General features: G+C 38.6%; 2 protein-coding genes across 2 annotated transcripts; one reads left to right on the top strand and one right to left on the bottom strand.

Moving 5' to 3' along the window:
- The first annotated feature begins 35,205 nt into the window (after window positions 1–35,205).
- On the top strand, window positions 35,206–61,311 carry LOC125235230 (chymotrypsin-2-like). Its single transcript, XM_048141717.1, has 5 exons — window positions 35,206–35,304; window positions 46,832–47,069; window positions 47,477–47,711; window positions 48,455–48,640; window positions 61,117–61,311. Exons 1-5 carry the CDS (start codon window positions 35,253–35,255, stop codon window positions 61,261–61,263), a joined length of 858 nt encoding a protein of 285 aa, XP_047997674.1. The 5' UTR covers window positions 35,206–35,252; the 3' UTR covers window positions 61,264–61,311.
- Window positions 61,312–62,470: 1,159 nt separating this feature from the next.
- On the bottom strand, window positions 62,471–64,816 carry LOC125235231. The gene is made up of 2 exons (XM_048141718.1): window positions 64,666–64,816; window positions 62,471–63,201 (listed from the first exon to the last, which is right to left on the bottom strand). Exons 1-2 carry the CDS (start codon window positions 64,804–64,806, stop codon window positions 62,929–62,931), a joined length of 414 nt encoding a protein of 137 aa, XP_047997675.1. The 5' UTR covers window positions 64,807–64,816; the 3' UTR covers window positions 62,471–62,928.
- Between the last annotated feature and the right edge of the window lie 7,273 nt (window positions 64,817–72,089).

Below are 72,089 nucleotides of genomic sequence, written 5' to 3'. Positions count from 1 at the left end.
GTAGCACAGCCTTAACTCCCTACCCAGACGTGTAGACACACCCTCATACACACGTCTGTGAACGCCTTAACATTCATACACTCACCATTCATCACATTCACTCAACCAATCATTCACACACCTCGCGTGCGCCATATTATTTCAGTCCGAATCCGTTTGCCTTTGAAGAAAGATGTAAGGTCGCGACCTTACAACTACATGTAAGTGTCCTTCTCCTAGTTGTTTTGCGTAAATCACGGGACCTCTTTGACCATCCCCGGTTATACGTGGCGCCCAGCGTTTGGATTCGTGTTGCGAAATAATTATCGGGAATCGCGTATTACAAAATGCCACCCAAAAAAGATATGGCCGCCGCCGATTCAATTTTGGAATCCAGTTCGAAAACAAACATTTTGCCTTCGACGTCAGAGTCAACATTTAATTTAACAATGCCGCAAGAATACCTAACAATATTGTTGCAACAAATGCAACAATCGCATAACGAATTATGCGAGAAGTTAGTGACGGCAACTCAAGCGACATCATCGCATCAACGCGACAGACACTTCGCCGGTTGCAAACTCAGCTTTAGCGGAGCTGAAGATTCGGTAGAAGACGCGTTAGAAGTTTTCCTGGACGGCATACAAACATACAAAGACTGTGCAAACATTTCTGATGAAAATGCACTACGCGGATTGTCATTTTTGTTCACCGGACTCGCTGCAACATGGTGGAATGGCGTACGTAAAAATGTCAAATCATGGGACGAAGCCATTACCGACTTGCAACACGCTTTCGGCAAACGAAAAGCCCCTTTCCTCATACTTCGAGAGATATTTCGCGAAGAACAAGGCGATGAGAAAACAGAGATTTTCATTTGCAAAATTCGTGCATTGATAGCTCAGCTGCCATATTCGCTCGAAGAACAATTTCAAATTGACATGGTCTATGGTTTATTAAACCGTCGGATACGGAAACGAGTACCCCGCGATGACATAAAGTCGTTCAACGATCTATTACGAAAAACTCGATCGGCCGAAGACTCACTAGCCGAAGTGAACGAGAAGAACGGAACGACCTCCGTGAACGCATCGAACGTCAACGCTGTCAATGTCCGAACTGTCAATCGAAATATTGGAAATAACGACCGGCTTTCTGAAAATAAAACAACGTTTGCTGATAATAAACAATTTAAACCGAAATCCAGTGCGCGACAAAACACTACCAGTGAAAATAAAGTGCAGAACAATACGAACCTTGACGCGAAATCCAAACAAAGTCGTTTTTGCAATTATTGTAAGTTATTCGGACATAATAAAGAAAATTGCAAATGGTTACTCGCGAAACGTTCTGACGCGCCAGTTTCTCCTTCGGACAACAGTGACAATACAAAAAGTGAAAAGTTTTCGTGTTACGGATGTGGATCACCCGGCGTGGTTCGCGCCAACTGCCCGCAATGCAAGCAAGATTCGGGAGCTGCAGGAAGCAGCACGAATGCCACATTCTGCGCATTCTCAACCGAAGATCCAAGCGCTGTGACGGAGCCTACACCTGTCGATATGTGCGCGCGCGAGACACACACACACATTAACACACTTTCAGATACATCAACTGATGAACTTCTACGGGAACAAGTCGACAAACCGCGACCTATTCTTCCCATTACCGTCTGCGGACGTGAGGGTCGTGCCGTCGTCGACACAGGTGCGAAGAGGAGTGTTGCAGGTGAAACCTTGTACAAATTAATGAAGAACTGCGGTGAGTCATTTACCTCTTCCACTTTGAATATTAGATATGCCAAAGGGCATTCCGAAATAGAAGATATACTATCTGTAAACACTATTGTCACGTTAAAAGGTAAAGCCATACCTATGAATTTTATAATTTTCCCTGAAGCTACCAACAATGAAACTTTGTTAGGCATGGACTTCATTTTCAAATCAGGATTACAAACTGATTTTGATAACCATACCTGGAGCTTCAATGGTGAACCTGATATCCAGTATGAACTACAGTATGAACGCGAACCTGTAGCCATAGCTACATGTAAACCAACCGAGACATCTCAGGCACTTCGAGATAATGAAGGTACTTCACTCAATAATGAACAACGGGACAGATTGTCTTCACTCCTTACCCATCACCGGGATACATTCAATCTAGGGGAGAGCCAACCACTTATGCTGTCCATCATATTGAGTTGATTAACAAAAATGTAAAACCTATCTCTGTACCACCTTACAGATTACCAGAGCCTAAGAAGGAGGCCCTGCGAGTGGAACTTGAGAAGATGCTGAAGGATGACGTCATCGAGGAGTGTGAGTCTCCATGGTCCGCTCCCGTGGTTTTAGTACCCAAGCGTGATAACACTATCAGAGTCTGCATCGACTATAGGAAACTGAACCAAGTCACCAAGCCTGATAGATACCCACTTCCGAGAGTGGATGACATACTACATAGTACTGGTAAATTCAAATACATATCAACCTTAGACTTACGAGCCGGTTACTGGCAGGTACCAGTCGCAATGGAAGACCGTGATATAACCTCTTTTGTGACACCACTAGGAATGTACCGCTTTAAGCGTATGCCTATGGGATTAAGAAACTCTGGAGCTACATTCCAAAGACTGATGGATAGATTTCGGTCCAACCTTCCCAATGTAACAATACTGGCTTATCTTGATGACGTCCTGATCCTCTCAGATAGTTTTGAGAAGCACCTCCAAGACCTGGAAGCTGTTTTCCAGAGACTCAAACTATTCAAGCTGCGAGTGAACAGAGAAAAGAGTACATTTGCCTGCGAATCAGTGAAATACCTCGGACACATTTTGTCAGCAGAAGGGATTCAACCTGATATCGACAAAACTAAAGCCATCAGTGAGATGAAGGAGCCACAGAATGATAAACATCTGAAGACTTTCATCCAGACTTGCTCCTGGTTCAGAAAATTTATACCAGACTTTGCGAAGATAGCAAGACCACTGACAATGTTACTTAAGAAGAACCAAAACTGGATCTGGGGAGAAGATCAAGCCAAAGCTTTCCAAGAGTTGAAGAAACGCCTGACATCCGCACCAATACTACGGCAAGTTGATTATACCTTACCTTTTACACTTAGAGTTGACGCGAGCGGATACGCCTTAGGAGCTGTGCTGCTCCAAGGAGAAGGCTATGACGAACGACCAGTGGAATATGCGAGCAGATTACTCACGAGCGCTGAACGGAATTATTCGACTACAGAACGCGAAGCTCTTGCAGCCATTTGGGCCCTTGACAAGTTCCGTGGGTACATCGAAGGCTCTGAAGTTACCCTTGCCACTGACCACCAACCATTAAGATGGATTTTAACTCTTAAGACACCTACAGGACGCCTTGCGCGATGGGCTCTAAAGATACAGGCCTATAACCTGAAAATCGAATATCAACCCGGAAATAAGAATGTTGTTGCCGACGCTTTGAGCAGACCAGTATGTGATGACACTACTAAGGATTCCTGTAATTTATGCAGTGTTATAGTAGATATACCACACATGTCACCTACCGACCTACGGAGCACACAAGCGGAAGACCCAGAAATTTGGAAGATTGCTAAAGATTTCGAAAACAACAACATAGATTATGTATAACGTAGTTATTTATATGATATAACGTCTATATTGCTGTAGTTTGTAGGTTAGGTATAGGTTTAGCTTAGGAACGTCTACCATCTCCAATTCTCCTTTAACTGCTCTAAGGTTAACTGGAAGAAATCCCTTAATGGGATAAGTTCGCCTTTGTACAAATGATGTGTGTGTTCTTTTTTTCTTTACTGTGTGTGTTCTTATCTTTGTACAATAAAGTGTATTACTACTACTACTACTACATAGAAGCTGCTACACACTGGACTGAAAAAGGTTATTATATGTCACAGGGAGTGTTGTATCACTTTAACCCTGACGTTGAGAGCGAAGATCCTCAACTTGTCATACCACAGTCCATGAGAAAGGAGATTTTGAAGGAATTACATGATGCTCCTACAGCCGGACATAACGGAGTTGAAAGAACATATCAGCGAGTGAGTCAAAGATATTATTTCCCTGGTATGAAGAGATATATAAGCGAATACATTAGAGACTGTAACGAATGTCAGCGCTACAAACCATCCAACTTGAAGCCTGCAGGGTTACTACAGACACCTGTACCAGCTCAGAGATTTGAGGTACTAGCAATAGACCTATTTGGACCTTTGCCTACTGGAAGTAAGGACGAACGATGGATTTTTATTATAGAGGATACTGCAACTAAATGGGTAGAACTCTTCCCATTAACTATAGCAACTGCAGAAGCTTGCGCCAAAACCCTGGTTGAAGAAATTTTCCTCAGATATGGTTTTCCCAGGAGAGTAATATCAGACAATGGTGTACAGTTTGTGTCACAAGTCATGCAGAAAGTCATGCACACCCTAGGAATAGAGCAGAACTTGATACCTCTATACCACCCAGAAGCGAATCCGGTCGAGAGGAAAAATAGGGATTTGAAAAGTCAACTGGCTATCATAGTTGAAGGGAACCACACTAACTGGCCTAGCGCACTACCTGCTGTACGCTTCGCCATGAATAGCGCCGTTACTCAGAGCACCGCGAAGTCGCCTGCTTACCTCGCCTTCGGGAGAGAGATGCGATCACCGGTAGAGAACAGACATGACCTGCGAGCTGTTATCCAGTCAGAGAACTTTATACCTCAGATAACACCCTACCTGTTGAAGCTCAGCGATGATCTCATCAAAGCTCAAGAACATAATCTACAACAACAGGAACGCAGGAAGACTTACGCAGATCAAAAGCGTAGACCCCATGAAAACTATAACATAGGGGACAAGGTCCTTTTGAAAACACACGTCTTAAGTAACCAAACAAAGGGCATAACTAGCAAATTTGCGCCCCGACGTGACGGACCATACATTATTTCTAAGATAGTCAGCCCGACTACTTATATATTAGCAAACAATGGCGAAACTGTTGGTAAATATCATGTGTCAGACTTGACTACATACCATCAGAAGAGTGGTGATGAACCTGCAGAACCCATCATGCCACAAAGGAAGAGAGGTAGACCGCCCAAGCGAACACCTACTACCCCTACTACTACTCCACCTGCAGCTGGTGAGAAGAAGAGAAGCAGACCACGCAAGAAGCAACCTGTGTGTCGGCCCATGGGCGAGGACGTCCCCATGGCCCGAAGGGGGAGCCTGTAGCACAGCCTTAACTCCCTACCCAGACGTGTAGACACACCCTCATACACACGTCTGTGAACGCCTTAACATTCATACACTCACCATTCATCACATTCACTCAACCAATCATTCACACACCTCGCGTGCGCCATATTATTTCAGTCCGAATCCGTTTGCCTTTGAAGAAAGATGTAAGGTCGCGACCTTACAACTACATGTAAGTGTCCTTCTCCTAGTTGTTTTGCGTAAATCACGGGACCCCTTTGACCATCCCCGGTTATAACTTTGAATTATGATTCAAAGTAAAGTAATCATTCAATAAGAAACTTAGTTTTTATACAATTAAGTAAGTAATACATGTAAATACTATGTAAATGGAAGAGCGGTGCCTCCTAGCGCAAGTTATTTTGTAAATAACTTAAAAGGAGACACCAGCCACTATAATAATTGTACTTTTTTGGACAAATTAACAATTTTGATTTTGATTTTTGATTTTGAACAAAATAATATAACTTTTTCTACTTGTCGACTGTAATCTGTCAATTAGGACACCACAGACTTAACTATAAGTGCTAACTTTTCAGTGTTGGATACTCTATGGCAGTTCCGACTCAATTATAATAAGCTCATTATGTTGACTTTAGTTAACTGTAATAATTTCAAAAATAGAACTTCATACAATTTCTATACTAATTTGCGATACCTGGCAAATTTTCCTGCATCTGAAACACATTTTTTTTTATCTGTCGCGTTGTCGGCCAATCAGAGACGGTTATTACAAACAATTGGTTGCTAGGTAATTCGATGTTGATACAACGGTGAACGACTCTATTAACATTAATTTTAACTTGCATGAATGATGATATTTCCGTCCATTGATGATGTCCAGTGATTTAATTAAGCTTTTCACTCTCGTACCGTACTATTAGGCCACTCAGCAAGCTTCGTGGCCTAAACATGGTACTCGACTGAAAAGCTTTGTATTATATCACAATTGTATAAAATATTGTTCTTACCTACATTTTACTATAAGTAGACTACGTGACTGTGTGACAGAGCGTGAAGGTGGTCTTACCAACGGTAGGGCGTGAATGGGGAGAGCGGGGAGGGAATTGATGTATGGCAAATTTTCAATTCTCGCTCAGCGCATCTTCGGTGGAAATAGTAAAGATTGACTATGATGTGCGGGACTTTAATTGAGATATTTGTTAGTGTAAAAATGAACTGTAATACTTCCGATTTAAAGTATAAATGAACTGTGATGGTAGTTTTCCACCGGCAAAGCGAGACGAAAAATGGCTTAGCGTGGAGAGGAGTGGATTGACGTGGATGTGCGGGACGTGAATTGAGATATTTGTTAGTGTAGAAATTAACCGTATTGCTTCCTATTTAGAGTATAAATTAACTCGAAGGTGCATTCTACCGGCAGAGCGCGGCGAGACATGGCGAGGCGCGGATTGACGAGGATGTGCGAGACTTGAGTTGAGATATTTGTTAGTGTAAAAAATTACCGTATTGCTTTCGACATAGTATCTCTTGAGTATCTTATGAAACCTACAAGCTACGGCAGGCACGCGCGAGCTCGCGATTGACATTAATGTCAATCGCGAGCTCGCGCATGCCTGCGATGGCTATTAATGGCATTTTTTAGTGGAAAAGGGTCCGGGCGATTTCAATTCCCTCCCCGCTCTGCCCATTCACGCCCTGTCGGTGAAAAACCACCTTGACAGAGACTACAGAGAGTCGATGATTGTCATAAATACACGTCATTAGTTGGGGCTTATCCAAATATGAATGCATGCTGGCGGGCGTAGGGTTTTATTTGACACTATAATACAATTTAATATGGAAATCCGACTAAAAACGGCAGCATCAGACATGCACGTAGTGAATTAAATAATACTGCTGCGTTAAACCAAATAACAGAGCTGCGAATCGAACAGTATATTTATTAGCCAAGTTTTAGTGCAGCGACCGAGACTATGTAAACCTGAGTCACACCGCACCGTGTCTATGTTTTTAAACATACATTTTTAAATATTTTATTTTTCTCAAACTTGCAATGAAATGTTGTCATAATGACTACGCGCCATCTTGCGGAATTTCATTAGAACTATTTTCTTCATACTATACTGAACTGTCACCGCATACATCAGAACAACAGCGCCCTTCTGACAATAGTCATTTATTTCTGGTCAGGCTTTTATTTACTATCCTGATGCATGATTGTATTTGCAAGCAAATAGATATTGCATGTCGATTTTACTGACCATCTCCCCTCTGCAACCCTTATCGATAAATATTCAGTCTTATGAAGGTAACTGAGAAACCGATTTGAAAGGTTGCCCATAACATGGGATTATAACGACTATCGATTTGAGAATCTGATTAGAATATTTCATATCAAAGAAAAACATTGGAGTATGTAAAGATTTTTAGAGCCATTATTATGGGCCAGTTTGGTAACAATTTGACTAGTGAATTAGTGATGTGCAAGTTGCGGAAACTTTCCAAAGAAATCTTAAATTTCTTGAAAAATTCACGAAAGTTTCACGAAAAATAAAGGGAATTTAAATTTATGAAATGGAAAGTTTACATCCATACAATTGTGCATACAAAGTATGGAAAGTTTCCGAAGTTTTCCTATGTGAAAATTTCAGAATTTTGGACACTTTCTATCGGCACATCAGTAAATTTGACAAACCCCTTTCTCCAGGCGTAGTAGAAGTCGATTATAGGATATGGGTTCAATTGTGGTTTGTGGCGTAGGGGACGGGCTATGAGGAGCAACCGGACACTGCAATATCACGATTTTCAATGTCCCACTTGAGCACTTTGTCTCGGACACGGTGTGACTATTTCCCCGAAATGTTACGGAAGATCCAGGTGCACCAACTAATGGCATATTTATGTGTTTATTTATTACAACCCATAGACACTGCTTATTTGCAGCAGAGGAGGCGTTTTATAGCATAGCCTATGCTCTAGTTTAAATAACAACGTGTGGAACATGAGTAGTTTCATGTGCTCTGCCTACTAAGCAGAGATTATGTCTGAATCACACATTCTTGTTTTTTTAATAATGCGCACTAGGGCAACCCCTTCCTTGAGATTTGGGGCGCGCGGCGGTTAATAAAATACTCGTAGATCAGCTAGTCATATAAACGTGTAGATTCTAAATAAAGTATCCAACATAACTCTGAAAACTTAGTCACTACTTATATGTCAGTCGTGCGCGGTCGGCCAAGCGCTAACTACGGTAGCTCCTATAACTTAATCGAGAATGTCGCCTAGTGACAGTAAACAACTCAAAACACTTCTCACTAGTTTATTGCAACCAATTGAACGTAAAATAAGTGATATATTTAAAAGAATTGACGAATTACATAGTGATTTACGTGAAATTAAAACCGCTGTTACCGTTACAAAATGTGAGGGACCAACAAAGGTGCAAATCCCGACGAATGGCTTAGCAAGTGCAATAGTTGCTTCGTGTAATCAACAAGCGCCCAGAACGTCAACGCCGACCAGCCGTCCCGCTCCCACTCACGAGCCTCTGCGCGCGCAGCGAGCTACCGCCGCACGCGCGAAGGAGAAAATGGCGGCCGCTAAAAAGCAAGCCCGACGAACCGAGCCGATGAAACCTCCAGCGAAACAAGACCCCTCGCCTAAACTAACCTCAACAAATGACTTAGAAACGAATGACTCGATGACTAGCTGTAGCCGCACCCCAATAACTAACGACTGTACTACACTAAAATCAGACGAATGCGAAACAAGCAATAATTTAACGGTAAACTCGACGCAGGGAGTGAAAGCACCCGATGATGATGGTTGGAAATTTCCGAAACAAAAACATGGTCGCCGCCGGCGAAGTGATAAACACACAGCAATAAAGGGAACTGCAACCAACACAACAATTGGTGGAGTAGAAATCCTAAAGTACCTGCACGGTTGTTATTTTAAAAAAGAAACGACACCTGAAAGCCTGATTAGTCACTTAAAGAGCATTAGGGATGGATATAAGTACACAGTAGATAAAATAACGTCGAAGCGAGAAACATATACATCATTTAAAATTGGAATTCCAATCTCAATATATGAGGAATTTCTGTGCACATCTGTCTGGCCACTAAATGTCAGCGTATCACCATGGCAGCCGTTTCTCAGACCCAGGGAGACCAGGTCTCCCGGCCCCGACCGCGGTTGAACCCGTAGTAGAACACACGCAAATAACTGTACTCCATCAAAATATAAACAGGCTTCAAAACAAAACATTCAAACTTGAGTGTGAACTGCAAACGCGATCACCTGTAAACATTCTATGCCTTACTGAACACTGGCTGCAGTCAACACAAATTACCGCTGTAAACATTATGAACTACAACCTGCGTGCACAATACTCGAGATCCTTGCGCCAGGGCGGAGGGGCCTGCATATATGTGAGACAAGACGTTATAACCATCGAGCGACAGGAAATTTTAGACTTAGCTGTGGAATCACATTTTGAAGTATGTGGAATTGAATGTGTCGGTTTGGATTTAATTGTAGTGTGCATCTACAGGCCTCCGTGCGGTGACGTACCCTTATTTTTTTCTAAAATGAACACACTGTGTAATTTGCAATCCTTACAGAGATATAAAGTTGTTATTGTAGGTGATATAAACATCGACCTTCTTTCCAAAGATAATAATACTAAAACATTAATTAATATTTTAAAACAGTTCGGGTTGAAACAATTAGTTAAAACCCCAACAAGAATTACACATATCACTGAATCATGTATCGATCATGTGTACACTAACTTGTCTAAATCAGAAATAAAAAGTGTACTATGTCACGACTTGAACATATCTGATCATTTAAGTGTAACCTTGGTTTGTAGCATTAGCAAAGGGAATCCCAAAAATACTTGCATTACTAAACGAATATTTTCAAAAATAAACGTACATAACTTCACTCTTAGTCTTAATCACTATGACTGGAATAAATTGTTAGCTAAATGGCATTTACCTTGTCAACAACTTGAGGCAATCATAAATGTAATTAAACATTTCTTTAATATATATTTTCCACCTGAAATGTGTGGGTCAATGATAACGTTCGCCAATTGCGCCAACAAATACGTTCTTCTAAAATAAAGATATCTAGAGGTTCGGTAGCCCCTGAGTCATTCTCGAACTTGCTACACCTCGAGGCGCGCTTTGCATGTGCTATAAAAAAAACGAGAAGTCAGTATATAAACAATGTTATTGCGAATACGGACGACATGTGTCGTGGTGTGTGGCGTGTTGTGACGTCGGAAACATGTCGCAACAGCAACACGGGGAGCACCGCGCTCGATGTACTCGTGAGCCGGGCACCTGGAGACTGCCCCGCCGCGCGCGCCGCCGCCACCGCCGATCAGCTGAACCGGTATTACGTAACGGCTACTGATAACAGCGCCGGCCCATCTGTTGTCATTGCGCTCTCTTACTTGGAACAATATCTGTCAGGTAAGTCGCTTACATTTCAGTTCGAACATTTCACTCTCGATGAAATTATAAAAACCATACAGTGTGTAAAATTAAAGGAATCGAAGGATATAAACGATATGACCACTCACATTCTGACCTATCTACCACCGGTTCTCGTCTCCCTATTATTAATGGTATTTAATAGATGTGTCGAAACGGGAGCCTATCCGGACGCCTTAAAAACCGTTAGAGTGCAACCTGTCTATAAGGGTAAAGGTGAGATGAATCTACCTAAGTGTTATAGACCTATAGCCTTGATACCGATTGTCTCAAAGGTATTTGAGCGCCTACTGAGTAAGAAGATAATGGGCCATCTCACGAGTAATAACGTATTGAATGAACGACAGTATGCATATCAGCCGGGGCGCTCCACGGTACATGCGGCGCGCGACGTGATCACGCGAGTGCTAACGCACCTCGAAAGCAGGCGACAAGTTGCAGCGATATTCTGCGACTTGTCGCGTGCATTTGAAATGGTGGACCACTCACTACTAGTAAGAAAGTTGGCGCGCTATGGCTTTGAAGGGAGTTTTCTCCAAACAATAGAATCATTTCTACATAACCGAATGCAGAGGACGTATGTACTTAATTCCAAATCTGGCATAGAATCTCTGCCCGGGTGCGCCGTCCCTCAAGGATCGACAATGGGAAATTACCTATTTTTGCTATTAGTTAATGACATCACAGCAGCCAATACTGACCTGGAGTATGTGATGTTTGCCGACGATACGTGTATAATAATAAATGCCGATACTGTATCCAACTTAAGAAACAAAGTGAAAGAGGCAATTGATAACATATCGTCATGGTTTAAAGCAAATGGGATGCTTCTGAATGCCGAAAAGACGCACATCATGCACTTTCAGCTGCGTAACACCATAAAGGAAAATCTTAATATACGATCAAACAACGTGCTCGTGCCTCAGGCGGAACAGGTAAAATACCTAGGATTTGTTATCGATGCTGGTCTCACGTGGTCGCCCCATATAGATGCCGTCTGTAATAAGCTAAGCTCCGCTTCTTATGCCCTATTGAGACTGGCTCCTACCTTATCAGCTGATAACATGAAGAAGGCATATTATGGCTACTTCCACTCCATCCTGATCTATGGTGTCGACCTATGGGCCACTGCAGCTGATCGCGATAAGGCATTTAAAATTCAAAAGCGCGCCGTTCGGATAATGTGTAACAAACCTCATGATCATCCCGCTCGCAGCCTATTCAAAGAACTGAGAATACTCACATTACCTAGCGTATTCATTCTCGAAGCTTGCCTGCATGTCCGTCACTACCTCGGGTCGTACCCGACTCGCGCGCAGCACCACGCCCCGGGCAGGAGCACGCGCGGCCAGCACCTGCTGGTCGTGCCGGCGCGGAGACTGGCTAAGGTTCGAGGGTCACTCGGTGTACTCGGCCCTAAATTGTACAACTGCCTTCCAGCTGACACGATAAATGCGCCTAGTGATGCAGTCTTTAAAAATAAACTAAAAACCATCTTGCTGAACATGACGTGTTATACAGTCGATGAATACTTTGAACGGATTTCGTTGCCCCACTCATAGTAGCAAACAAAATGTAATTTAATAATATTAATTATGTCTTATTATAATAATATTGATTATATTTTATTATTAATTATTTATAACTAATTGACATGTAAAAATGTATTACTTTTTACCAATAAATGTCTGAATCTGAATCTGAATCTGAATATGTGGAACTCGGAAACGAAACACGCTCAAAGAAATCCTCATTCACGAGTTATTTCGTGCGACTGACAACAAACAACCAATATGACGGACACGGCATGACATTATAATGTTGACAGAATAAAAAATAATCTATTACTTTAGTAGTAAAATAAATAAATATTGACGAAATTTCTCCGTAACTCAGTAGGAGATTCCATTGAGCTACATTTCTTGGTTTATATTTAAAATGTTTTTTTAGTATTCTAAAACTATTTATTATACATAAAGTGTTTATTAAAATATAAATTAATAGACAAAAAATATTTAAGTTAATAAAAACATATTATTATGATACAAAAATAATGTTTTAAGTAGTTTTAACACGTATGAAACTTAAGAATTTCATGGTAGGACATGGCAAAAACAACACTTTTGTTGACTTCAAGTAGAAATGTTTATTAAAATTATTCCGAATATTCCCAAAAAAACTATTTTTGATTATATTTTTTCATATATGTTAACTTTATGCATAAATATCAAACGCCTGTTACATTATGTTACAGAATTTGCTCAATCTTTGTTATAAGAGGTAGGACACGCCAAAATCGTTACCATACAACAAATAAAAAATTTGCCCATGTTTCTGAGTAAAATGTTAATAAAACAGCATACGTAGGTGAGACCTGCAACAAAAGTAAAAAAAATAAACTGTAGCCTATAACCTAATGCTGACCAACATATTTGTTCAGCGACTTTAAAAAATAAGTTGTATTTTGATTTTTATCACCCTCGAAAGTTTTTCCTAAGAAGATCTTATTAGTAATGCTTACCTACTCGTTAAGGCTGCTTTCAAAAAAAACGTCAAAATAATGTAAAATTGATAGTTTTAGTCTGTGAAATACTACAATTTCAGTTATCCAATAGATTTATTTAATTTAAATTTCAGTTTTGAAAACCAAGTCACTAAATTAATTATGAATTTTTCTCTAAAGCACGTTTAGAAAAACTCACGTATAGAGCTGAATTAGTCGATCTTATCTGTAAAATTTGGACAATTTTGATTACTAAAACAGATAAATTTATAATTCGTATACCCTGTACTACAAACTTCTCAGACTACATTTTTATTATAAGGTTTTTAAAAAGAGTAAACGAGGCTAAGACGAAATCAATTTTTTTCAGAAATTACCTAAAATTAAGTGACAATTTCATTAAAAATCTACATCACATCGAAATAATTTTTGTATTTAAGGAATCTGCAACGTTTACTTAAATTGCTTTTATGCCTTAGTGATTATAAATTGCTATTATTTATTTTTGGCAATTTTTTGAAAACGAGCCTTCACTGGTACAATTATTACCACTTTTGGACATTTTCTCATATTTTGTTAGACCAAGTAGAAAAAGTCCTATAATGTGGTATATATTTGTAAACTACTCGCAAAGCCCTTTAATTTGATACCACACACGGTATGATCAAGCGCTCGTCTGCGATTTCAATGTTTTTCACACGAAAGCCCTCTTAATGCCGTCAATTACGTATTAAAACGAATAAGCTACTTTTAGCCCTCACAAATTGTAAACATTATAATTATCTTTGTTTCCTTTCCCTAATTATTTTCGGACTTCCGTGAAAGGCAGACACCGAACTAGAGCTAATTAGAAGCTGCTATTATTATTGAAAGCTTTTAAAGAACCTAAAATAGGTGCACATATTATAAGTGACTAAAGTGACTACGTTTGTCTTTACTGACTTGAGTGAGGTATTGTTAATACCCTCTTCTGGTATTTAGGTTATACAAGTAGACAAAGTTTTATTTTAGGATGTGTACAAAACTATAGCGTTGTCTAAGTTCACGATACCACGGCATTCTTAGCGAAACTAACATAAACCACGTTGATGTTTAACTTTAAACAAGAATTTTATGTATTTATTACAAGAACCGTTTCCCGTTTCGGAACGGCCTTGTAAACCTGGTAACATGTTGGAACGTGGCTTTATGGGTTAAATCACGCACTATAGCCACGCGCACTGGAAATAAAATAAAACGTTCTAACTCTCATCCGAATTTAATGCACTTATGACATTGTTTACAGTTGTAGCGTTTTGCGTGTTAGAGTTGTTCTAAAAACAGCATAAATCCTTTACAAACCGCACAACGTTAAAGGCGTTTTTCGAGTCGTTAACTCGTTTCCTATTCGCGTTGTAACTAAAATAGCGATTTATTATTATTGAGGAGTTGAAAAATGTCCTGTAAAAAAGTTTTTCCAAGTAACATGGCTCACTATCACGATCGCTGACGTGATGGGGTTGTTAGATTACCCTTTTATGTTTTTTCTAGGATGGTACTTTCAGGATTTGGTGACATCTTTTATGTGTATTTGTAAGTAGGTGTATTATTGGCAGTAGGTATGATGTAATATATGATTTATATTTATATTTATTTATTCAATTACAATCATAAGCTTACAGTGTGGTACCAAAGCGCCTATAATGTTATCAGGAGGTATTTAACAATACAATATAATACTAAAGTACCTGTTTAAAGCCAGAATAAATACAACAATCAAGAAAAAGTTAATAAAATTGTACATCTGGAGCATAGCGTTATACGGCAGTGAAACGTGGACGATGCTGCAACAAGACAGAAAACGTCTTGAAGCTTTTGAAATGTGGTGCTGGCGGCGGATGGAGAAAATAAGTTGGACAGAGAAAGTAACAAACGAAGAAGTCTTAAACAGAGTGAAAGAAAAGAGGTGTATTTTAAGAACTGTTGAATGCAGAAGAGGAAATATGTTGGGACACCTGTTACGACACGACGAATTCATCAAGATCATCATAGAAGGGAAAGTAGAAGGAAGAAGAAAGAGAGGAAAGCCAAGGAGGGCATACATGGACCAAGTGAAAGAGAAAGTGAATGTCGTGTCGTATCAGGCTGTCAAAGAAAAAGCCCAGGAAAGATATAGCTGGAGATTGCTTCACCGACAAGAGCCCAGCTCTTAAATTTCTGATGATGTGATAATACTAAAACAGAATAATTAAATTAATCATTACATAAATTAAATTTTAATACATTATACCTAAAACAAGGCCACAACATTGCTGTAAGACGACAGCGGCGAGCAATTTTGTAGACATTCTTACACGTTAATCACGTATACAACGTAGTAGTGATTGAATACAGATATATCACCTCTCCATACAGTAAGGGATTGCCTCTCAGCACGTAGGCTAATCATATACCGGGTGCCCGGTAATTAATGGACAACCTTTTAACCACCAAGAGGGCACCTTATACTGGTCCAGAAAATCGACATTAAGGTTTAGTAAAAGTCGGCTGGTTTTCGACTTTTCACACTTTTTAAAATTTTAGCTAGTATTAAAATTTTAACCAGTGTGAAAATCCCGAAAACCAGGCGACTTTTACTAAACCTTAAAATCGATTTTCTGCACGGGTAGCATGGTCGCGCGATATACGATAAAATATCAGGCCGTCCCTATCGCACTATCAGTAAGTGCGATAGGGACGGTCAGATGTTTTATCATTTATCGCGCGACCATAATTGCCTGCTTGGACTAGTATAAGGTGCCCTCTTGGTGGTTAAAAGGTTGTCCATTAATATCCATTAAAATTTTAAAAAGTGTGAAAATCTCGAAAACCAGGCGACTTCTACTAAACCTTAAAGTCGATTTTCTGGACTGTATAAGGTGCCCTCTTGGTGGTTAAAAGGTTGTCCATTAATTACCGGGCACCCTGTATAAACCACAACTACAATGTATATGGTACATTGTTAGAAGATGAGTAGGTGATAATACACCATCTGAACAACTACCTTGTTTCTATCAACCACCTCTTCGGCGCTATGTAGGGCATGCTCCCGGTATTTCCCGGTTCTCTATTTCCCGGGAAAGAACCGAGACTTAAAATTAGGAACCAGTGCTCCCGGTTCTTTTCAAAATATAGTTTTTTTTTAAATTGCATTTGTATTTGTGCAATGGAATTTTTAATATTTGTAAATCATTAGTAAAGTTGAATCTGACAAGATAAACATGATAATTATTACAAATAATGCAGTATGCATCTGTGTACTTAACACAGCAAAAGGGAATGTACAAGTTTCTAATGGGGTGGCAACGCGCATGTGACACTGTTTGAGTTGCAGGCGTCCATAGGTTACGGTGACCGCTTTACATCAGGCGGGCCGTATACTTGTTTGCCACCGACGTAGTATAAAAAAAAATGCAACATTGCTTGCAAACCATGGGACGATTGTACTTCCTATTAAATATAACGTAAATAAACCACAGTAAAGTATAGTGCAAAAATTTGTTAATTAAATCAACAGTAATTAGGAATTCTAGTTTAATGGTTTAATTTATAAATGATAATAAATGGAACACCCACCCCACCCCTCGGAATATGCAAAATTATGAAGGTTGCAACACGTCCTAACCTCAGTAACATAAAGTTAAACTGACGTAAACTGTCAAAGTTGCATCATTATATAATCAACAGTAGACTTCCGGTTGGGACGCCATCTTAGCGGTTTCGTGTCGTGAATAATTTATTTTTCTTTTACTCATTAATGTTGTTTAAAGTGTAATATTGATAGCTTATTATGCAGTAAACTAATGTTGTAGTGAGAAGCTGATGAAGAATTGTTCTCGAAACGCGTTTAGCCTTTTCTTTGTCGTAAACGGCCGGTAGTCCACGTGCTCTTGTAAAATCTAGCTATCAATTTACAAGTGCTAACTCACCGTACAATGTCGTACTTACCGTACAAAAATTACTAATAATTAGCTCATATCACCTTGACACTGGCGAAATAGTCCCAATGGACTGAAGCCATTTAATTTTAAAAACTGAACTGATAATCAACAGTAAATATTACCTTGATTCCATTAACTATACAACCAAAACGCATTAATTCAAACTTATAATCAACACGAGCCGTCAGTTTCATCGTCATATCGAATAAAGCTCTCGAAAATTAGTTCTAGTTTTAAATGGCGTTGAAATGTTAAACTCGTCCTTGTATACTTACCCCCTTAGGCCCACTTGCACCAACCACTTAACTCAGGGTTAGTGGGCTGTCATCTGTCAAATTCCATATAAAATGGTGAGTTAACCGTCCGGTTAACCCACCATTTTCGTTGGTGCAAGTAACCCTTATTCATTCTTATTATCTAAAGTTATCGAACCGATAATAGTTATTTGTTATACAAGGGGGCAAAGTTGTATTTTAACGACGAGTGTGGAATTGAAAAACGAGCAAGTGAAAGGATTCTATAGTTGAACCACGAGCGAAGCGAGTGGTTCGAGAATAGAATCCTGAACTTGCGAGTTTTTTAACACACGAGAAGTAAAATACATTTGCACCCGAGTGTAACACAAAACTTTTCCCCTCACTGTAGCGAGGAAACTACAACGCAAAAGAATGCGTTTATCACTGCTTCCAGTAGTTCCACAGGTGGTAAATCATCTTAATTACTGGATTCACCTACTTTTATCAATTTTAAAGCAGTTAATTTGACTTTATTCAAGGTCAAATTACTTTACCCACTAGTGGATAAAATGCGTTTTTAACCGTTGGTATTAAAGGACAAAACACGTGTTTCCGAGCTAGTGAGGGGAAAAGTTCGTTTGTCCCTTTCTGTCGTATTGGTGTGATAGAAAATTTCTATCACAGAAACTTTCTATCACACAAACAAAACTTTACCGGCTTCATAACTTTAGTCAACGTTTATGAATAAAGGGACAAACGAACTTTATCAACTTAGCCTTTTCACGTGCCCTTTTTAAAAATAATACAACATCAAAAACATGTCTGTAATTCACCCATTAAAACTTAGTTCATTTTTAATGCAGCCTAATGCCCAAAACACGGCACTGCCCGGAATGTGTCGCTCAACAATACATCAAGAGCAATTATTGATGGTGACGGGCCTTATCTTTACAACTAATGATTTTGGACACGCGATGGATACTTTATTTTGTCACTTCACTTTTGATTTCGGAAGGCGAAACCTATACCACGATACAAGTAAAATTTGCAATAATATTTACCTATAAATAAATATAATAGAAAATATTACAGTTCAATTTATTTTGTTTGAAAAACAAAAGCTACTATAATTATGTTTCTTTTTATTGAACCTTTAATGCACAGCATACTATTATTAAAATAGCAAGGGTCTTGCCGGCCTAGCCGAATGCCAATCGTTGACGCCAGACGGCGATCGAAACGTAGTCGGGCTCTGTCGCACCAATGCGGAAGATCGGAAGCGATAATAAATAAATAAATAAATATTGGGGACACCTTACACAGATCAACTTAGCCCCAAACTAAGCAAAGCTTGTACTATGAGTTCTAAGCGACGATATAATTATCTACATACTTAAATAGATAAATACATACTTATATACACAGAAAACATCCATGACTCAGGAACAAAATATCTGTGCTCATCACACAAATAAATGCCCTTACCGGGATTCGAACCCAGGACCGCGGCTTAGCAGACAGGGTCACTACCGACTGAGCCAGACCGGTCGTCGGTACTTACTATTGGTTACTCGTAGATACACATCGGCAACTCGTGGCATTTAGGTGGCACTTGAGAGAATAGTGATATGACAAGTTTTTTAAGTGTTTTTTTTTTTCAGAAAAGATAAAATAATATAATATAATTATTCCCTACATGGTGGGGCATTATTAAATAAAATAAAAATATTCGAAATATCAATTTTATCCGGATATCAGGATAGTCAAATTCTAAGTATTCGAATTATCCGTTTACAAAATTGGGCAGAAATTGGGCAAGCCCTACGACATTAAGAGAGCATTCAGAACTTCTATTCAGAGATTTTTTTCCATTACGTCAGTGGAGGTTCAAAGATCGTTATCTTAAACACCGCGTGGATTTTCTCAAGTACAAGACGCAGGCTGACTTGTGAACATTTAGAACAAAAAATATGAATTGTTTATCACGAATGTCATAATATATTAAATTATTAACATTATTTCTTATAATTGGTTTCTTTTTCCCGACTCGTAGGTACAGGAAACACATAAATCATTGTCACATCACTTAGTCTGTTAACAGCTGTCAAGTGCCACCAAAGTGCCACGAGTTACCAATGTTTACTCGTAAAATAAAAAGTAATATACGTAAATATTAAATAAATGTCATATACAAAGAAAAAATTACCAATGCCTCCAAGTGTTCCAAGCTGGATTCGAACCAGCGTACTCCGTTAACCGGATGGATGCCTCAACCACTTGGCCATCGGTACACGAAAGCAAGGGTTGAAATTTTCAAGTATATGACACAATTACCGAGAACTTTTACATACGTGTAATGTTAAATAAATAAATAAATGAATAAACTTTAGCTGTTGAGTAACGCATTTCAAAATGTGAAAACCATAGTAGAGGCAAAATTATTATGCTAATGTGTGGGTTTTCTAATGTGGGGCTAATATAATTTGGGTTATGGTAATATCATTTGTAAATGCTTAGGTTTTCTCAAGAGACAAGGGTTACCTAAAAGTGTGTTTTAAATGGGTTGATAATGCGAATAATAAATACATGATGTTTATTCAGTAATATGCAATAATTGACTTGAATTCAGACAGGAAACATGTAAAGTGAAGTTTGCGAAAAAGCTACGTAGTTACCTTAAAACTGCATATAATAATTAGTATTATAGACAATATAGTAAAACTTTATTATTTCTCGATCTAAACTTAATAACTTAACTTCACACTACTATGTATATAAATTAAAACCGAAATAAATTACACATATGAAAGAAAAAGTGACCAAATCCTCTGGTGCCTGAGGCTGGAATCGAACCAGCGTACTTTCCAATCGCGGGAAATGCCTCTTTATCCGCTCGGCCACCCAGGTCACAGCTGTCGAGGTCGAAATTATCTCTCATTTGAGTAATCTATACAAGGACTCGTAGCGCCCTCTGTCCATCCCTAGGGCAGAACGGTATGGTTCTTGCCCCCCGTGTGAACCAAGCTCAGGTTGGTTTCGACACAGCTCGAGAGATGGCGCTGCTAAATCAATTCTAATGAACACAAGTTAAATTATAATCTATTGAAAATATTTCAACTTGTGCTGCCTTAAAGTAGTCACTCTACTATGTATATAAATTAAAACCGAAATAAATTACACATATGAATAGATTACTCATATGAGAGATAATTTCGACCTCGACAGCTGTGACCTGGGTGGCCGAGCGGATAAAGAGGCATTTCCCGCGATAAGGAAAATACGCTGGTTCGATTCCAGCCTCAGGCACCAGAGGACTTGGTCACTTTTTCTTTCATATGTGTAATTTATTTCGTTTTTAATTTATATACATAGTAGTGTGACTACTTTAAGACAGCGCAAGTTGAAATATTTTCAATAGATTATAATTTAACTTGTGTTCATTAGAATTGAATAGATGCATGTTAGAATATAAGTAATTATTGTAAAATTTGCACGCCACAAGTCAGCAGAATTGAGCTGGATCTAATAATTTTATGTACATGACATCTGTAATAGCTGTACCATGATTCTAGCTAATAAGGAATACATACATACGGTTTCAACGTAAAACATAATAACTTTAAGCTAGGTATTAACAAATATTATACAATCATAAAGACCTGCAACATAAAGAACCATTAACATAGCAAATGTGTATGTACAGACCTTTGATTTTCTTTGCATACGATATGTGTGCAGATTTCTTCGATATTTTCCCTCACCGAAAAGCAATCCGAAAAGCTTACTAATAAGTAAACAAAAGCTTATATGATGAAAAACTAAGCCAAACTTTATTCATTAAGTAGCCAGGCCACAGAATTATAGTGGGCAATGAAAACAAATGGAAAATTAATTATTGTATGTTTTTGTAGCCTATAAAATATTCATGGAGATTAGAGACGGTTGTTTTTGTTTGCTTTTCACATGTTCATTCATAAACAACAACAATTTCCGAATAAAATATTTATAAGTACACCGTGGTTTTTTGTTTTCCGTTAAATTCGACACGCTGTTAGGTTCATCATCAGAAACCACCTGTATATCGCTTTTTGTTAAATTCGAAAAAAAAAAACGATTTTTTTTTAAGTTGTTGCGATCTTATTTTTCCTGAGATCAAAACGCCTCTAAATGATTAAATATGTGTTGCAATATCACATTTCTAAACGTAGTTATCTGTCCCACATGTATCCCTTTACGACCGAGAAAATTATTTTCTAAAATCTCATAAAAAATGCATGTGAACAGTTTTCAATGGTCGTCAAATACTCGTAAAAAATAATATAAAAAATTTTATTGCCTTTAATCAATAAAAAAATCGCATGCAGGAAAGTGACGTTCAGGACCTATATGTAAATGCACAAAAGTGCAAATTCGGAAGGACACGTAAAAAGTGACTAAATATCTTATTTTAGATAATAAAACTTTTTTTTATAATCATCTATTATTCGTTTTTACATAATACAACGATTAAAAAACTATAAAAAAAAAACAATTGACGAAAAAAATCTCATTCAAACTATCACTTACTTCGTATGTAAATCTTTCAAACATTTCTTTTTGCGTGTAATGCAAAGGTACACGTTGTTGAAACGTTGATGCAACGTGTATTAGTTCGACTGGATCAGGATTCCAATGGGGAATGCAGGTTTTGGGGGATTTCATATCGTCAAATTTAGGCAAATGATTAATAACTATCAAATATGATAGATGCAAGGTGCTGGCGAGCTCTGACTCTTGTGAAACGTCATTCGAACATGCTTCTCTATTCATTACGCCGTTTTCTTGGTGCTTTAATGAGCATTGCAAAGATTTCCAAGCGGAAATCTAGTAAAAGTACTTTGCGTTTAGGGAGGCCCATGGCGTCGCAAACAATTTTGTACGTATGCCCTCCATGCATTCACCAAAGCTAAATTATTATCATTGCGTCTCAGAAACAATTGACGGATCGTGTATTTTTAAATCAGTTAAAGTATTTGAAGACGAAGGTTCAAAAAACAGCTGGTCAACCTCCAAACTTTCGTTGTCACGCCATTCAAAAAGGTACTAAGTTAATTCTTCAAGGCCCTCGTCAAAATTTTCAGTATCTGATATTAAATTTCACCATTGCACAAAATTTCAAGGATTTGTTCATCACTAATGGACGCCCTATAGAATATAAATATTGAATTACAAACCGAAATTTGTAATAAACCGCGAAAATATTTGATTATTTGTTCGAAATTCATTTTACGCCCAAAGGCCGAATACACATAAACGTGCAGATATTTATGGCAAACGGATTACGGGCTACGACCGAACCTACAAATTCGTGCACTTCTTTTTTACGATCTTATTAATAACACGAAATCACTTAATTTTAGTCTTAATTCATAATTAATAAAACCACTAGCTCTTTAACAGTAAAAATCATGCATTAAATAAAAGGTTTGTCACCAAAATATACGAAATTATGAACTTACGTGGGTCACTACTCTCACCAAAATACCGCGCCATCTTCAAACATGTCCTGCGACCGACTGACCCGGCCAACCTAAGGTATTTACTATTATTACGTGTTGCTAGTGTCTGCAGATTCGATCGGTATAGATTTGAGCCCGAAAATACAATTTACTTTCTGTCAAGATTTTTTTTAAATAATTTGCAGGATTATATCAAACCGGTCGGAAAGGGGTATGAATGTATGAAAATGTCGACTTAGCCCACGGCAAGGCCTTATAAGTCAACGATAAATATTGTAAATACTTACAGGAAACAACCCCGACTCAGGAACAAATATCTGTGCTCATCACACAAATAAATACCCATAGATTATTAATAAGTAGCCGTTACTAACGAAACAGATCCTTCACTTCCTCGCGAGACGACAAATACCTACGGTTTATTTAATCTTATACTTTTAAACGAGCAATTCTTGTATATTTATTTATTTATTTATTTATTTATTTATTTATATATATATATTTATTTACACTGACGATCTCGGAAACCGCTCTAACGATTTCGCAGAAATTTGTTATGTGGGGGTTTTTGGGGTGAAAAATCGGTCTAACTTATCCTTAGGTCCCGGAAAACGCGAATTTTCGAGTTTTCATGCGTTTTTCTTCGCTCGCCATCTCGTGTGCAGTAGTGGTACTGTTAAGACAGAATTCTTTCGGTCGATGTAAGTACTATTTATTGCAAACACTAGATGGCGACACAGGTCAAGGCTAAAACGAATAGAAAATACACTATTTGAGTTTTTGTGGCGAAATTCGCGCCATCTCGTGTGCAGTGTAGTTGTGTTGTTAAGGCTGAGAATTCTTTCGCTCGATGTAGGTACTATTCATTTTTGAACTAGATGGCGACACATGTCAAGGATACGAAACAGAACCGAGCGAAGCTCGGTTGCCCAGATATTAGGTATTTACGTGCCACGCGACCACACAAGCGGGCGCGTGGCGCCTCTCGGCCACTTGTTACGTCAAGCAAGGCAACTGCTAGCGGGTACGTACTTAACACGCGACCGCGAGCGAGTGACGTAGGCTTGCCTCAGGGCTATCTTAGTCTTAGCAGGCAAGGTTACTACCCAGTGTCCACTAAGCACTAAGCCAAACCGCGTCGCTCGCGGGAGCGTGTCAAGCCAAGTTCAAACGTTAGAACTGTCGCCTTGTGTTTATAATACACTACGAGTAGATTTTGCCCGTGGCTCCGCTCGCGTTGAATTCGAAAATTGAGGAATGCTCTATACAAACTTCCAGCCCACCATTTTAGAGAAATGGGGGTTAGAAACAGACAAAAAGTAGCCTATGTTACTCTCCATCTCTTCAACTATCTCCACTTACAATCACGTCAATTCATCGCTCTGTTTTGCCGTGAAAGCCGGATAAACAAACGGACACACGCTTTTCTATTTATAATAACAGTATGGATGAACCATGGAGCCTTGACCCCTGAATTATGCTAAAAATATATTGACCATGGGGCCGATTTTTGAATCTCGGCCATTCGATTTCGTGAAATTCGTTCAATAATACCTCCACTACTAGCGATTTAAATTCTACTAACAGAATCGGAAACGAGTGGTCATTACCACTAGTTTTAAAATTACTAGCCGTCCTTTTTCAAAAATAGCATTACGTCGTTTTCCACAGACTTTCGAACGGCGAATTCGTGCGTTCGAAATTCAAAATCGATCCCCAGAAACATAATATGTGATGTTCTACTCAAAAGGACTTCACAGTAGTCGACTCTTACGTCCTTTGGTTTAAGGGCCGGTTTTTCAATCGCCAGATAAATATTTCTATCAGATAAAGTTATAGAATAGAATAGAATATTTTTTTATTCGTAAGCACTTAACAACGACGATAACAATATAATATACACAAAAATTAACGACACACAAACAAGTAACCATACACACAAAGGCTAACAGACAAAAGTGCCACGAAATGGTCTTATCTCAGCATGTTGCTGGCGACTTCCAGCGCTGGTCTTCCGATGAGGCCATTCGGTGAAAACAATCACGACAGGTAACAATTTATGAATACAACACTAATAAAAATAAAAAATAGCAAAAAAGAAAGTATGCAAAAGACAACAAAGATTTATAACAGACATTACATTATTACACAATATTATCACTATCCTTTTCATCAACGTATAAATGACAATGACAGCTAACATTTATCTGACAGATATTATTTACTTATCTGGCGATTGAAAATCCAGCCCTAAAAGAACTTAATATTTTAATTCGAGATATAATGTTTAGGTTCAAATTACTCAATTATTTATGCAAATATGACTGTATTATAATAGAAACCAAATAATCACGTGGATTTCCTCTTCATTTCCTTCCTTACAATTATTTACCTACACGAATACGGGTTACATAGAATCATTGTATTACAATTTGTAATGGTATGACAGATTCAATCTATCGCTGAGACCATCAATCATTTATAAAGGTTTTCGTTTAATATCCTGTCATTATGGACAGTGGAGTAGAAGGCTATACATGCCAGTTAATAGATTGTTAAGAAATGAAATGGGTCGGCATTTATTACAGGGAATCTCGACTTCAATGGAATACTTGGTAAAAAATGGCCAAGCTTGGTGTGTTGTTAAACTACGCATAGTTGCGAGTTCCGTAATTTCATGCAAGACAAAATAGAAATTATGATTGAAAAAACAAATGTTCATAATTTATTTTATTTGCACTTAAATGTAAATCCATTTCCATACTTTTATTTCTTTGTAAATTAGTTAATAAAACACGCATAATGCCCTTCTTTATAAAATGAATGCCAGCGCCAGTTTTTTACCGTTTTCTAGGTAATTTAACTTCAGGGCAACTTGTTCACGTACTAACTTTTGTATGGTTGCTTGCGCATAGTAGTTCTGGGTAAGTAATACGAGATAAAAGAACTTGTCGTATAATAATCATACTAATATCTGGGCAACCGAGCTTCGCTCGGTTCTGTTTCGTATCCTTGACATGTGTCGCCATCTAGTTCAAATATGAATAGTACCTACATCGAGCGAAAGAATTCTCAGCCTTAACAACACAACTACTCCACACGAGATGGCGCGCATTTCGCCACAAAAACTCAAATAGTGTATTTTCTATTCGTTTTAGCCTTGACCTGTGTCGCCATCTAGTGTTTGCAATAAATAGTACTTACATCGACCGAAAGAATTCTGTCTTAACAGTACAACTACTGCACACGAGATGGCGCGCGAAGAAAAACGCATGAAAACTCGAAAATTCGCGTTTTCCGGGACCTAAGGATAAGTTAGACCGATTTTTCACCCCCAAAAACCCCCACATAACAAATTTCTGCGAAATCGTTAGAGCGGTTTCCGAGATCGTCAGTGTAAAAAAATATATAAATAAATAAATAAATAAATAAATATACAAGAATTGCTCGTTTAAAAGTATAAGATTAAACGCTCACCTTGCAGGTACTTTTTTACTTCTTGTAGGTATTCGTTTAGCTTGTTTAGGATAACTTTCAATAGTATTTAAACAATCGTGATATAATACAAAGCTTTTCAGTCGAGGACCATGTTTAGGCCACGAAGCTTGCTGTTGCTAATAGTACGGTACGAGAGTGAAAAGCTTAGTTATACCACTATTGTATACAATACTTTTTCTATGAGTCATCATCTTCATCACCAAAATGGACGAAAAATATCATCATTCAAGCTAAAATTAATGTTAAGGTGGCTCGCTTTCCATACAAAAAACATCTACCATTTATTTAGTTACCGCACACTACAACTAAATAAAAATATGCGCATACATCTACTATACATTATCCATCGTCGCAGTATTGAACGAAATACATTGTTTCATACAGAAATCATGGACAAATCCATGTGAATTTTTTATTAATTTTACGAAAATGTGCGTGCCAAATTTTGTGTACAGACACAGAGCCGTCATATTTCGCGCATTTTTAGTTGACATTGTCATCAGTGACACTTGGCTCTTGACAAGTAATTATATAAAGATATTGGTTTACTTAACTCAAGCAGACTCAGAAATAATGACGCATTTTGTCAATAAAGATACATATCGTGTATTTCGACACTGCTAGTGTAAATCGAAATGGCGTCTCGGTCAAACGCATTGACTATGAAGCAGAAGATCTCGAGTTCCATTCCGGAGTCTTTTTTTAATCATTTGAACTTTTTTTGGATTTATTAAGTTTTTTTATATTTTTTAATAGAATAAATATTCTATTAAAAAAGACTCTTACTATATTTCTTTCCTATTTTTTATTTTCATACAAAAATACAATACAATCTTTATTGTGCCTTTGTTGATAAAATAAAATATTACACGTCAGGTCAGGTACATAGGATAGGTCATAGTGTGGGCATAGTATTAGTAATGTGCTGACTTCCTTACATTTACCACAGATCAAATAATACATACATACATACATACATACAATCACGCCTGTATCCCATAAAGGGGTAGGCAGAACACATGAAACTACTGAAGCTTCAGTGCCACTCTTGGCAAATAAGGGGTTGAAAGAAAACGAAACTGTGACATTGCAGTGACAGGTTGCCAGCCTCTCGCCTACGCCACAATTTAACCCATATCCCACAGTCGCCTTCTACGACACCTACGGGAAGAAAGGGGTGGTGAAATTCTTAACCCGTCACCACGCAGCACGCACGCAGGCTAGAGTCTTTAAAAAGCAGAATATCAAAAAAATCAAAACGGTCCGACACAGATAAAAATAATAACAATCTGTATTGACAAAATCATTGCTCTATCTTCAAAAACCAGGGAGGAAATAGTCGAGAGCGTTAGTGTGGAGAATTGACCCCTACCGTATCGTCTTATCAATATATTTAAATTTGCAGGTCCCGACGTCCCGCCGTACAGGATGCCGCCGGCGCCGGACGCGGCACTGCCCGGTGCGCCCGCGCCGGCCGCGCTCCACACACACTCCAATAAGTTTCCTGTAAGTACCTATTTTAACTATTTTTAAAACAAACACTTTGATGGACAGTGGTTTCGACGACCGGTTTGGCTCAGTCGGTAGTGACCTGGCCTGCTGAGCCGCGGTCCTGGGTTCGAATCCCGGGAAAGGGCATTTATTTGTGTGATGAGCACAGATAGTTGTTCCTGAGTCGTGGATGTTTTCTATGTATACATATAAGTATGTATTTATCTATATAAGTATGTATATCGTCGCCTAGCACCCATAGTACAAGCTTTGCTTAGTTTGGGGCTATGTTGATCTGTGTAAGGTGTCCCCCAATATTTATTTATTTATTTTATTTTGAAAACAAACACTTTGATGGACAGTGGTTGAAATTCTTAGGACATTTTTTTCTCCTGTCGGGATCGAAAGACCTCGCGATCCTGAGTATGAATCGCGTTAAAAATACCCATGTTACAAAAACACACATTACATGTTACATGTAGGGGGGGTACCCTAATAAAACATTTTTTCCATTTTTTATTTTTGCACTTTGTTGGCGTGATTGATATACATATTGGTACCAAATTTCAGCTTTCTAGCGCTAACGGTTACTGAGATCATGGGGTCTCATCCGGAACAGTGCAAAATTATTTCCAAATAGAAATCATAGATGGCGCTAAGTGTCACGATTGACGATTATTATTTTTTTATCAAATAGATTTAAAGGTATTTGAAGCGTCATAAATTAAGTACATTATAAATTAAATACAAACATCGATGACAACACAAATTTAATGCATTATTTTAGAAATTTTCAAAGAAATAATATCACGTAATATATTGCTACTGACTATGACGCAACAACGTGAATAACCTGCGCGCGACAGTATCGAGCTACCTAAATTTTATTGCATATTGTCACTAGATGGAGCTGTCACTATCTGCAGTATACTGCCAACGAAACGGTGCGATTGTGTGCGTTCCGTTCATTGAGATATATGTACTACGTACTATAGGCGACGTTGCCAGACGGAAACTCTGCACAAGCTGACAAATGCGCGGAGTGCGCGAAGCGGTAATTTACGCGTAGAGTAGTAAGTCCACCATCAGATGTGACACATTATTATATTCCGCCTGTCAAAATTATTATTATTATTATTTTTTTATTTATTTCAAAAAAAAACTTATGACTATATTACATTTTTTTCTTTTCGCCAAACTGGAACCAGTTTGTTGGCGAATAGTGCGCTCTCAAACATATTTTACCTTAATTAAGTTGTTTACCACAAACCACAATGCAACTTACAACTAACATGCGTTTGCGTACCTACTTCGTCTCACGACAGCAGACATTATTTATTTATTTACAACTTAAAAAATACAAAGTAAGCGATCACTGCCGCCCATGGACACCCGAAACACCAGGGGTGTTGGAGGTGCGTTGCCGGCCTTTAAGATGGATGTACGCTCTTTTCTTGAAGATTTATCTTCTTCTTTAAAATACAAATATATACTTATATATAATAATATATATATAGTGCGGTCAGTTTTTTTGGACAAAGCGTAGGTATCCATTGTTCTCTTTTTTCATGACCAGGCCAAAGAAAACAGCAAAAAGTGAGCGTGCTAAAAATACAATTTTACTCAATAACTGTTAACAATCAATAAACAAATTAACTTTTTTTTTAATATTATAGTAACATAATTCATAAAGTAGTAAGTAGTTACCTAATAATTTTCCAAATTGAAATAAATATATTTCGCAAATCTATTAGAGGTGAAACACATTAGTAGGAACAATGAAAATGGCACATCTGCGCGGTTAACTTTTTAGTCTATGACTGCGTCACCAAAATCGCGCAGCCTCGCTCCCGCTCGCGTGTTCGTAGAATATTCAGCTGTCAGCCGATAATATTTGTTTGTGTACGTTAATAATGTAGGTATACGTTTGTAGTAGTGTGCGTGACAAAAATGTCGTCTATTTCTATTAAACAGCTGCCAATGATCGAAATTCAAATTAGTTGAACAATTTCCATTGAAAAAAAAAGTTTGTAATGCATCGGTCCGAATTGTGGATATTAGTTTTATCATCTTTTAGTAGATACAATTGAATGTAAAATTATTTATTTTGCCTGACACTCTTGAGTATTTTTTATGCCGTTATTTTAATTTTACAATATAATATTTGGAATATAGTGCTTATAATTATTAAATATAAAACATTTTTTAAATACTTTTTGATACAAAATCATACTTCATTGATTTGGAACAATGCTTTTTATCGGACCTACAGTCAACCAATTGGAACCCTAGGCCACTGTAGAACTATGTCATAGTAACGTTATAAATCAGATTGTAAGAAACCTCTTACTGCTTATCATTTTGACATGGTTGTAGAGTGGCCTAGGGTTCCAATTGGTTGACTGTACATCCGACACTATCGGAAGCGTTTATCGGATGTAGGATGTCGATCTGACACCCGATATCGGATCGGATAATGTGAAAACGGCCTAAGCATTAACCGTTAGTGCGTTTTCACATTATCCGATCCGATATCGGATGTAGGACCGATATCCCATACATTGAAGCCGCCATCTTTGATTTTTGCCTTTGAAATCCTTCCGACATTTGCTACATGCACGACCGATGCGATGCATGCGAAATCAAACCTTATCGATATGGAAGTATGAGACGCGACGATTGCCGACTGGCTAGGATTTCCGAACGCACACGAATGCGCGCTCGGTCGCCGATTTGCGGCGGAGTGGGCCTAGACCTCGACGCGACGCCGCACTTGCGTCGCGCGAAGCGCAACAGCATTTTAAAACATTATTATTGTACAAATATAATTATTTATTAACCACATCTAGAGATGGGTAACTACCCAGGTAAATACCCGACGGTGGGTATTTACCGGGTAAATACCCGATATTTACCTACCCGCGGGTAAATACGCGGGTATTTTAATTTTTCTTCCAAATTTGACGTTTTTAAATGGTGTTTGGCCGAAAATAGATTAATTTAAGTCAGTCTTTGTAATTGTACACATGATGTTTATTCAAATTGGGAACGAATAGGTTGCTATGAGATAAAGAGTGATTTTAGTGTATCACTCCAACTATAAAAATCGTGTAATATCATTCTCTGACATACGGAAATAATTTCAAATGCTTTTAGTATAAATTATAAGTTTGATAAATTAAAACTGTAAATAAAAATATGTGAATAAAAATATTTTAAAAATCTCTTTTTCAAGCTCATAACTCATACATAGTATGTTTTATGACAAAAATGCATATAAACTTTTTTGTAGGAAATTGTGTATACTTTAGTTCGTACATACAATACTTTTCGATATTAATGATAGTTTCCATGAAATATGAAAAAAATACATTTTACCCCCTAACCCCACCATAACCCCCTCCAACCAGTACTAGGAAGTTTATCTTTATCGTATAAATACGACTAATTAATGCAATCTTAAAAGCACTCATAAAACATATTTTTTAAATTATTTTTAAAAATATACATTAAAAACTTCTGTAAACTTAATTGTATATTTGACTGAACAGTTTCGTTTCAAATTGTGTATAAAAATTACAACCACTAACTTAGTATTTATCTCCATTTTAACACAAATCAGCATGTCCAACATGAAATGAATCTACCCGTCAATTTGGGTAGATACGGGTAAATACCGGGTAGATAGGTATTTACCGGGTAAATACCTGGGTGGGTAGATTGGGTATTTACCCACGACCCATCTCTAACCACATCAGCCCCCCCCCGACCAAACTAAACCAAAACACACTACATTTTTGCATTTTTCCCCTCGCTAGGTCGGAAACACGCGTTTTGTCCTTCAATACCAGCAGGTAAAAAGCCACTAGTGGATAAAGTAATTTGACCTTGAATATAGTCATATAGTGAATCTAGTGATGAAGATATGTTTTACCACCTGTGGAACTCCTGGAAGCAGTGATAAACGCGTTTTTTGCGTTGTACTTTCCTCGCTATAGTGAGGGAAAATGTTGTTGTGTATCGTGGTTCAACTATAGAATACTTTCGCTTGCTCGTTTTTCAATTCCACACTCGCTGTTAAAATACAACTTTGCACTCTTGTATAACAAATAACTATGTATTTTATATTTTTGAATATATTTTTTCAGACTGGCACTTAAAAAGAGTTTAAACGTTTTTTTTTTCTAAAAACCTAAATTTTTCAACAAAGGTTTTACTTTTCACTTTTCGACATCTATCAATGAGAAAGGACCTTTTGTAGTAAGAAACAATACGATTTTTTTATGTAAAAACGATAATGTAAAAACGGCCTAAGGGTTACCAAGGCTCGATCGGCGCGCCTAGTGGACGCCAGGCTTAAATTGTCTGGTCTTGGTGTTTTAATAATTTTATGTGTTTATAGTCGTAATTTATTTGCGAAGTATTAATTTTATATCTGTATTTTTAAATTACACTATGTTGTGGTACCGGGAAGCATATTTTAACTTAAAAGGACGTAATGACAACATTTCATACCATGTTTCAGAAAATAAATAGTTTCGGAGTTTAAATTAAGTTTGCAGTGTTTGCACAATTTTATGAATAAAAATATTACTCTCGAAAATGTTTTATCAAATACGTACTTTACATTTTGTTCATTATGTTTACTACATGTACATTCTTAGCTATTATACTTATGTATTTCTTACATAATAATATTCATTTCCATATTTCTAATTAACTACGCGCCTGCTTTAGAGTGCTTTAAATTTTAACAAATCAATGCATCCTTTGGTCGGGGGCTGGGGCCTCTCAACTCAAGGTCGCCGGCGCCGTGGTCGCGGGGCGCGGGGCGTGGGGCGCGGGGTGGGGCGCCGCGGATCTCGTTCATTCAATTCCGCTTGCATGTGTTGCGGACAGAGCGAGTATATTATACGTACGCGGCGAGCACACATACAAGCCGCACGGCAACGCCATCTAGTAATGTTCGACTTTAAACGTCCATGTGACGTTATAGGTTTAGTGCGTGAAAGCTAAAACAGATGTCGCAAGATGTTGCAGTTTGATGACTATTTCGACGTAGGATACTGATAAGAGTTTTGTTGGCCACGCGTGGCTACTGGCGCCATCTAGCTCTTTGAGTGTGGATTAAATTTAGCCTACAGGTCTAGAATACTTAGGACGGCGCCCATTTTTAGTATGGGATTAGGTATCTGTACTAGTATTATTTGATCTGTGATACTGATAAGAGTTTTGTTGGCCACGCGTGGCTACTGGCGCCATCTAGCTCTTTGAGTGTGGATTAAATTTAGCCTACAGGTCTAGAATACTTAGGACGGCGCCCATTTTTAGTATGGGATTAGGTATCTGTACTAGTAAACTAGTATTATTTGATCTGTGCTGAGATTATCCGCGGACAGACGGACGGACGGACAGACAGACAGACATGGCGAAACTATAAGGGTTCCTAGTTAACTACGGAACCCTAAAAACTATTCTTTATCGCCACTATATCGCCACAAACTAGACGTAAACAATTCCCCGGATGTTATATCTATCAAGGAACTAGATAGTAATAATTACTATCTAGTTCCTTGATAGATATATTTTATACAATTATTTTCGGTATTCATTATGTTTCGATTACCTATTTGGATTTTTTTTACGAAGCGCGAATCAACAATGGTTCAAATACTGTTTTAATTAATAACATACATACATTAATTCAAGCCCGTTTTCCCATAACGGGGTAGGCAGCCCATGAGCCCACATGGAACTACTAAAGTGTCAGTCCCACTCTTGGCAATTGACGGGTTGGGAGCTGTTTTCATTAAACTGGTAAATTTCTGACAATATGCCGTTTCTTGCGATATTTTCCATAAGTTTTGTATGAGTTACAGCAATTTGATCCCAAAACCCATTTTTAGGGCTCCGTAGTCAACTAGGAACCCTTATAGTTTCGCCATGTCTGTCTGTCCGTCCATCCGTCCGTCCGTCCGCGGATAATCTCAGTGCATGCCCGTTAGCACTAGAAAGCTGAAATTTTGTACCAATATGTACATCAATCACGCCGACAAAGTGGTAAAATATAATTTTTAAGAAAAAAAAACCGTCGCCTTTCGGGTTCTGGTGAAAGCTACTTGCGAATGTTGGATTATGTAGAAATGTGTAAGTATTTTTTTAAACTGCTTTTAATGCTTTAATTATTAGATGGCAACACAAATGAATATACGTATAACGTTAAGGTTTGAGGAGTTTCCTCAATTCCTCATGAATCCGATTATATTATAAGAAATCGAAGCTTGACAAACTTTGACTTCAAAACTTATGCTTAACAAACATAACTAAATAAATGTCACTGTTTTGAACTTAAATGCATGCTTTTCTTACAAAAATACCAAAGTCACTATGAGTGTGCCGTTCAGGTTTGAGGAGTTTGGTTCTGGCCATCATCAGCAGTTCCACTGCACCAAATGTCACTGTTCTGGATGAAAGTGCATGCTGTTCTTATAAAAATACCAAAGTCACTATAAGCGTGCCGTTCAGATTTGAGGAGTTCGGTTCTGACCATCATCAGAAATTCCACTGCACCAAATGTCACTGTTCTGGACGAAAGTGCACGCTGTTCTTATAAAAATGGCAAAGTCACTATAAGCGTGCCGTTCAGATTTGAGGAGTTTGGTTCTGGCCATCATCAGCAGTTCCACTGTACCAAATGTCACTGTTCTGGACGAAAGTGCATGCTGTTCTTATAAAAATACCAAAGTCACTATAAGCGTGCCGTTCAGATTTGAGGACTTCGGTTCTGACCATCATCAGAAATTCCACTGCACCAAATGTCACTGTTCTGGACGAAAGTGCATGCTGTTCGTATAAAAATACCAAAGTCACTATAAGCGTGCCGTTCAGATTTGAAGAGTTCCGTTCTGGCCATCATCAGCAGTTCCACTGCACTAAATGTCACTGTTCCGTACCTAAATGCATGCTGTTCTTTTAAAAACACAAAAATCACCATATGTATGCCTTTCAGATTTGAGGAGTTCCCTCGATTTCTCCAGGATCCCATCATCAGAACTGGGTTCTGAGAAAAATGGGACCAATCTGTATGCATATACATTCAATCAAAAAAAAATTTTTCAAAATCGGTCCAGTAACCACGGAGATATCGAGGAACAAACATAAAAAAAAAAAACATACAGACGACTTGATAACCGTCCTTCTTGAGATATGAGGCGACGGTTAAAAATTAATAAAGTCATGTCATTGATTACGAATCTGATCACATAATTGGATTATCAGATATAATTAGATATCGAAAGTTATAAAATGATGGATACAGGTTACGCAAAAACAGATGCGGGTGAAATTCGGAAGACACAATGGCGTACAAAATCGGAGTTTTGCTGATATCTCTCTTCGTTGGGAGTTTAGGTAAGTGCCTATTCTTGTTTTTTCTAATACTTTATCCATATGTATTTATTTATATATACCAGTACCGGGGTCTCCACACTTGTTTGCTTTAGGGCCAAATGCCACTGGCCACAGATGGTAAATCGTTGATGTTAATTCGAAAAAGCAGTTGCCCTAGACTAGATCCCTGACTGACAAGGTTTTCGAGTAGGAAGACATTACGCTTTAGGCACTGGTCCCATCGCGAGCTAGTAAGCTATGACCTATCGGCTACAAAAACGAACAAAAGATAAGCACTCCCGTGCAAATAAAAGAGACACGGCGATTTTGATAGCTCACCGCTGGGCGAGTAACTATAAACATCGCCGTGTCTCTTTTATTTACACGGTAGTGATTATCTTTTGTTCATTTTTATAGCCGATAGCTCATAGCTTACTAGCTCGCGGTGGGACCAGTGCCTTACTAGAACAATTGGCTGGTGAGACCTACGTTTTTTGACAAGCTTTGCTTGATATGATCAAGGGCCCATTTAGACGGTACGAGAACTCGCATACGAGTTTTATTACATTGCGGTATTTGACGGCTGTGCAAAATTGTATGTACCCTCAACAGCCCGCAATGTAACTAAAATCGCATGCGAGTTCGCACGCCGTCTAAATCAGTTCTGATTATGTTATAAGCACGACACACGAGCTAAATAAAGAATAAAATAAATAATTAAAAAATTAAAAACACGACTGCAGTTTTAAAGCGAACTGAAAAGATGAAAATAATCTTTGGACATGCTGGTCAGTCAACTTGATTAATATAAAATGGAATAATGAGTGTTTAGTCAGGTTCAAAATTAGCTAAATCAAAAGTTAATCTCATGGAGGATATCGTGACCGTACCTGGATATTTTATTTCGATTGCAGTCGGGGGACAATGGAAACTTGACATGAAGGTCCCCCGACTGCAATCGAAATAAAATATCCAGGTACGGTCACGATATCCTCCATGAGATTAACTTTTGACTTAGCTAATTTTGAACCTGACTAAACACTCATTATTCCATTTTATATTAATCAAGTTGACTGACCAGCATGTCTAAAGATTATTTTCATCTTTTCAGTTCGCTTTAAAACTGCAGTCGTGTTTTTAATTTTTTAATTATTTATTTTATTTCTTACATTTTAGTGACCACACAAAACAACCATAATTTTAATATTTTCTATACGTCATGGAGTTGGCTCTTGATATTTTAGCATGAAACATGTAGATAACTTTAACGGCGTTCGCTTTTAGTCACTTGTGTTGTGTGTGTTACTTTTGTTCTGTGCTTAAGCACTGACAACATATCTATTGCATTGCCATAACTCGGCTACAGAGGACAGACAGAATGGCACACCGTAACACCAACACTCTTTCTCTGCGCCCCTACAAAATCGGCGCCCGGCGTTGGACTGCGTGCGTGGCTTCACCCGGCTATGAGGTATGAGGATGCTTCCGGCGCCCGGCCTTCTAGCGCGTGACTCTTAATATGATGGGGCCTTCGGTTCCCGGCCTTGGACCGCGGATGTTGAGCTTCACCCGACTCAAAATATGAGGGCGCCCTGGGCGCCCGGCCATGGATCGCGTGCGTCGGGCTCCGCCCGACTCTATCTACGAGGGCGCCTTCCGCGCCCGGCCTTCGACCGCATACGTCGGGCTTCGCCGGCTCTATGTATGAGGGCGCCTTCGGCGCCTTGCCTTGGGCCGTGTACGTCGGGCTCCGCCCGATTCTAAGTATGAGGGCGCCTTCGGCGCCCGGCCCTGGACCACGTGCGTCGGGTTTTGCTCGACTCTCAATACGAGGCCTTTGGAGGCCGCCGGGGCCGGCCTTTGACCGCATGCGTCGGGCTTCACCGGCTCGAAGTATGAGGGCGCCTTCGACGCCCGGCCATGGACCGCGTGCATCAGGATTCACCCGAGTCTAAGTATGAGGGCGCCTTCAACCGCGTGCGTCGGGCTTCGCCCGACTCTAAATATTTATGAGGGCACCTTCGACGCCCGGCCATGGACCCCGTGCGTCAGGCTTCACCCGAGTCTAAGCATGAAGGCGCCTTCAACCGCGTGCGTCGGGCTTCGCCCAACTCTAAGTATGAGGGCGCCTTCAACCGCGTGCGTCGGGCTTCGCCCAACTCTAAGTATGAGGGCGCCTTCAACCGCGTGCGTCGGGCTTCGCCCAACTCTAAGTATGAGGGCGCCTTCAACCGCGTGCGTCGGGCTTCGCCCAACTCTAAGTATGAGGGCGCCTTCAACCGCGTGCGTCGGGCTTCGCCCAACTCTAAGTATGAGGGCGCCTTCAACCGCGTGCGTCAGGCTTCACCCGAGTCTAAGTATGAGGGCGCCTTCAACCGCGTGCGTCGGGCTTCGCCCAACTCTAAGTATGAGGGCGCCTTCAACCGCGTGCGTCGGGCTTCGCCCAACTCTAAGTATGAGGGCGCCTTCAACCACGTGCGTCGGGCTTCGCCCGATTCTAAGTATATGAGGGCGCCTTCGGCGCCCGGCCTTGGAACGCGTGCGCTGGGCTTCGCTCGAATCTTTAAGTCTAGGTAGATATAGCTTAGACGGGGCTTTATGATCGTATTGTCTAATAAATAGTAATGTAGACAGAGATTTTCTAAATCTGCCCTTGACGGAGCCCCATGTTGTGGGACTCCTATTCCTGTGCAGTTTGCCCATCGGGCATTTGAATATACCTACCGAACCTAAGCTACCTAATTTACGTCAAAATATGCGTTTGGTTACTATGCGTATTTCTTACATTGCTTGTTCTAGTTAGTTAATGTTTCAGCGTATAGGGCAATTTGCCGTTTTAAATTGGTCAATATGCTCTATCAGGCTCAGAATCAATAGCTTTGAATGTAGAATTCTCACATATTTAGAATCTTTTTAGAAAAGTTAAAAGTAACAGCTTCTTGAATCCATACAACAAAATATACGCCAATCCCAGAAAACTACCAATACCTAATGCCAAATGATCTCCACTTACGAATGAGTATTATGCTATGCGTAATGAGACTCATCTAATTGTTATTCGGCCAAAGAAGCGGTCGGTGAACCGCTGTTGGCGTGCCGAAAATCACCGTATTTTTCCTCGAAAAATCAGTCGGTACCTGCTTTGATCTGTAAATCGACGCAGATTTCTTTTTTATCTTTATGATCGTATTTCCTAATAAACAGACGTAGATGTCTACATTTACAATTAAGTTTTTACGTTTTCGACCCTGTTCGCGCGATTCATAATCTATTAACTAGGTCCCAGAATATCACTAGTACCTATTGTTATACCGGATACTTATGTTTTCTAGTGTCCTCTATCTAAAGTCTTCATTCTAATGTCTCATTCAATAATATTTGTTCTTATTACATTTATTTAAGTTACTTAGTTTGAAAACTCTTAATCTCTCAAAACAAGACATATACGCATATAATGTGTATATATTATTAATCGCCTTTCAAAGCTCTTCATTTTGATACCCCACTCGATAGGTTTGCAAAAAAAAATTTTTCAAAAGTTTGCGTATTATGACGTAATACGTCCGCCATATTGAATTTTATGTGACGTAACATATCCTATGTTCATTGGGGTGATGTAAGGATTCTAATGATGCATCATTCATTTAAATCGGTTAAGGCATTCAGAAGTTATGGTGGAACAAAGAAACTCACATACATACATACATACAAACATGAACGCTGAAAACAATACACTCTTTTTTTGGGGCAGTCGTGTAAAAATAGGCAAGTGCAATGGTATCTCGGTACTTAGCGAGATTCGCAATTACAATCCCGATATTTGCGTATACGACGATACTTTTCTACCTATAAAAAATTTCAACTTTATCAGAAACCGGGCAGTGAAATCCAGAGCAAGATTTGACCCGTGAAATCTTATGGATCTGTAAAAACAAAGTCATAAAATTCCAAAATAACAGTGTTTATTTATTTATAAGTCACGTATCGCTAATTAGGTAAGAGTGATTTTTGTTAAGCCGTCAATCGGTAGATAACACTGTTGAATTGGTGATGAATTAGCTACGATAAAAACGCTTAAATGATTAGTCTAACATTGATAATTGATTGTTAATTGATTGGGAGTTTTATAGTTAAAATAACATTGATAACCTTTGAAATAGTTCATTATCGATAATAGGTGACAATTGTAATAATATTTACCAACAAATGATGCAGGTAGAGAATTACTGTCAAAGTGAAATTTGTAGGTAGTCACAATGAATTTACTGTGTGTGTGTGTGGATTGAGTGAGCACCTTCCGAAAATAAAAAAAAATATGCTGATCATTTAGTAAAAGTTCTAAAACAATTGTAAAACGAATCTCTGAATTTGTAAAAAGATAAATCAAAAGATACAGCCATTAACATGTGCTCACTCAGTTCTCACAAACCACCAATGAAAACAGTGAATATATTCATTTAACATATAATATTTATATACTAACATTTAGTAAAAAATAGGCCAACCTACCTCTATAAATATTAGATCACCTAGTGACGTATTAAATTTTTTACAAATAGTTTCTTATGCTCACTCAATCCACACACTTTTGAAAAGCCGAATTTTGATGAAAAACATAAGATTTAGACCGCTATTATATGTGTATAGTTTAGTAAAAGTGAAATGGGAATTTGTAAAATACAAAACGAACCACTAACGTGTCAAGTTTTTTTATAATAAATTTTTGTAAGTGCTCACTCAGTCCACACGTTTTGAGAAAGTTAAAAATGTAAATATCTTACGATTTGTAGCACCTAAGACACTCGAAAGTACTTCAACATTTAGTAAAAATTTTTACTAAATATCCACCATCTAATATTTTATATTCGTTGTCTGGTTTTAAAGATATTCAGACATAACTTTTCTCATACAAATGTATCAAGTAGGGTGACCACACTATGTCGGCTCCTGATTTTCCCCACCTTCCCATTGTCATATTGAGATTGGGGAGTTTCGTTCGTTCAATTTTGATAATATTAAACTAATACATACCATATTAATTATCCATCTGCAAACTGTTTTTAGGTTATGTTCTTGGCCTAGTGATGATGTGTATTGTGCAATTTTTATCGACGTCAGGATAATAACCATATCGACATGCATGCATTAAAAAGGACATGAATGATAATTGGTAAGAAACAAAGAATATAATACTTCACTAGTAAGAAACCAGAACCTGGTAATCTAATCGCGCTAACAGATGAGCGTACCGGATTTGTAAGTGGGAGCGAGAAATAGTTATTCTTTTCTCGCTCCCACTTACAAATCCGGTAAACTATTATCAAAATTGAACGAAACTCCCCAATCTCAATATGACAATGGGAAGGTGGGGAAAATCAGGAGCCGACATAGTGTGGTCACCCTACTTGATACATTTGTATGAGAAACTAGCTTTTACCCGCGGCTTCGCCCGCGTAATAAAAGTATTCTTATTGAAACGTTTACAAAAAATAAGATTTTCATTTGGATCCGTAGGTTTCTTTGTAGGTAGGTTCGACTCTATTGATCGAAAAGTGGTAAACCACTTTTTTGGCTGACTGCACCTTACACATATTACTATTGTTTTAAAAGAAATTCTTGCAATGATTGTAGAATTGTTACACAGCGACCACAGCGTAGGTAGTAGGTACGAATATGTATGTATTTTACCTATATGAATATTTATAGTGGGGAAACTTCATACAACCCACATAGCCAGTATATCTCGACGCTATGGTCGGTAAGGTAAAAAATACTTCCTTGCATTATCGCTTACAATTTTTTCCATTTTGCTTATACTAATTGCAAACGTAAACATATAAAAGGCAAGCAAACAACGATCCTCTTACAGCACATTCAATGTAAAAGTTATTACGGATGCAGGATACTCACCGATGCCTACTTACATACTAATCCCTTCCCACTGAGCCACCTGCATTTTACACTGCCTAGATATCGATTGCCGACCGATTATTCCGACCCCAATCCCTATTCTTATCCCCGTCCGTATCTCTATCCTTGTCCCCGTCCCCGTCCTCGTCCCGTCCCTGTCCCCGTCCCTCTCCTATCCCTGTCCCCGTCCGTCCCCTATCCCTATCCCCGTCCCCATCCCCTATTCCTATCCCTATCCCCGTCCCCATCCCCTATTCCTATCCCTATCCCTATTCTTATCCCCGTCCCTATCTCTATCCTTGTCCCCGTCCCCGTCCCGTCCGTCCCCGTCCCTCCCCTATCCCTATCCCCGTCCCCTATCCCTATCCATAGGGATAGGGATAGGGATAGGGATAGCCCTATCCCTATCCAAATCCCTTCCCTATCCCTATCCCTATCCCTATCCCTATCCCTATCCCTATCCCTATCCCTATCCCTATCCCTATCCCTATCCCTATCCCTATCCCTATCCCTATCCCTATCCCTATCCCTATCCCTATCCCTATCCCTATCCCTATCCCTATCCCTATCCCTATCCCTATCCCTATCCCTATCCCTATCCCTATCCCTATCCCTATCCCTATCCCTATCCCTATCCCTATCCCTATCCCTATCCCTATCCCTATCCCTATCCCTATCCCTATCCCTATCCCTATCCCTATCCCTATCCCTATCCCTATCCCTATCCCTATCCCTATCCCTATCCCTATCCCTATCCCTATCCCTATCCCTATCCCTATCCCTATCCCTATCCCTATCCCTATCCCTATCCCTATCCCTATCCCTATCCCTATCCCTATCCCTATCCCTATCCCTATCCCTATCCCTATCCCCCTATCCCTATCCCTATCCCTATCCCTATCCCTATCCCTATCCCTATCCCTATCCCTATCCCTATCCCTATCCCTATCCCTATCCCTATCCCTATCCCTATCCCTATCCCTATCCCTATCCCTATCCCTATCCCTATCCCTATCCCTATCCCTATCCCTATCCCTATCCCTATCCCTATCCCTATCCCTATCCCTATCCCTAACCCTATCCCGTTCCTGTCCCTGTCCCTGTCCCTGTCAAATTATCATGCTAGGAGGTGAACTTTGAATAATCTTTTCTTAGTGCTCCTCTAAGGAACTTCCGTGTCAATTTGAAATCTCTTGAAAATACTGCCGTCCTATCACTAGAACCCATCTAAGCTGCATATTACCAGTTTTCATTTGGATAAATATTCTTAAATAGGAAAGAATTCCCCATCGACTGGTCTTGGAATCATATTTTTATCATTTTTAGTTACCGAGATACAGAGTCGACATACCTCGCTAAGTGCACTATTTTATAACCCTTTTCAATAGTATAAAACCGCAAACCCACATTTGTCTTCTATAACTTATATTAAAGCGCTTAGCAGTTGTTTATCTTCATAGTTTTATCACACGATACATAACTATAACAACGTTACTTGACATAAGCTTCATAAATTCCCATTAAAGCCCTTTAACCGTGTATTTAAAGACTTTCATTGTAATTTCGGTTACAAATACATCACTAAAACCTAGTTACTGCGCTTTACGGTGAATTTATTACTAAAAAATATTCATAATGCCACACTGAAACAGGACAAACCAGCAAAGCTACGCTAAAACCCCGCTAGTTGTAAAAGTATACCTTCCAAAGTTATTGCGCCAGTCCGACAGTCGGCCGAGCGGCTCGCGCGCAGAAGGTTGTGCGAAGGCTGTAGTGACCGGTGAATGAACATTTTCTCCTTAAAATGTTAAGAAACCGAAGACCAGGTAAGTGTTAAATTTTTTTTTTAAGGTTTTTTTCAAGCACAACTTGCGTTTTGCTAACGTATTATCACACGTTTGCCGCGCAATCAAGAGCCCAGTTAAAACTATTGTGTACAAATAAAGCGTAAACAAAAAAGTCAAGAAATTACATTGTACCATCCTATTGCTATGTAGGCATTGCCATAGCCACATACATTTTCTAAGCATTTATTTACCTTACAATGTTTTAGTACCTATGTAGGTATGGATTACTTGCGCAACATTATATTACCGTCAAGCTGATTTAATAATGCAGTCAAAAATCAAATTAATTAATGTTATTTCTTTTAGGCTTGTTACGAACTTCAGGATACAAACGATAACAGAGATCTGCGAATAAAACGAATACCGAAAAACCGACCACAAGTCATCACACCAGCAGTAAGTTTAATAAATGTAGAACAGAAGGGGATTGCTCAACTCGATCTTTACCAAGGAACATTCTATCGTTGTGTATTGTTTCAAGAATTTTTGAGATTGATACCTCAGAATTCTTTGCCTAACTTAGCCACGTCGAACGTTTCTGCTTTAATTTTCAATGCTGACGAAAATACATCAATTTTAAAACTCCCTTTTACTGGTCCAAGCTAAAACCGTTGCTGACGATCATCGAATTTGGGTTTATCCTTCGTTGTAACAAAATCGAACAAAGTTTACTTCATTAATCATTCGTAAAATGCTTCTCATCTTGATATAAGGAAAAAGGTTTTTGACTATTCTGTCGCAGACGCATTGAAATTACAAGTGATGACTCGAAAGAAGAAGAACTCTATACCTAGCATGTAAAAATTGTAAAATGACAACATATGTATCATCCAAAATGAAGCTTTATCTTGATTTATCCGCTCCAATTCATACAAACAACAGAGAAACAGATTTAAATTTAACCTAGTTAATACAATTTTAAGCAATGATGCACCTGATTTTACCAGAAATTGTTAACAAAGATCTCTATATTGATTCTAGTTTAAAGAAAAAAAAAAGATGTATGATATATAAGTATTCTGCTGTACCAATTCATTCAGACCCTTCAAATCCAGAAGTTTAGATACAGAAAAGGAGGACTGACCTACACATAAGTACATATAACCATTTATCGATGTAGAACTACCTTCGATATAGAGCACTACACTCGTAATATTAATATTAATAATACAACTGTCGAAAACCAAACGCACAAAAAAAGAAAAATAAATTTTAAAAAGAACGGAATCAAGCGGAAAGAGAAAATTATTATGTCAAACAATCCTAAATGTATTTTGAATTTTTGAAGTATAAAATAAATAAAGATTGCTATTTTCACTTGCTTGGCGAATAATAAATGAAATCCGTGTTTCTTTTTGTAAGAACTGCCAATGTCAACCGTTTTTAACCTTATATAACTCGGTAATAAAAACATTATTTTAATAGTGTATTATAGTAATAATACGAATAACTTTGGATATCCAAGAGCGACACCTTTCGCCGTGTCGGTATAGCAAATTGATTTGTTGCAATGTAAAAAGCGAATTTTATTGTTTCATATTTATGTTATGTTAGTTTTCACTAATGTTAGAATATTATATTAAGTTTAAATATGTTAATTTGTAACATAACTTATAACGAGGTTTTTTATGCATGCAAATAAATGGTTAGAATATCATACAGTTGTCTTTTATTCATTTAACAAATTGAATTGCTCTTGAAACTTAGTGCAGGTACTGCAGGTAAACGGGACATTGCTAAAATGATAAACTCCTTTTAAAAAGAATAACAATGCTAAAACCTAGTAATCGTCGCTGGTTTGTCATATAGCGGGCTTTTAGATTAGGAATGCATACAAATTATTTCGATGTTAGTAGTCATTGCATAGCTTAAAAACGGTTACAGCATTTTTTTAGAGCATATACGATAGTATAAAATTGTTTAGTGTCTTTGCGGTTATTAAGCTATGTTTTTAGATTATTATGCAATGCTCAGTTACGATTACTATAAACACGTAAATTTACTTTGCCGTTATTAAGCCATGTTTTATGTATTATTCAATCCTAAAAAACGGCTAAAGTATACTTAACCGTGTTTTAACAGTAAAATCATATATATTTTAGGAATTATTTGCATAACTTAAACACAAAATGGCGAATTTCTAATAAATTAAACAATATTTAATTAAATTGATTTTAAATAATGTTAGCGTGAATTTAGTTTTAATTTAAGAATAAAAGAAATCTGGACTAAATCGACACATTTCTTAGAGATATGGGTTTTTATGTTTTTTGCCCATATCTCAAAACTATCATTTGTGGGTTAGATGGGTTTTAGTGATAGGACGGCAGAATAATGCTATATTTTTTTGATATTTAAACCCCATTGCACCACAACAGGGGAGAAGGTATTTCACTTCCGCCTCGTTAGATTGTAAAAACGTTGTATTTATCGTGATCAGCGACCCGATAAACCATAAAAACGATACCCATATTGATTTTTTGACTTTATCACCCCCTTTTCACCCTTTTAGGGGTTACATTTTCAAAAAACCTGAAACACGTATTCAGTCATATGTCTTAAAGAATCTTCCTGTGAAGTTTCGAATAAAATAGTCAAACTAATCTTGTTTCCCCATACAAACTTTGAACCCCCATTTGACCCCCTTAGGAGGTGAATTTTGGAAAATCCTTTCTTAGTGCTCCTCTACACTATATTAGGAACCTACGTGCCAAATTTGAAATCTCTAGGACCAGCGGTTTCGGCTGTGCGTTGATATGTCAGTCAGTCAGTCAGTCAGTCAGTCAGTCAGTCAGCTTCTTCTTTTATATATTTAGAAGTTATGTCTGAATATCTTTAAAACCAGACAACGAATATAAAATATTAGATGGTGGATATTTAGTAAAAATTTTTACTAAATGTTGAAGTACTGTCGAGTGTCTTCGGTGCTACAAATCGTAAGATATGTACATTTTTAACTTTCTCAAAACGTGTGGACTGAGTGAGCACTTACAAAAATTTATTATAAAAAAACTTGACACGTTAGTGGTTCGTTTTGTATTTTACAAATTCCCATTTCACTTTTACTAAACTATACACATATAATAGCGGTCTAAATCTTATGTTTTTCATCAAAATTCGGCTTTTCAAAAGTGTGTGGATTGAGTGAGCATAAGAAACTATTTGTAAAAAATTTAATACGTCACTAGGTGATCTAATATTTATAGAGGTAGGTTGGCCTATTTTTTACTAAATTTTAGTATATAAATATTATATGTTAAATGAATATATTCACTGTTTTCATTGGTGGTTTGTGAGAACTGAGTGAGCACATGTTAATGGCTGTATCTTTTGATTTATCTTTTTACAAATTCAGAGATTCGTTTTACAATTGTTTTAGAACTTTTACTAAATGATCAGCATATTTTTTTTTATTTTCGGAAGGTGCTCACTCAATCCACACACACACAATTTACTGCCAAATCTGAATCTCTCGATAGAGGACTAAAACTTTTAGAACATCACCATAAGTTTTGACTATTTGAATATGCTTTACCTGATTGTCCAATATGAGAAGGTATAATTAGTGTTGGCCTCTAACCGACTATCAGACAAAGGTGTGGCGCCATTTAATAAGCATATATTTTTAGATTTCTGAGTTTTTTTCTTCAACCTCATTTATCTTCAACGGAGTTATAAGTACATATACCTATATCTTTTTTAATCCGCAATAAGTCCTTAGCCTGAACCTTAACGCAATTCCATTTCAAGAAATCTTTCTTTTATGAAATCCTTTCATTTTCTTTCTCCAGCACTCCCTCAACCGCAAATACCAAAGGACATGTCCGTCTTCTTCGACCACACGGACACAAATGCCCGTATCGTGGGAGGCTCGGAAGCTGCAGAAGGCAGTGTACCCTACATGGTCGCCATGTCCCAGGGTCTACTAGTCAGGTCTTTTATGTGCGGGGGCTCTGTTGTTGGCCCGAGGCTGGTGCTGACGGCCGCGCATTGCAATGAAGCTGCCTATTCCAATGGAAGTCTATCTACGTAAGTGTATTATTCGTAGGCGTTAACCCTACCCGGGCTGGTTTCAAGACCTTTCTATTTGATCGGCTTCAAGTACAGTCACCGGCATAAATAAGTGATGATTTCTGTACTGTCGCTTTTAATCGTTTGACAATTTCGTTCATTCCAAACACGAAGTTAAAGTAACAAGGTACAAGAAAAATTACTTACTTACGCCGGTGACTGTACCAGATGTACCAGATATTCATCACAGGCATCAGGAAGAGTAAAATATGCAGTTAGAACAGAATGCACTGTCTTGGACTGTGCTCATAATAACGGCCCATGGTCGTGGACTTGGCTTACTGCTTACCAAAAGAAAATGTGAATGTTTTTGTGAAAAGAATAATCTAAAGACGAGATAAAAAAGAGAACTTTCATCTTTCCAGGTCTCTCCGCGTGACCGTGGGCACCAACCGCTGGAACCTCGGCGGGCAAACTTATTCCCTGGATCGCAACGTCACCCACCAGCACTATGTGAAAGAACTCAACAAGAACGATATCGGACTGCTCATCACCACGACAGACATCGTCTACTCGAGCACCGTAAGGCCTGTGGCGCTCTCGTTCGAACAAGTTGGCCCTGGAGTGCCTTCGAGGGTGGCTGGATGGGGCAGGGTCAGGGTAAGTTTACTACAGACTAGTATTTTATCGAAATGACAACGCAGAGATGTAGCCCCAAGTGTCCCAACTCACCAACACAATGTGGAGAAGATTAGAAAGAACGACATCGGTGACAGGTCTACTGATCACTGGATCATTTGAGCAGGTCGGCGCTGGTAATCCTGGTATGGCATCGAAGGTCGCAGGATTAGGGCAGGATTACCTAACCCATGAACGTTTGTCGACTGTTCATTTAACCACGACGAGCAGACGCAATCGAGCTTTTCTAGATTCACAAGAGGCTCAAGAGGTCATGCAGGCCGCCGACGGAGCGACAACTGTGTATCGTGAGCATCGGCAGTAGGTACCGGATCTAGAGACGTTTTCGAAGGGGGGCAAAAAGTAAATAATGTCAAATGTGCCGCCCTTAACGAAGTTCGAATTTGGCACCCTTCTTAGACTTGGCGCCCGGGGCAAGAACCCCGGCTCGCTCCCACCTAGATCCGGGCCTGAGCGTCGGATTACAGGTGGAATCATATTTACCAACACGACTATTCCAGCAAACAGCCATTTTGTGGGTATATTGGAATATGAGTACTTAATCTCGACAGCTGAAAGCATCTTCTTCATCGATCGACACTGTTAGATGTGACTTGCTTAACATGATTTTCTGCGGTAGGATTTACCGACGGAGCCTTACCGACTATTTTTATAGGGAGACAAGTTTTTTTTTCTAACAAAATATCATCCTCCATTTTCCACAGGAAGGAGGAGCTATCTCCACCTTACTGCTGGAGCTGTTGACTGAAACTATCGATGACCAGCTCTGTGTGGAAGCGACAAAGCTGGCAGCCATAGAGTGGAAGGAAAGGTACAACCTGACCACTCCTGAAGTGGATCCAGCCCTTGAGATCTGCACCTTCCACTCCCACGATCATGGAACATGCAATGTAAGTTTCTAATTCCTTTGTTCTCTTAGCTTTCCTTTGGATCTTCTTCTTCCTCGGTTCCTCATGGCCGAGGGTCGCGACTCGCGGCCATATAAGCTCGTTATTTTGTGCACCAATGTTCTCCATTCAGCACGGTATTCGCAGTCCTAATAACACTGGTTAACATTGGTTTTGCCCATGAATGATGAAATACAAAAATAGGCAGTACTTGGTAAATACTAATCATCAATTATAATATTACAAGTGTCTTAGCTCGAGTTATCGAGCTATGCAAGTTTAATCTTGTATTGCGTTCGCCGCACTCTCGCAAGTTTCGACTTGTTCGTTATTATAGCACGGCTTTACTTTACTAGATTTAATACATCATAAAGAACGTTAAGATTGCGCTGGCGTTCGCTATCAAACACCGTAAAAATACAATTAGTGTATGACGTGGTAATAGCACTGTAACTAGGGCTGCCATCTCGAATTTTGCCAAACCCGGACAAAGATACAAAAAAACCCGGACATTTGGCGTAAATCGCATTTTTTCCCCGGACGAGTCAGAATTTATATTTATTTACTCTTTCATTTCACACCATGTGTAATTTGGGCATTTTCGCGAGAAGAAACACTGTTTTTCCTACTCAAAATCACGAGGCCTTTCGATCTAGGAAAAAAACCGGAGACAAAAAAGTGGTCACAAAATTGTCTATTATTTTGCGTACTTTCTACTTTGTAACCGCTGTAAAAAGTGTTTGAAAAATGGTAAAGGAGTGGAAAAATTAAATTTGGGGCGCTTTTTTTTACCGAAAGGGCTCGTGATTCTGAACAGGAAAAACATTAAAGTTACCTTAAAAAAAGTTTTGAATCTTTTTTCGCGAAAATGCCCAATTTGCAATAAACAATAACGAAAACAAAACAATTTTTCTTACAAAAAAATTAAATTTGTCTTTTTTTAGGTTAAATTTGTCTTTTTTTACTAAGTTACTAGGTTAAATGGGGGTATCGTTAGAAAGAGCTCAAATTGCACATAATTATCAAAACTATTTCTTATAATTTTTTTTACAGAAAAAAAAAGAATTTTGAAGGAAAATGTTAAAAAATACCGCTCTCAACGAAAAATTGTGAAAATTTTACGAAACATTGGCTTTATGCTAAAAATTACAGGAAAAAATAAATTGAGTGTGTATCTTAGAAACTGTTTTTTAATTGACAAAAAACTTTTCAATTTCAACTTTTAATTTTACCACCCTTGCATATACATGTTATACTTCCATATCATATTTCAAAATTATACGAGATTTTACCTAAAACATTATCTTTCAAATAAAGTAAAAATTGTCGAAATCGGTTAACATTATAAAGAATTATCCCTGAAAAACCATCGTATAATACAGGTCGCGTAAATTAGAGAATTCACCGAGAGATGGCACTATAATATTATACACAATAATGCTCATTAGTTAGTTACGTGGTTACGTGAAAAGTGTCCGGGTTTTCCCCGGACACTTCTTGACTCCCCGCCCGGACGGCCCCCGGACGGCCTCCAAACTAGGACAAATCCGGGGAAACCCGGACGGATGGCAGCCCTAACTGTAACATACAGCAACATCTTAAGTGTATCAAACAAATTTTGTTTTTAGTTTTTATTGTGAAGTTTGAACTAAAACTTTGCGAATTTATATTTTTGATATGCCTCGTTCCTGTGAAAGTACCTAATCCTAACAATTTTTGTTACGTGTGTGGTAAATTCACTACAAAAAATACGAGCGAAAACTTCAGTCCCAGAATCTGTCGTGCTTACGAACTTTATTTCGGAATACCCACAGAGTAGTAATAGAACAGAGGGAGTCTCACTGAAGACCGGCTGTGACCCAACAATGGCGGACGTTTTTTTTTTAATTTTATTTTATGGCTTGGTGGCGACTTTTCAAGCCAGCAATGGTAGACGGTTTGCGATGTGCAAACACGATTTAAAATCAAAATAATTATAATTCAGGTCAAAAGAAAATCAATTCTTCACTTAATTTAACAAAAATTAATTATTTTAATGGAAACTTAGAAATATCTTGTTTTTAACAAATAATAATGACTCAGTGCGCCGTGTGCAAACACTATTTAAAAAAATACTGGTCACACTCTTGTTTTGCAGTTTGTTGGTTTACGATTATGAACATTAATTAATATTGTGATTTTACGCATAATAACGCGATAAAGTATTAATTTACGCATGAAAAGTTGCTCCGTATTATTTTTTCTTTCGATTATTGTCATTTTTACACAATTTGACAACGCATGTAGGCATATTTTCTTATTTTTCTGGAGATGTTTTCGCCACGGGCACCTCGATCCGACTAACGGGAGATTAGTGGATGAGGTCATAGACAAAGCTATCAATGTGGATGATGGAATCACAGGTTTTTCTTCGGAGTTATCCGTCCATAGAATTATAGGTTCATGGGAATACCAGTAAAAAATCAAGACAAGCCCTGGGTTCCGCATGTAATATGCTCGAGTTGTGGTAAATACTTGCGAGATTGGCTATCTAGCCGCCGATCATGTTTGCCTTTCGCAACACCGATGCTGTGGAAAGAACAAAAGGATCACATTGAAGATTGTTATTTTTGCATAAATAAGACAAGGGCTTAAATACGCGCAAAAAGTTCAGGCATGGAACAGCGATACCAGGGCAAATGGAGTCCTGTTATGTTAGCAGACTACTGCTGGACGTTGAAGAGAGAGGCTGTAGATATTATTTATAAACGGAAAAGCAATATATTAACTCATTTTTAAATTTTATAATATGTGATTTATGAATACATATATAATGTTATCTTAAGTCAAAAGATTTTTATTTGATTCCACAAAAAACGCGAGCTAACTCGACCTTAAAACTTACATCAAAATGTATGTTTAGAGGTATTCTTTCGCAATTAGCACAACTCATTTCATGGATTAACAAAACCTTAAAATTTGTTAACCAGTGTAATAGGCGCCTGTGATAATCCCTAACAGGCCTTCTTAACGCTGTCCAGCCAGCGGGTTGGTGGATGGCTACTCCCCCGTCCTCCATCCAGTATGCCAACATAATACGTTTTTGTTTTCCTTTGGTTACACAATATCAATTTGCACCTTTAATTCGTACAGACATTGAAATGGACAGATTTTGAAACGAAATATTTTTCTTCCTATTTATGATTTCCTGGCTCCCAGCCTAATATAATGTTGATGATCCTGTATTGGGCCTAAGAATGGTAAGAGCGTGCGACTTTCAATCCGGCGGTCGCGGGTTCGAACCCTAGCTCGTACCAATGAGTTTTTCGGAACTTATGTGCGAAATGTCATTTGATATTTGCCAGTCGCTTTTCGGTAAAGATAAACATCGTGAGGAAACCGGACTAATTCCAATAAGGCCTAGTTACCTTTTGGGTTGGAAGGTCCTAGCAGTCGCTTTCGTAAAACTAGTGCCTACGCGAAATCTTGGGATTAGTTGTCACAGCGGACCCCAGACTCCCATGAGCCGTGGGCACAGTATAAGGACGACCCAGTAGTAAATCTCCCGCGATCGGTGTTTGGGTCTTTCGCACGCGCCGCGCCGCGCGCGACCTTGGCAGCGCCACGCAGCGCGGCGCGTACTGGCACTGGCGCGACCGCGATCGTTCGTTCCCACACACAGTGTGGGATCAAACCTCATTTTTGACCATGGTCTTTTTATTGTAAAAACCGGTAGTCTAGACTAAAACAATGCTACGACTAAAACTCCCGAATGTCAAATATGACTAGTTTACGAGAAATTATTTTTTGAAATTTAGGGCAAATGTACCCGAAAATTGACTAAAACTCAAAATATCCTGAGAACGGTATCGATTATCAAAAAACACTTTTAAGAGAACTTATAGAACTACCAATATTTTTGTTTAAACGTCCCATATAAAATCCCCATAGAGTAATTAAGCACACCATAATTTCTAGATCATATGGAATTGCTTAGTGCAAAAATTATAGCATATAGGGAAGCTAATCACCTTTCAGTAAAAAAATAAAAGAAATGCTAATATACAGGAACTTTCGAGAAAAAAAATCAAAATCGAAAATTACTAATTTGGTTCTAATACCGATATGAATGATGCTATTACCGTGCTGATTGTTCCATACGATAGTATATTGGTAGTTCTATAAGTTCTCTTAAAAGTGTTTTTTGATAATCAATACCGTTCTCAGGATATTTTGAGTTTTAGTCAATTTTCGGGTACATTTACCCTAAATTTCAAAAAATAATTTCTCGTTAACTAGCCATATTTGACATTCGGGAATTTTAGTCGTAGCATTGTTTTGGTCTAGGCTACCGGTTTTTACAATAAAAAGACCATGGTCAAAAATGAGGTCTAATCCCACACTGTGCCACATGTACAGTCAACCAATTGGAACCCTACCCTAGGCCACTCTACAACCATGTCAAAATGACAAGCAGTAAGAGATTTCTTACAATCTGATGCACTCTGATGTATAACGTCACTATGACATATGTAACATAAATATTTACCATAAAATAAAAAATTGTGTTTTTAATAAATTAATTATAAATAAGTCACTAATTTAACTTCAGCGCCCTCTCGGGATAAAATATCGAACTAACAAGCCCGCTCAAGGCATCCACTCGCGCGCACATACGTGTTAGCCAAGTAGATAAGGAGTTAGTTACAAAAACATCCGCAGACGATAGCTGGCGCGCGCGTCAGAGTCCGACGTTCTTTTCTAATACGAACAGCGCCTGGGAAACAAGACTGAAAATTGATTTTTATAAAATGTGGTTCACCGGAGGTCCCACCTTGCAGCCTGGGCGGTTAAAATGAATAGTCGTAACATATTAACATAAAAAACCTGGAGAAAGCACTACTTTGAAGAAAATTAATTCCCAATACTGTAAGTACCGCTACTTAACCTCAAAACTATACATAGCACGTGTCAGCTTTGCAAGATTACTTTGGTTCTACAGCTGGGTTTCGAATTGTTATAGGGGTCCTTGTGTCGCTATGAAATCCTGATCAATTGCACGAGAGAATGCCATAGCTGATGGGAAATGAACCTCGGACCGCATCCTGTGTTTGAGCTTGCTTTCCACCTCACACCTTAACCCTGGGACCTGCTTCCTGAAGGCATCAGCGTCAGCGTACAGGATTCCGTATGTGTAATTAAAAAGTGATTGCATTGTTAGTTAAGCTTAATTTGAACTTTATCTTAACATCAGTGGACAATCTTCAAAGAGTGACTGTGACGTAGTATATCCAGAATTAAAAGGCTTTCTCCAGCATATTCGCAACTTTTATTTACATCACAACCCAGTAAGGCGCCCTGAGGACATATTTGAAAGAGCTCATGCTAACCCTGTGCGAACCGGTGAGTAACAGCAATCAGCCCAATTTTAACTGTTACAAAGTGGCTGCCCACCGTTTGGCCTTAAACTGGAAAAACTGAGTTGTGATGATAAATAATTATCTGGAAAGTTATGGACTTAAAGTGTTAAAATAGCGAGTTTAATTTTATAGTTTAAGGTTAACCACGTGTAAGGAAGTGTAACTTAATTTTACATAAAACAAATTTTACTATATTGTGTTAAAAATAATTGATATTGAATAGTCTCAGGCGTACAAGGAAATTAATTTTACTTAATAATTTAAATAATTTGGCTCAACTTAACTTCATCATCCTTGAATACCTGTGACTACATTAATACCTACTGTACTAAACTTAATATAAGATGTCTATCCATAAGTATATTGATTATTTGCATAAGGATGAATTGGTATATGAACTTGGTGTACTTGGTGTATCCACAGATAGTGATGTGAACGTGGATGCCTTGAGGAAGCGGATCCGCCAGGTCTACAAACTAGCAAGGAGAGGAAGCATGAGGGGAGAACCGTCTGGAACACCGGATGCGGCGTCCGAGCTCAAGCTTTGCAGTCTAAAGATCGCGAGTCTAGAATCAGAACTTCCGGAACCCAGCAAGGTAGGAGACCGAAGACTTCTTGTAAAGCTTTCACGGCGTGCTAATTATCTTATAGATAGGTTGGCTAGGATATCAGAAAGCAGTCCGGATTTAGAAAAATTGCGGAGTAGGCTAGTGAAAATCCTGAGTATCGTAGATCCAGACGATAGTGAGGCAGACAGTGAATATGAGGATACCCAAGCGCCACAGTTAAATCAGACCGAGGAAAACAAAGTCGTATACGTTAGGGAGAAACCAATTAATTTAAATACACTCAATTTAAAATATGACGGAACCTCGTGTGTGAGAGTATTTGTTGAGAGATTGGAGGAATTTAGGCAGGCTAGAAACATTTCAGAAAAACAAATGCTCGTGGCTTTCTCGGACTTACTTGACAAATCGGTGCTTAATTGGTATAGGAACAATAAAGATAACTTTCAAACTTATAAACAGTTGTTAGAATGCCTAAAGAGAGATTTTGATATACCGGATTTAGATTATCAATTAGGCAAGGAAATAAGGCAACGCACTCAGTCTAAGTCCGAGACAATAGTAGTTTACCTGTCTATCATGCAAGGTATGTTTTCGCGACTTACCACTCCCTTATCGAGTTCTGAACAATTAGGGATCCTTATGCATAACATACGTCCCGAATATATTAAACATTTGGCACTCCACAACATAACTACAATAGACGAATTAAAACATTATTGTAAACAGCTGGAACTATCACGCGCACGTGCGGATCAATTTGATGAGCCTAACTTCACTAATTTCCGCATTACAGCGGATATGCATACAAAGCCCGTGTCTAAGACGTTTAGTAAACAGGTTGCTGCACTTAACGTGCCAAGTACTTCAGATCAATCTTCAAAAAGATGTTTTAGATGTAATGGTACAAATCACTTTACTAATCAATGTAAATCTAGAGAGGTAGTATGCTTTAAGTGCGGTAAAAAGGGTGTTAAGCGTCCGCAGTGTGAATGTAGCCTTAGTTCAAAAAACTAGTAGTGCCGGGACTAATCGACGCGACTGTGCCTAACGATAATAAGCCCGTGAGACGCATCGAGGAAGTCCTGTTTAAAAAACATGATAGCGATAATAGACCACATTTAAAACTTAAAATATTTGAATTGGAGGTTTTTGGATTACTTGACTCGGGTGCGTTTTGCTCTGTGTTAGGGGCAAACTCACACTTAAAGTTTTTGGAATACGGTTTCAAACTTAATCCTTCTAAAATGAATAATAATGCTAGTTCTGCCTGTGGTACGAATTTAGATCGTATTGGATATATATCTGTACCTATAGAATTCAATCACATGCTTAGAGTGATTAATTTTCACGTTATGCCGAGGGTAACGACTCCGATAATATTAGGGGTGGATTTTTGGTTAGAATTCCACTTAGCGGATGAGTTAATCTCAAAACTTAAGACAAACTTAGATTTCGAAGAACATGTGGATTCGTATATTTCGTCTGTCTCGCCTAACAACGGTTTAGAAGAATATGAGTCTCTGTCGGCACAGCAAAAAATAACAATAGACGATTTAATAGTAAAATTTGACTCAATTAATACGAATAAAGTAGGTTTAGGCCGTACGGACTTGGCGACTCATACTATCAACACGGGTGACTGTAAACCTATCAAACAGAGATACTATCCTTTGTCTCCTATTAAACAACAAGCTTAAGAAAAGGAACTTGATAGGATGTTGAGCTTGGGGGTAGTATCACCATCGCAATCTGGTTGGAATAGCCCGGTAGTCATGGTTGAAAAGCCGAACGGCGACTTAAGGCTGTGTTTAGACTGTAGAAAGCTCAACTCAGTATCTAAGCCGGATGCTTATCCACTGCCATACATTACTAGTATATTGGACCAACTTAGAGATGCTAAATATCTCTCATCGATTGACCTATCTGCCGCTTATTGGCAGATACCGTTCGATAATGAGCTTTCAGCTGAAAAAACTGCTTTTACAGTTCCACGAAGGGGGTTATTTAATTTTAATGTCATGTGTTTTGGCCTTGTGGGGGCTTCGGCCACCATGCAAAGGCTCATGGATAGGATATTCGGTGCGGAGTTTGATAATAAAGTATTTTGTTTTCAAGATGATATCATTATAATATCGAGCACGTTCGATGAGCATGTAAAATTGTTGCATCGTGTATACGAAAAGCTTAAGAATGCGAATCTCACCATAAACATGGATAAGTCTAAGTTTTGTAGGAAAGAGCTTAAGTACCTAGGATACCTTGTAGACAGACATGGCTTGCGCATGGATCCTTCTAAAGTTGACATAATACTGAATTACCCAACCCCGTCAACGGGGAAAGAGGTTCAGAGCTTTTTAGGAATGGCAGGATGGTATAGACGGTTCATTAACAACTTTTCCAAAATAGCTAGACCCTTGAGTAAATTGACAAGCAAAAAGGTTCCGTTTGAATGGTCAGATGAGGCTCAAGAATCATTTAACCATTTAAAAACCGCATTAGTCAGTGCCCCCATACTAAAATGTCCCAATTTTGACTTAGATTTTACTATTCATTGTGACGCATCCTCATACGCAATAGGTGGAGTTCTCACGCAGACTTATGATGATGTTGAACATCCGGTCGCGTACTGCAGCCGAACACTTAACAAACACGAAGTTAACTATAGTACGTCTGAGCGTGAACTTCTCGCAGTGATATTTGCGTTAGAACAATTCCGACAATATGTTGAAGGTCAAAAATGTAAAATCGTTACCGATCATGCATCACTCTTGTGGTTCTATAAACTTAACAATCCCACAGGGCGGTTGGCAAGATGGAGTATGAGATTGAGCCAATTTAATTTTGAATTAGAACACAGAAAAGGCAAGTTAAATGTAATACCTGACGCACTTAGTCGTATAAAGATTGAAGCGATAGGGTTAATGACCTCAACGCCCTCGAGTGACAGCTGGTACAATCACATGTTCAACAGATGTGAATCTAATCCGCGCGCATACCCTAACTATCTTGTCTCCGATGGTAAACTTTTTAGGCACACGAAAGGCAAGTATCAGCTGACGAGCGAGTATGACTGGAAGCTAGTTATACCTAAAGATGACCGGTTAGAACTCATAAAAAGAAGTCATGACGATCCCACCAGCGCTCACCTAGGTGTCTTCAAAACTCATAAACGCTTAAGCCTTCATTATTACTGGCCAAATATGTATAATGACATTAAAACTTATGTTAGAAACTGTGAAATTTGTAAAATGTATAAACCCGTGAATACGGCGAGACCAGGGTTAATGGGTAATCCAAAAGAATGTAGCAAGCCCTGGGAGTCCATATGTGTGGATTTACTTGGCCCTTTTCCCCCCTCAAAAAAAGGAAATACCTACTTAATAGTATGTACTGACTACTTTAGTAAGTACGTCATGTTGCATCCTATAAGGAAAGCAACAGGCGCTTCAGTAGCCCAGTACATAGAGGATAAAGTATTTCTAGTTCACGGTGTTTGTAAAACTATTTATTTTGACAACGGTCCACAATTTGTTAGTTCTCAATTTAGGCAACTGTTGCATAGATATGAAGTCCCTAATATATATGCAAATCCTAGATACCATGCCCAAGTGAATGCCGCGGAAAGGGCGATAAGGAATGTGGTATGTGGAATCGCATGTTACGTAGGTAACGACCATCGTAGATGGGACGAAAATATAACGAAATTACAATGTGCACTCAATACTGCAACAAACGAGACCACTAAGCACACACCTTATTTTCTCGTTCACGGCAGACAGTTCACTAGCAAAGGTAATTTACATCACTTAAACCATGAACAGCCCATTCTTAGGTCAGAAGTTACGGTCGGAGATGCTGATGCCTACGGGGAAGGTTTAAAAGAATTGGGGACAATATTTAAAAAAGTACAGAAGTATATTCAAGAATCTCATGTCAAAAACACAAAACATTACAATTTAAGAAAACGTCACTTAGAATACAAAATAGGTCAAATTGTATACAAACGTACTCACTACTTATCTAATGCACCAAAGAACTTTACAGCCAAATTGGCACCTAAATTTCAAAAATGCGTAATCACGGCAAAGTTGTCACCATTAGTTTACACTTTAAAAACGCTAGATGGTAAAAATCTGGGAAATTATCATGTCAAAGATATACTGAAACAAGACGATATCGCGTGACGGGAACGTCCTTAATACATTAATAATAAGTGCAGATTGTAAGATATGATGTATGAATGCATTTTCTAAATTAATCACTAGTGAACCCTTTGGCTATAGTAAGCTGTGACAGAGATAAGAATGGAATGTAACTTGTTATTACCGTAAACATGCCACATCTGTGTGCATCGGACCCAATGTTTACGATTACGCGATATAATTATTAGCCTATCGGTCATGAAATTAATAAAATACTTAACATAATAGTACCGGGAATCTAGAAAGTAGGTACTTTATGATAAATCTTGATTTAAAACCTTAAGCGTGTATCCTTATGAATACCAATACTTACTTAAATAAGACACGTGTCACTTGATCAAACCATGGTTTATTGGATCCACCTTTTACTTAATTGAAAAAAAAAAAATATAGTGAATACCTAAACACAACGATAAGGTGTATAGGTAAGTTTTGAACAAGTAGTATTAAACTTTATGAGCCCAACTACTTAAAACGTGTTGGTACTCGTCTTTAATTATGACGTTGGCCACGTCTTATTTGTAAGATTAGTAGGTAAGAATAAATACTTTAATACATTAAATTGTTAGGTAGAAAATATAGTATTCAGGCGGGTGGTATTGCATGTTCACTGTCTGCCAAACATAATTGTCGTTTAACGTATACTTAGCAATAAAGTTAGTACATAGTAAATATTTACGCATGAGAAAATAGTCTTGCCTAAATGCCTATGCATAATAATATTAAATTATCAACAATGTACATACAAATATAGATATATGAAAAAAAAGTTTATTCGCTACGAAAAACTTTTTAACCCAACTGGAACGGATGTGTAACATAAATATTTAACATAAAATAAAAAATTGTGTTTTTAATAAATTAATTATAAATAAGTCACTAATTTAACTTCAGCGCCCTCTCGGGATAAAATATCGAACTAACAAGCCCGCTCAAGGCATCTACTCGCGCGCACATACGTGTTAGCCAAGTAGATAAGGAGTTAGTTACAAAAACATCCGCAGACGATAGCTGGCGCGCGCGTCAGAGTCCGACGTTCTTTTCTAATACGAACAGCGCCTGGGAAACAAGACTGAAAATTGATTTTTATAAAATGTGGTTCACCGGAGGTCCCACCTTGCAGCCTGGGCGGTTAAAATGAATAGTCGTAACATATTAACATAAAAAACCTGGAGAAAGCACTACTTTGAAGAAAATTAATTCCCAATACTGTAAGTACCGCTACTTAACCTCAAAACTATACATGGCACGTGTCAGCTTTGCAAGATTACTTTGGTTCTACAGCTGGGTTTCGAATTGTTATAGGGGTCCTTGTGTCGCTATGAAATCCTGATCAATTGCACGAGAGAATGCCATAGCTGATGGGAAATGAACCTCGGACCGCATCCTGTGTTTGAGCTTGCTTTCCACCTCACACCTTAACCCTGGGACCTGCTTCCTGAAGGCATCAGCGTCAGCGTACAGGATTCCGTATGTGTAATTAAAAAGTGATTGCAAGGTTAGTTAAGCTTAATTTGAACTTTATCTTAACATCAGTGGACAATCTTCAAAGAGTGACTGTGACGTACTATATCCAGAATTAAAAGGCTTTCTCCAGCATATTCGCAACTTTTATTTACATCACAACCCAGTAAGGCGCCCTGAGGACATATTTGAAAGAGCTCATGCTAACCCTGTGCGAACCGGTGAGTAACAGCAATCAGCCCAATTTTAACTGTTACACATAGTTCTACAGTAGCCTAGGGTTCCAATTGGTTGACTGTACTGTACTCTCTGCACTTCGCTCGCGCAGAGCGCTACTCAAGGACAAACCGCGCGGCGCAAAATTTGTTAGAAGAATTATTACTGGCTTTAAACTGTGATAGTACATTACATCAGAGGCCGGGAAAATGAGGATTTCCGGCCAAGTGGGTATATACGGCCGAGCGAACGTGCGAGCGAGGCCGGATAGGGATACGAGGCCGGGAATCCGTTTTCACGCCGAGGCATGTATAGTGCTTTTCTCAAACATACAATGAAATAAAAAAAATGCTCTAAAGGACAATATTTTATAAAAAAAAGTTACTTTGCAGGCCTAGGCCTAAAAAATAATATTAAATCCCTTTACAGTCCTCTCGAGTTGTTGCGCCCAAAAAGCGATACCTCCCAGCCCATTTTAAGGAACGTAAAGACAATATTTCATTGCATGTTTGAGAAAAGGTATTTATTTGTGTAATAAGCATAGCTACCTACGAGTATTTGTTCCTTTGATTTTAAGATTGTCTTTTCTAACAATTATATTGTCTAATTATGTATTTTTTTTATTTTAGGGTGACTCCGGCAGCGCCCTAGTCCGCACAGACACCCAACAGCAGATTGGCGTCGTGTCTTGGGGCTTCCCTTGCGCCGCCGGCCACCCAGACATGTTTGTTCGAGTCAGCGCGTATAGAGACTGGCTACTGTCCAACGGCGTTTAAACACAAGACACTATATGATCGTAAGGTTAATAAATTCATTTAAAATTATACTAGTTTTGTTGTTAAACACCATCTTGCGACATATATGCCCATCCAAACGTTTCTTTTTTAAATATCACTTTTTTACTCTTAAGACTGGGTGTATTTTGATAGTGGGTCAGTGAAGGCAACAAGTCCTTGATTTCAAATTGCTGAAGATTAGTTTTTATAGATTTTGGGCGGGACCAAAAAAAATACTGCTATAGGAGCCAGAATTAGAGAAAAACTTTTCGTATCTCGGTTGTGTTGTGATATGGTCGTAGGTATCCTATTGGTATCCTAATCTTACATATTAGCGGCCTTATGATTATCACGATCAAGGTAAAAAGTATAAAAAAAACTGTTTATTTAAAAATTAATGTATTAGCTACTAAAAGAAACAAAACAATAAAAGAATTGACTAGCTATGCTATTAGGTATAGTCATAGCTGGGCACCGTTAATCAAATAGTTAACTTCGTTAATCGCTAATCCGTTACTAAAAAAGTTAACTTCGTTAATCGTTAAAGCGATACATTTCGACAAATTTAACATAAGTTAAAGTTAATTGTTAATCCGTTAACACGTGAAAAAAAATGAACTTTTCTTTAAATATTTAGTTGCATCAGTATCCACTATAACGTATTATATTTCTGTAAAAGGCCGAAGTACAGCTATCCTATTGAACTGTAGGCTACACGTGGAAGGCAGTGATCGCCTGAGCTACTGCCAAGAGCTGTGTCAGGAGAGATGCTGGCGGTGACGGGACTGTTGTGGCAATTTGGGCGGTAGAGGCTAGGGAAGCGAATGTGGTCGTAAATAGGGCTCGAATTTGCTGCCTGCTTTATCACTACAGCAGTCGCCATGGTAAAGCTTAGGATTTACCGAATCAAAGTTAGTAAAATCAAATCCCACGTGGATACTTTTTTAGGTAATATTTCGGACTTTTAGCAATCGACATCGGTAAAACCTAGGATTTAAACCGGCATTTCGCAGCGCAGATGGCGCCTGTGCCCTACTAGATTAACGATTAACGGACTCGGAGAAATTTAACGGAAGTTAACGAGTCCGTTAACATTTTTTCAAGTTAACTTAAAAGTTAATCCGTTAATCTAAATGTTAACTTCGTTAATTAACGATTAACGGATTAACGAGTTAATGCCCAGCTATGGGTATAGTTAATGAGAGTGGGCATACAAAAGAAACTAATACCCCACCATCAGATGACAATAAATGCGTTTTCACATTATCCGATCTGCCATCGGATGTAGGACCGATATCCCGTATTACAGGAGCCATTTTTTCTATTGAAATCCTTCCGACATCCAATATCAGATCGGATAATGTGAAAACGGACTAAGGGTACACATCAACCGATCGAACAATAACAATATGTGTGCGAAATTCAAATTTTCTATGCGAATTAAACCTTCGCCCCTACATTACCAATCTATTTTCAAGTGCTATGCTCGTCGATGATTCCGCCAACGTCAAGGTTTAGGAAGGCACACGTTTTATGAAGACAATTGGCCGGGGAACCCTACATTTTTCAAAGTTGCCGCCTGTTTTTGGTGCCAAGATTTGGTTTACAATCTAGAAACTATCGATCGATGTGTGACACCCTTAAAATTGTCTGAGAAATAACAGTTTATTCCTCATATTCGCCCGCTGACAATCTCAGATTAGGTACCAAGAAGTCCTTGAAGCCACTAACCCTCGCGTGCATATCCGGGTACCCACGAGCACATGGGAAGCCCCAGGACACCAAACCGACCACTACCCTCTTCACTCCTTCACACACTTCTTTGTCGCACTTCTCCCACTTTTCACACTTCTCGCAACTTCCTTTTACACACTTCTCTCCCGTCTTGCACTTCGTTTTCCTTGATTTCTCTAGCCATAAACCACTGCCGGAGTCACCCTGAAATGATGAAGCAATTGAATATAGTGCATGATTAAGGCTACTTTCAAAAAAAACGTCAAAATAATGTAAAATTGATAGTTTTAGTCGGTGAAATACTACACTTTCCGTTATCCAATGGATTTATTTACTTCAAGTTTCAGTTAGAGCGTCTTATTATCTTGATTTTTGTAAGACTGGATTTTTGAAAACTAACTCACTGAATTAATTATGAATTTTTCTCTAATGCACGTTTAGAAAAACTCACATATAGAGCGGAATTAGTCGATCTTATTTGTAAAATTTGGACAATTTTGAATACTAAAACAGGTAAATTTATAATAAGTATATCCTGTACTGCAATCTTCTCAGACTACATTTTTATTATAAGGTTTTGAAAAAGAGTAAACGAGGCTAAGACGAATTCAATTTTTTTCAGAAATCACCCAAAATTAAGTGTCAATTTCTTTGAAAATCTACATCACATCGAAGTAATTTTTGTACTTAATTAATCTGCAACGTTTACTTAAATTGCTTTTATGCCTTAGTAATTATAAATTGCTATTATTAATTTTTGGCAATTTTTTGAAAACGAGCCTTCACCGGTACAATTGTTACCACTTTTGGACATTTTCTCATATTTTGTTAGACCAAGTAGAAAAAGTCCTATAATGTGATATATATTTGTAAACCACTCGCAAAGCCCTTTAATTTGATACCACACACGGTATGATCGAGCGCTCGGTTGCGATTTCACTGTTTTTCACACGAAAGCCCTCTTAAACATTTTTCGTTTAGACGGAAGAAGAAGAGTGAATCAGCAAATAGAGACAGAGTGATGATGGGCGTGATTTCTTAACTATCTTAAGGGCCCTCCTCACTCGCGCGCAGATATAATCCAAACTCGCGTTCGCGGCATCAGTATGGAGGGCGCTTTACTCTTGCTGAAGCTAGGAACATAGATACTACGCGGACGTCCGTCGTCGCGCGACCGCTGACGCGGATCTGGACAATGAATATATACTTAACCGTGCAAACTATCGGTCGACGGTCGTGGACGTTTTGGTGATCGTGCACACTGATCGGTCGCGGTCGCGGTCGCTCGACGGCGGACATCCGCGTAGTATGTTCCTAGCTTAATACTGTTAGAAAGACACCTAGCGATATAACGTCGCGCCGGTGTGGTTGCCCTGCTGACACGGGTGTGACATGATCAAATTTCATTCGGTTTCCTTGTGAAATGAGAAGCAACATAATAGGTATGATCCTGGTTCGAATTCCGGTAAGAACATTTATTTGTCTGATGAGCACAGATATGTGTTCATGGATGTTTTCTAGGTAAGTATTTAAGTATTTGTATATTATATATATCGATATCTGGGTACCCATAATGGCCATAATACAAGCCTTCTTGAGCTTATCGTGGGACTCAGTCAATTGTGTAAGAATGGCCCACTATAATATTCATTTATTTATGATACTTACATTGCACATTCCCTGCCCAGCGCCAAGCGTGTGCATCGTACTGATCTCGACCTTCTCCACCACGTCCGGAGTCTCCGCGCTAAGCTCGTCCCTGGCCCTCTGTATCCCTTCTTCGCACTCGGCTTGGCTTATGGAGTACATTTGCAGCTTCTGCAGGAAGTCTGGCAGCGATCCCCAGTTCTGCAAATGAAGTGTGTGATAAATGAGCCTATTCTGTATCAGATCGGCGGGCGTAACACAGTTCTTAGATTAACTTTATCGCGTCGGTGCATCCCTATCGCACTTATACTAGTAAATAGTGCACCCCAATCGCACTTAGAAATGTTCTTTTGTTCAGCCATATGTAATTGGGGCGATTTAATACATATACTCTGTCAAACAAGTCTGTCAGTAAATAAGAGCAAAGAAAACTGTATTCATCCTTTTCTTTAAGGTGCTGGAGAAAAGGATACCTATAGTTTTCTTAGTTCTTTTTTACTGATAGACTTGTTTGACAGAGTATACATCGTGTCGGGTCAACGTCAATCTTCTAGCAGGCGGCAGAGGTAGCCATCCTATTCATACTTCAGCTTAAGTACTTAGCCGCTTTCCAAGCTACGTTACCCAAATTGGTATCCTGGTCCTACCGACCTAGCGAGGTCACAAACGCTATCATCACAAAACAACAAAACGCTTTGTCTCTCTATCACTCTTCCGCATAAATGCGCAGGCGACACTTACGTTACGCCAGGGGCGGCTCACTCCGCGATTCTATCGCCGCGCTACAAGTACATCCTGGCGGCCGCGAGTTCGCGGCCTACTCAGGGGTGGCGCGCGTTCTCACGGAATGCACGTTCACACTTTCTATTGTTACTTTACGTCGCGAGGTTTTTTTAAGCGATGTCCGCGTGTGGAATGACTAATAATACTACTTAAATAGACATTGAATAAAATAAATACCATAAGACATTCTTACACAGACCTACTATTGATTAAGTCCCACGGAAAAGTTCAATAAGGCTTGTGATGTTGGAACTTGAACCAAAATATATAAATACAGTATATATACCTAGAAAGTTCCCAAGATTTGAATATAATAGTATAACATTTTATGTGAGTATTAATTCGTATGGATCCATAGGTAACCCTATCACCGGACACCGCGCACGTGCGGCTCGTTTCTTTGTAAGAATTTTGTAGGTATTTAAAAAGGCGGCATTTCGGGAACATCAAAGCAGTGGGCCTTCTGTACTTGTACTATTATATATTCTGTGGTCTTGGCTAAAGATAAAACGTTTATTATTAATAAATTGATTATGATTATGATTATACATTAGTACAGATAGTGGACAAAAAAACTTAAACTATAACTTATATAAAAAATAAATAAACCTAAAAACTACCCTCCAGGCCCTGGCCCCTCGGCAGGGTGCCCATCACGCAAGCAGCATTCCCGCGCTGTATTGCAATAGGAATTCTTTGCGCGAGAAAGCTGCCGGCGCGAGGGTCACCTGTTGCCTCCCTCGATATCATACTTTTATGTAAGTACCTACATGTTCATTTAGGTACATGATGAGTTCATATAAAGTTCCAAAGGGTCGAGTGGCTATGTGTATCTGGTGCCGTAGCCGAATGACATTTCTGCGACACGAAACGAAACGCCGCAAAAGGTAGTCTGGCTCTGTCGCGACCATATTTGAGGATTTACTGGTGAAACCGGATAAATCGAGATAATTTGCCCTTGAAATAACAATTTTGTGGAAATTGCACATAGTTCGAATTTCAAAAACCAGTTTGTTCAACTTATTGGGTTTCACCAGTAAACCCTCGATATGCACGAGCGATAGAGATAGATCTCTACGACCGTTTCGTTTCGTGAGCGTTTCGTGAGCGTTTGTGCCATTCGGCTACAGGTTACATACTCATACTCATACTCATACTCATAATTTATTGATAATATATAATTACATGTCATCTTACGTAACTACTATACAAGTAATTGTTATTACAATTGGCTTATATATAATTAATATTTACTAGTCAGGAATTCATCAAGGCTGTAGAACGACTGCTCAACAAGCCAAGTTTTGAGTTTGTTTTTGAAAATTGTCATAGTAGGTGCATCTGTTATTACCGATGGTAAGTTGTTATACACAGCGGGACCCATAACGTGTATAGTTTTAGCCGTCTTTGCTAGGCTACGGGGCACCGCCGCTAGTTTGTGTCCGTATCGCGTGATGCGGTCGCTTTTATCTCCCCTCTTGGGGTATTTATCTAGATTCTCTCGCGTGTATACGGCAGTTTGCAGTATCAAGAGACCCGGCAACGTAATCATCCCCAGCTTTGTGAAAAGAGGCTTTGCAGACTCGCGCCATGGAACTCGAGAGATTGCTCTTACAGCTCGTTTTTGGAGGCGAAATACACGTTGCCAATCGGCCGCACGTCCCCACAACTCAAGCCCGTACTGAATGATGGACTGTATGCTGGCGAAGTAACAGCTGCGGACTGCCTGAAGAGGGAGGACTGGCGTCAGTCTGCTTAGGGCGAAACAAGCTCTTCCCAATTTGCCACACAGGGATTCAGTATCGCTCTCCCATGTTAGGCCCTGATCTATATGGAAACCCAGAAAGGAGGTGCTTTTAACCTGCTCTATGGTACCGCCAGAGAGTCGTACATGAAGCGGACGGCGCTTGCGGCCAGACAAATCAAATTGGATGAAATGCGTTTTGGTTAGGTTTAAAATGAGGCCGTTTTTTTCAAACCAGTTCAACATCTGTCCGGCCACTACATTCAGATTGTGTTCTAGTTGATCGATGGTCGGACCGGTTACAATAGCCGCAACGTCGTCCGCGTACATATAGACCTCAGCCCCACTAATTGCTGTAGGCAGGTCGTTCATTAGGACGGAGAACGCCACATTTGACAGGGACGATCCTTGTGGGACGCCGATGGCGGCCGACAGCCCCTGTGAATTTAATGTGCCCCTTAGCCCCGACACGTACTGCATCCTTTTATCCATGAAGTCTAACATGAGGGAAAGCGCAGGTCCTCGAATGCCATAGTGATGGAGCTTCGAAGTAAGTAGTCCATGGTCAACCACGTCGAAGGCTTTCGAGAGGTCGCAGAAGAGTACTGCGACCTCAAGTTTGCCCTCCCGCGCTTCAAGCACGCGACGCACCACCTCGCGAGCCATCATTGTGGTTGATCGTCCCGGTCTGTATGCGTACTGGCGCTCTGATAGGCAATTGTTATCCAGAAGGAACTGGGCTAGACGGCTAGTCAGTCCATTCTCGAAAACCTTTGCCACCGCTGGAATGATGCATATGGGACGATATGAACTTGGATCGTCTTGCTTCCCCTTCCCTTTGTACAGTGGGCTAACTTTTACTTCCTTAAAGGATCTCGGATACTTACCAATTCTCAGGCATTCATTGAACAGCATTAGAGATGGGTCGTGGGTAAATACCCAATCTACCCACCCAGGTATTTACCCGGTAAATACCTATCTACCCGGTATTTACCCGTATCTACCCAAATTGACGGGTAGATTCATTTCATGTTGGACATGCTGATTTGTGTTAAAATGGAGATAAATACTAAGTTAGTGGTTGTAATTTTTATACACAATTTGAAACGAAACTGTTCAGTCAAATATACAATTAAGTTTACAGAAGTTTTTAATGTATATTTTTAAAAATAATTAAAATAATTTAAAAAATATGTTTTATGAGTGCTTTTAAGATTGCATTAATTAGTCGTATTTATACGATAAAGATAAACTTCCTAGTACTGGTTGGAGGGGGTTATGGTGGGGTTAGGGGGGGTAAAATGTATTTTTTTCATATTTCATGGAAACTATCATTAATATCGAAAAGTATTGTATGTACGAACTAAAGTATACACAATTTCCTACAAAAAAGTTTATATGCATTTTTGTCATAAAACATACTATGTATGAGTTATGAGCTTGAAAAAGAGATTTTTAAAATATTTTTATTCACATATTTTTATTTACAGTTTTAATTTATCAAACTTATAATTTATACTAAAAGCATTTGAAATTATTTCCGTATGTCAGAGAATGATATTACACGATTTTTATAGTTGGAGTGATACACTAAAATCACTCTTTATCTCATAGCAACCTATTCGTTCCCAATTTGAATAAACATCATGTGTACAATTTACAAAGACTGACTTAAATTAATCTATTTTCGGCCAAACACCATTTAAAAACGTCAAATTTGGAAGAAAAATTAAAATACCCGCGTATTTACCCGCGGGTAGGTAAATATCGGGTATTTACCCGGTAAATACCCACCGTCGGGTATTTACCTGGGTGGTTACCCATCTCTATTCATGGCATTCAATAGATTTAATTTGCTTGAGTATTGCGTGCCATCTGATTTTTTGATGATATCAGTGTAGTCAACCGCAGAGGTTTTGATTTTATTTGTCTCTATGTTGACTATATTCCACATGGCTTTAATTTTATTTTCGTTATTATTTATTTTGTTCGCGTAGTAGTCTGATTTAATGTTACGCGTGAGTTTGTCATACTTACTGTTAAGGTCGGTAATTTTTTGCACGATATCTGTTTCGCCGGGAAACTTGTTCTTAAGTTGAATTAAGTCAAACAGCAAACGTTTCATATTGTAAATTTCATCCGTAATCCATGTTGTGCTTTTAGAAAATACTGGTTTAGTTTTAAATGGAAAGCAGATTTCTATTTTATGCTAATATTTGTTAGCATTTACTGAGCTAGTTGACCTATGTTATTGTTGTGTGAATGTTTTTCTTCAACAACTAAATAGTTATATATATGAATATGTATGTAGGTATGTGGGTAGCTTTTGCACATTGTAATTTTTCCTCAGTCACCCGTTGAGCTCAGAGACCACGAACGCTGTAGTGTTCGAAACGTCGGGATGAATTGTAAATTCATTATGTATAATCGAATCGATTTAATCCGTTTTCATAGTTTTTATTTCATGAGTAACTATCGCGGTAACTGAAGACAATATTAACTAAATGGTTACAAATAATAATTATCATCAATATAATCTGGTCCAGGCAGGCAATTATGGTCGCGCGATAAATGATAAAACATCTGGCCGTCCCTATAATCGCACTTACTAATAGTGCGACAGGGACGGCCTGATATTTTATCGTCTATCGCGCGACCATGCTACCCGTGCTTTACTAGCTTTTGCCAGCGGCTTCGCTTGCGTTAGAAAGAGACAAAAGTAGCATATGTCACTCTCCATCCCTTCAACTATCTCCACTTAAAAAACATGTCAATCCGTCGCTTCGTTTGGCCGTGAAAGACGGACAAACAAACACACATTATCTTTGGTGAAACAACGAATTCTTCCACTTCATATTATAGAGTAACCAGCTTTTCCCATTTATAATAAACTAGGTTTTGACCGCGGCTTCGCTCGCGTAAGAAAGAGACAAAAGGTAGCCAATGTCACTCTCCATCCCTTCAACTAAATCCCCTTAAATAATCACGTCAATTCGTCGCTCCGGTTTTGCCGTGAAAGACGGACAAACAAACAGACACACACCCATTCTTATTTGTAATTTTAGTATGGATTTGACATTATTATTTATATTTAAATAATTATATACGTATAGCCTAATTTTGTCGGTAACAGCGTGTTATGTAATGGCGTCTTTGGTGAACAGTCGCCTGTCACGCCGTGAAACTGCGTTCGAATCCCGGGATTCTATAAACTTTTTGTATTTTTTTTGGATATAAAATTAATATTTTTTATTGAGCGAGCAAGAATGGAGAGCCGAAGGTATCAATTTTATCTTAGAGAACATATTGATTTTTTTATTGTCATTTTGATTTTCTATTTATTAAGTTGAAATATAAAACACAACTTTTAATACCCTCGCTAAATATAATATTCTCGAAATTACTCCTTAGATAAAAAAAGTCCACTTGAGTTTTTAAAGCACTACGATACTCAGTTAATTATTGCATTTTCATTTACTAATTTAAGATTTCAAAAGCGATTTGAATACCCTTGCTCCATCGAAAATAAACAATTAGAAAAAAAAAACATTCGAATCGTACTTTAGAAACTAAAATTTATCTATACTTTTTGGAATTTTTTAAAATATCAGATTAGGATAATTATGTTAGAAATTCTGAGTTCGACGAACCCAAAAATTATTACCATGTAAGAGAATAGGTTTTTAATCTTTTTTGTGGAAAACGCTCAGTAACTACTGTACGAGTACATATATGTATAATAATAAAACAAAAAATAGTGTCTCATAGTGTTGTGTTCCTGCCGGTGAGTAAGGCTGCCAGAGCTCAACGAGGGTGCGGGGTGCTGACGACGGGAGGACTTACGGAACTAATTTGTTCCATCTATTGTCCTTTGAGTCGTCGGCAACCCAAACCCTCCTTTGAACTTGTACACTCCTTTTTGCTGTGCACACACAGCAAAGGGGAGTGTACAAGTTTTTAATGGGGCGGCAACGCGCATGCGACACTCTTTGAGTTGCAGGCGTCCATAGGTTACGGTGACCGCTTTCCATCAGGCGGACCGTATGCTTGTTTGCCACCGACGTAGTATTAAAAAAAAAAAAGCGAAAAAGTCCTGGATTCGAACCCAGCAAACAAGCTGTCGCCGCGTGAAATTATCGACTAGAAAGAATACAAAAACACTGTTTGTATGTGTTCGGTGCAATGCACCTTCAACACGTTCCGAGCCTCGTGCGGCACGTGTGCCCAGTCAGCAATTTACTCTATGTTAGCCAATTTTCATTTACCTAAAATTAGTGCACTTTTGAGAACCGTCGTGGCCGGGTGCATTCGATAACATAACATAACATTCATATAACATTTTAATATTTTAAATAAACAGAATAATCTCTACTCTTCTCCGGACTTTTCATAAACCAACGCGAAACCCGCTCTTCTACATGGTCCTTCGAATCGGATCTCGCGCGTTTAATACTTTGGTTGATAATCGTGTGAGGTGAACGAACTTAAAATCAACGAGTGAGAGTTGCAGCGTTTGAAGGAGTGGAGTAGCAGAGTTTCAACAGCAACAGTAGTGGTGATGATTATAAGTAAAATAAGGAAAGATCTTACTTGAATATCTCCTAGCGCTGCTCTGTTACTGCCAATACCAATTGGCAGTAACAGAGCAGCGCTAGGAGATATTCAAGTAAGATCTTTCCTTATTTTACTTATAATCATCAATTAACATGGCCTACGTTCAGCGTCAAGCGGAGATTCAACGTCTAATTGAGGCATCTTACGCTAACTTTAGAAAAGACAGTTCGGACAGGAAAACGAAGCTTGAATATTTTAAAACACGTTTAGACACATTAAACTTATTATGGAGTGAGTTCCAGTTTAACCATGAACAGTTGGGTATGGTGGAGAGTCAATCTAGTTCGTATTTTACTAACAGGAT

Source organism: Leguminivora glycinivorella, chromosome 17 (genome assembly GCF_023078275.1).
Source record: "Leguminivora glycinivorella isolate SPB_JAAS2020 chromosome 17, LegGlyc_1.1, whole genome shotgun sequence".
NCBI classification, from domain to species: Eukaryota; Metazoa; Arthropoda; class Insecta; order Lepidoptera; family Tortricidae; genus Leguminivora; species Leguminivora glycinivorella.
Note: the sequence above shows the minus strand (reverse complement) of the source record. Positions and strands in the feature narration are given on the sequence as shown.

Excerpts from the sequence above, each read along its gene's own strand:
- LOC125235230 (XM_048141717.1), top strand. The coding sequence starts at position 35,253 with ATGGCGTACAAAATCGGAGTTTTGCTGATATCTCTCTTCGTTGGGAGT. Across the intron at positions 35,305-46,831 it reads TCTCTTCGTTGGGAGTTTAG|CACTCCCTCAACCGCAAATA; the intron begins GTAAGTGCCTAT and ends TTCTTTCTCCAG. Across the intron at positions 47,712-48,454 it reads CTGGATGGGGCAGGGTCAGG|GAAGGAGGAGCTATCTCCAC; the intron begins GTAAGTTTACTA and ends CATTTTCCACAG.
- LOC125235231 (XM_048141718.1), bottom strand. The coding sequence starts at position 64,806 with ATGTACTCCATAAGCCAAGCCGAGTGCGAAGAAGGGATACAGAGGGCC. Across the intron at positions 63,202-64,665 it reads CTGGGCAGGGAATGTGCAAT|GGTGACTCCGGCAGTGGTTT; the intron begins GTAAGTATCATA and ends TCATCATTTCAG.